At 40.6% G+C, this 72,089-nt stretch overlaps 2 protein-coding genes across 10 annotated transcripts; one reads left to right on the top strand and one right to left on the bottom strand.

Moving 5' to 3' along the window:
* The first annotated feature begins 21,153 nt into the window (after nucleotides 1-21,153).
* Nucleotides 21,154-49,234, top strand: LOC104607455 (cleavage and polyadenylation specificity factor subunit 3-II-like). Of its 9 annotated transcripts, XM_088904544.1 has the most exons (7): nucleotides 21,166-21,553; nucleotides 21,648-21,825; nucleotides 21,945-22,017; nucleotides 38,828-38,945; nucleotides 47,449-48,280; nucleotides 48,413-48,814; nucleotides 48,906-49,234. In XM_088904544.1, the coding sequence occupies exons 1-5, from the start codon at nucleotides 21,529-21,531 to the stop codon at nucleotides 48,243-48,245; spliced, it is 1,191 nt and encodes a 396-aa protein (XP_088760670.1). In that variant the 5' UTR covers nucleotides 21,166-21,528; the 3' UTR covers nucleotides 48,246-48,280; nucleotides 48,413-48,814; nucleotides 48,906-49,234. The 9 variants fall into 9 exon arrangements, with proteins under 9 accessions (XP_088760667.1, XP_088760665.1, XP_088760666.1 ...); XM_088904541.1 differs by lacking the exons at nucleotides 47,449-48,280; nucleotides 48,413-48,814; nucleotides 48,906-49,234 and adding exons at nucleotides 28,126-38,674; nucleotides 47,418-47,440 and having other exon boundaries at nucleotides 21,154-21,553; nucleotides 21,625-21,825; XM_088904539.1 differs by lacking the exons at nucleotides 47,449-48,280; nucleotides 48,413-48,814; nucleotides 48,906-49,234 and adding exons at nucleotides 28,126-28,764; nucleotides 28,878-38,674; nucleotides 47,418-47,440 and having other exon boundaries at nucleotides 21,154-21,553; nucleotides 21,625-22,017.
* Nucleotides 49,235-65,548: 16,314 nt separating this feature from the next.
* On the bottom strand, nucleotides 65,549-66,490 carry LOC148792168 (uncharacterized). Its single transcript, XM_088903738.1, has one exon. It carries the CDS (start codon nucleotides 66,488-66,490, stop codon nucleotides 65,549-65,551), a length of 942 nt encoding a protein of 313 aa, XP_088759864.1.
* Between the last annotated feature and the right edge of the window lie 5,599 nt (nucleotides 66,491-72,089).

The following is a 72,089-nucleotide window of genomic DNA, read 5'->3' as shown; positions in this document are numbered from 1 at the left end:
TATTACTTGGCCAGAATCTTATGATCCATTTGCATGAATACAGAGGCAGAGGAGGAAGACGAGCGACAATGCCCTTTCTTAATATTTTTCCAAAAAAACTACCCTATTTTAATTATTATATAAAAATATTATTTTTTATTGATATTAAGGGCAAAAAGTTGCCCTTATCTACTAAAAACCCTAGAATCAATGATATCATCCCCACTCTAGTGCTAAAATGCATGGGCCCCATAGTGGGAGGTTGAGTGGTTTTGGGTCAATGTATGACCGGTGTGGAGCACTATTATTGGTTCAACAGCCTGCTCAAGAACTATTGCGTTCAGCTAATCGCATCTCTAATATGTTTAGTAGACCAGTAGTGTGGGTTGAATTGTGTCCAACATCATCCAACTACTCTGTCTTGTGTTGGGACTTGGGATGCCTCACTCTAGTGTAGTGTCCAAACAGTGAAGAACAAACGACAATAAATGGAAAAGAAAATTTTATTGGGTAAGACATAATAAGTTTGTAGAACTGCCCCTACTACTTAGTTAATTGACAAATTCTACCCTTACTATTTAACTATTGCCTTAAACCACCCCTATTATTTCTAACAATTGACTAGTTATACCCCTAATATTGTTTCACCAAAATTCACTCACAATATGTGTCGTATAATTTTTTAAACCCAATATTACCCTTTAGTCCTCTGCTATAAACCAGGTAAGAATCACTGCCCGTGAGCAGGATTGTGTCATCATTAGTTTGGTCAAGAGAACAGTTGTAGAAGCCACAACTCGTCGAAGTTGCAGGTCATTGACGATATGGGAGATTTTAGTCGTTGCAGATCGAGAAGTGCAAAATTCCAGCAAAATTCTACGTTAAGTTTCTGGCCAAACCTCAACAAGGAAGTTGATGGCGGAAACCGTAGATCCTGGGACTCAACAGGCCGTTTCGTTCCTGATTCTTTTGATCTGGGAACTCATGAGGCCCTTGTGCCTAAACCCATATAGCTTAAGAACCTGGTTATCTACAAAATTAAATGCTCTCTCCATGCTTTTCAGGCACCTCTCAATAGGATAATCCCCATAGCTCCCGCAAGGCTTGCAACACACAAAATGGGTAACAAATGGCCATATCTCATCCCCAATCTAGGATGGTACTTCTCTGTCATCCCCTCATATCGATCCAATAGTCCAACCCAGTATCCATATTGTTTCTGCATGCCTAAATGTGATGGAGTGATTTTCTTCTTTGTTTTCGAAGTTTTGGATGATGCATCAACTATTAGAGTCGAGACCGTGGGTGAGAGGTTTATCTACCTTCCGGTGGGTAATTGGTATTCTCCAGAGATTAATGCGGATTCTTGATCAAAAGAGACAATGGAGATTCAAGAATCTTGAAATCTTGACTGAAGAAAACAAATAAGGCACCCGAGGAATCATCTGAACAGAAATATTGGTGACACCCATTAACCAATGTTCCCAGAGAAGAACTATGGTGGCTTCAACTCGTCAGAAGGTAGCTACCCACGTCGAGGAGGACAAAGAGAAACAAAAAGAAAATACCGCTACGCGTGTTCACGGTACGAGGCGATCCGCGAGGTTGGCTGAAGAGAAGATTTCTGAATCGGTTCAGATGTTGTTGTAGAGAGCCATGCAAGAGAAAGAAAAGAACAGAGGAGTTTGTTGGTGCCGAGCAACAACAACTCCAAGAAACAAAATCAAATATCCTTGAACGCATCTATGACAATGGCGATGCCGGAAAACGATATAGCAGAAACTGAGGAGAGCTCTGATACCATATCAGAATTTGTAGAGAGATAATGCTCTTTATTCATTTGAAGAGTAATACAGAAGGGGTTTATATACAGCAAAAAGGAGGAAGAAAGGAAAAAGAAAATGCTAACAAACTCATAACTAATCTTGGTTAGGCATGCAGAAACATCTAGGCATGTGATCCTGTAAACTTCTAGGATGGTACTTCTCTGTCATCCCCTCATCCAGTATCCATACTGTTTCAAAACCCAGTATCCATATTGTTTCTGCATGCCAATCTTGATAGCGGTGCCACTGATCATATAACCAATAGTTTATCCAATTTTTCAACCTATGCATCTGTCACAAATACACATGTAGTTTTACCCAATAATCAAAAGGTTTTTGTTTCATACATAGGAACTGTTATATTCTCTTCCAATTTTGTACTTCATAATGTTCTTTATATACCTCATTTTTCTTTCAATCTTATATCTACTAGCAAACTTACTGATTCATATCCTTATTGTCTCATTTTTCAACACAATATTTGTATCCTCCAGGATCATCAACGCTGGAAGATGATCGGACTAACTAAAAAGGTTAATGGCCTCCACAGGTTTGCCCTACCTTCTGTTTCTTGTAATTCTTCCATTACTTGTAATTCTATTTCTATTCCCTTTTGTAATAAGCCTAATGCCATTGATATATGGCAATTTAGGATGGGGCATTTGTCCAATACTCGATTGAAACTTTTGAGAGAATTGGATCATTCTATATCACTACCATCTTCAGATTATTATTCTATATGTCACTATGCCAAACAAAGAAAGCTTTCATTCCCCATCAGTCAATCTACTTCTGCAAACTGTTTTGATTTGATTCACATTGATACATGGGGTCATTTTTCTGCTCCTTCATTTTATGGACATAAATATTTTTTGACAATAGTTGATGACAAGAGTAGATATACATGGATATACCTTATGAAAACTAAATCTGAAGCTAGACAACATATTCAAAACTTTTGTTTCTTGATTGAAACTCAGTTTTCTACAAAAATAAAGTGTATTAGATCTGATAATGCTTTAGAATTTAACATGCCTGATTTTTATGCTTCAAGAGGTATTGTTCATCAAACTACATGTGTATATACTCCTCAACAAAACTCTATTGTTGAGAGAAAACACCAGCATATTTTGAATGTTGCCAGTGCTCTCAGGTTTCAATCACAACTTCCCCTTTCCTTCTGGTCTGACTGTATTTCTCATGCAGTCTATCTAATAAATAGAACTCCTTCTCCAATCATTTCAAACAAAACTCCATTTCAATTTCTTTACCATACCGCTCCTTCATTTGATCATTTGAAAGTTTTTGGATGCCTTTGCTTTGCCTCTACGCTTGATACAAATAGAAGCAAGTTTGATACTAGAGCTGATCCTTGTGTATTTCTTGGCTATCCTTTTACAACTAAAGGTCTTCGTCTGCATAATTTTAGAACTAAGAAGGTCATTGTCTCAAGAGATGTTCATTTCCATGAATACTCTTTCCCTTTTTACTCTAATCCCCTTTTAACAGATAATTCAGACTTTGTTCTACCAATAGAATATGAAGTTCCTTTAGCAGAACCCTCTCCACCTTTCTTTACACCTTCACCTACTAATTTTCCTTTCCTTAATCTGTCACCACCTCTTACCACTTCAAATAATACCACCATTGATTCATCCCCTTCTACTAACATTTCGCCAGATGCCATACAAAGTACATATCCTGAAACTCAACCTAAAAGATCATCCAGACCTCATACACTTCCGTCATATCTTGACCAACATCACTGTCAAATACCAAATCTTAAAGCCAATTCTATTTTCAAAACCTCCAACCCTCACCCCATATCCTCTATCTATTCCACTCACAAATTATCTTATTCTCATAGGATCTTTGCTATTAAAATCTCCCAAACCAAAGATCCTAGAACTTACAATGAGGCTATAAAATCGCAATGCTGGAAGGATGCAATGGCACTTGAAATCAAAGCATTAGAACAAAATAATACTTGGGTTTTAATTGACTTATCTACAGGAAAATGTCCTATAGGCTGCAAATGGGTTTTCAAAACCAAGTATCACGCCGATGGCAGCATTGAAAGGTATAAGGCCAGATTAGTTGCCAAGGGCTATACTCAACAAAATGACATTGATTATCTTGATATTTTTTCTCCAGTTGCAAAAATAACAACTATTAGAACTTTACTTGTTGTTGCAGCTATTAAAAATTGGCATCTGCATCAACTGGATATTAGCATTGCCTTTTTACATGGTGACTTACATGAAGAAGTTTACATAACCCTTCCCCCAAGTTTTGAAACATCTGATCCTTCTAAAGTGTGCAGGTTAACCAAGTCCCTCTATGGTCTCAAGCAGGCATGTAGACAATGAAATAAAAAACTCACTAATGCCTTGTTGTCTCAAGGATTCACTCAGGCAGTTCCTGATACTTCTCTGTTCATAAAACAAAATGGTTCTCATTTTTTAGCTTTGTTAACTTATGTTGATGATATCATTTTAGCAAGTGATAACATTGATTTGATAAATAAAGTCAAAGAATTCTTACATTATACTTTTAAAATTAAAGACCTCGGCCAACTTAAATTCTTTCTTAGAAGTTGCCAGATCCACAACTGGCATCAGTCTCAGCCAAAGGAAGTATGTGATTGATCTCTTGGAGGAAATAGGTTTTATAAACAACAAGCCAGTATCTACTCCTATGATTACCTCTCAAAATCTTGATAAAGATACTGGTACCCCTTTACTAGATGTTACCTCTTACAGAAAATTAGTTGGAAAATTAATTTATTTATGCAATACAAGGCTAGACATTTATTTTGTTGTCCAACATCTTTCTCAATTTCTGGACTGCCCTACAGATCTTCATATGCAAGCTGCACATAGAATTCTTCGATACTTAAAAGCTAGTTCTGGCCAAGGAGTGTTCTTCTCTGCTTCATCATCTCTACAGTTGAAAGCCTTCTCAGATTCAGATTGGGCTTCATGCCCTAATACCAGGAGATCTATACCAGCCACTGTGTTTTTTTGGGAGATAGTCTAATATCTTGGAAATCAAAGAAGCAACAAACTGTTTCCAAATCTTCCTCTGAAGCCGAGTATCATGCACTTGCTACTGTTACATGTGAAGTTCAATGGCTTACTTATTTATTGAAAGACTTGCAGATTCCTCAAGTTGCCCCTGCTCTTGTGTTCTGTGACAAAAGATCAGCTCTTCACATTGCTCGTAATCCAGTTTTTCATGAGCGCACAAAACATATTGACATAGATTGCCACATTGTACGGGAAAAGTTGCAAGTTGTTCTGATTCACCTAATGCCAATAGCTTCTGAAGACCAATTAGCTGACTGTTTCGCTAAGCCCTTGCCACCTCACTCATTTAATAGTTCAATCTGCAAGCTGGGCATTCAAAATTTGTATGCTCCAGCTTGAGGGGGGCTATTAGAGACTAAACCAGCACCTCACAAAGTTAGTCATGATTAGCCAAGATTGGCTAACCAAGATTAGTTGGCCAACTAAGATTAGTTATGAGTTTGTTAGCATTTTCTTTTTCCTTTCTTCCTCCCTTTTGTTGTATATAAACCCCTTCTGTATTACTCTTCAAATGAATAAAGAGCATTATCTCTCTACAAATTCTGATATCAACCGAATCCAAAACTCCATATCTCAATAAATGCATCTTGTTTGTGTTGTGGATAACAAGCCTATGATGTGCGGAGGATGCTAAAAGATCCGCTCCCATTTCAACCTCCAATCCAATCTACCAAGAAAATGAGATTCCAAATGAGCAGTTCCGATTGAGACAATTTCTTACCACCACTGTTACTGTTGTTGTTGCCACCACTATTGTCAGAGTTGCTACCTCCGTTTATCGGCGGTCGTTTCATTAGGACAAGGAGCAAGCAGTTGTTGGCTTTAAACTTATGCAGACTTGTTGAAATTGAGCCATTCAACTAATTGAATAAAACATTCAATTAACCACTTCTCAATCTCTCATATCCTCAGTTCGTCGTCAACGTCGTTGTGTTCTCTGATAAATTTCATGTCATCGGCTCTGATGATGCATGATTTGGCAGTTTCCTACAGGCTGATGATTTAGAAATTGAGTTGGAGAATTCTTTATTGGAAGGTGACTCAGATGCCGATTTGAGTAAGGCCAAGCTAGAAGATAGTTCGGATGTCAAGTTATATAATGGAGAGTTGTGTAATTTTCTAGGAGACCTATAATGAAACAATATTAGAGTGCCTAAGTTTCTTTACCCGGGGTGGGCATTCCGATGCTCAAGTCAGCGAATTACAGATTTTTAAGAGAGTTAGAGAACTGCAAGAACTAAATTATGCATACCTTCTCTTAGGAAAATGGTGCCTTTATATAGGTGGGAGGGAATAGAGACCTCCTATAACGGGTCCTAGATTCCAGAATAGCCGTTTCCACTAAGTTGGGAGAGAATGTCTCCGTCGGTTACGTAATCTATGAAGAAATCTAAGGTTCGTCCAATCGACTCTGATGCGAATAATGCGGGTAGGTTGATCTAACAGTCGATGAACACGCCTTGTAGGTCATCACTATACCCTACCTAGCTCGGTCGATCTTCAAAGGAGGTTGCTCCTTAAGCAGAGGTCCATTAGGTCAGCTAGGCCGAGGTACTTTAGGTTGGCCATAGGTCAGGTGCTACTAGCCGACCTGCTGGGGGCATCTTCTTACACAATGCCGAAGTGTCACTTGGATGCCATATGTCATACTTCTATTCGGAGGTAGGTCGTTAGGTCTCCAATAGGTCTCTAGAGGTAGGTCACCATAGGTCAGGTGCTAATAGCCGACCTGCTGAGGGGATTTGCTTACACAATGCCGAGGTGTCACTTGGATGCCACATGTCATACTTCTATTCGGAGGTAGGTTGCTAGGTCTCCAATAGGTCTCTAGAGGTAGGTCGCCAGGTCTCTAGTAGGTCTCCGGAGGTAGGTTGTTAGGCCACCCCTTTGGCCACAAGTACATTGCCTAAGAGGGCTCTTGGGGGGTAGAGCCCTCTCCTAGAAGGTTTTGTGACAAGGGTACCTGACCAGTCTGTAGCAACATGCCAACATTCTACACCAACCAATGGCCAACCTGAAATACCTGACCAGTCTGTAGCCATTCACACAATGAGGGATCGACATTAGGCCCCTTCCCATCAGCAACAGGACAAACGAAATTCTTAGTGGTAGCAGTCAAATACTTCACGAAATGGGAGTTGTTAGCACCTGATTTTTGCACGGTCCCTTCTTTGACCCATCTCCTTCATTCTGGATGCCCGATCAGACCACGCCAGTCACTTTAAAACAAGCCAAAACCCTAAGAAACCAAAATTTAGCCCAAATGTCCATAAATCCACCATTAAATCTACATAATTTCCTTTCGATGGTCTTGATTATGCTACATCACCATACTTGATCCCCGGTCAAGCTTCATCACGTGTAACAAAATCCTTAAACAACCAATCACACAAAATTTCAACCCTAAATTCCTGGATTTAGCCAATCATCCATCAGAGATTCTATTTTGATGCGTATGACACTATGACACTTATTGAATCTAAAAACCCATGATCTGCACATAACTAACACGATCAAACCCTCCAACAACCTCATAAGCCCAACCCGTACCTACTCACCAAATTTACCCCAAAATTCCCTTATTTGACCCAACATCAAGCATTGATTCTGTTTTGACGAATCTTATTAATCAAAAGATCATCTATCACGAATCTCCATCATCCAAGCCTTATTTGACCAATCAAACATCACCACCATGTCTATAAACCCAAAAAACCCAGCATATCAAATGTCACGACCAAACACCTCTATTTGACCATTGAAAAACTAGGATTCCATTTCGGACCCTCTTTTTGATTGGAAAACCATAAGCTAAGACCATGATCTGAACTAAATCAGTCAATTTATACCTCTGATCAGAGATCCATCACTTCCATCTGATTTAGGATGATCAAAAATGCCAATCCACCAAATTTCATTCCAAAATTCTCCAATTTGACCCTTCATCAAACAAATTTTATTGATCTCAACTTGTCAGCCATAGGTCTTAATCATATCAACCCTATTTGTCCGATCAGACCTTACCACTATGTTCAAAGACCCAAAAAACTCCATCACGCCACATTTCATTACCAAATTCATCAGTTTGACCGTTAAACTAGAAAGATACCATTTTGACACACCAGATTGAATCGCCACATTAGTTGTCTCATCCTAGGATTTCAAGAGGGTGGGGACTGATGTCAGATCATTACTTGACCCCATTAAAACACCTAGACCAATGAATTTGAGCCTAATAGTCTTAAAAAGCTCAAAATACCAAACAAACCCCCACTTGAAACTAATAAAAGATAAAACCCCATTTAAAAGTTCATTAAATTTATGTGTTTTGCCACTACCAGCCCCAAATATGGGGCTGCAACATCTAGCATTCCCCAATCCCTCATTGGATGCATGAAATCCATAAGAAGCATTCCAAACTCGAGAAAATTTGTTGCACAAAGAAGGAAGGGCCAACTACAGGATCTTCTCTCTCAAAATCTTTGCCTATTTCAGTGAAAGAGCTCTATTGAATCATAGACATTATAGTTTGACAAATTTCAGACCCATCTCCCTCCCTTTTCTTTTATAAATAGAAGCCTAACTCGAGAGAGAGAAGAGGAGCAGTTTCCCAACTTTTGTAATACACCCATTTTACTTGAAATCCCAAAGTTCCTAAAGCCAAGCTTACGCCTTATCCTTTGTTTTTCAAACCTAACAGCAGAAACGCTCAACCCAGCTTCATTCCTTGCTGAAGATTTTCTTGAAGTCCTTTTAGTTGCAGGAAGGGTTTGATTATGGATTTGGGGTGAATTGGAGGTTCAAGCGGCAGACCGAGCAAATATCGGGTGCTAACCGTTATGTAGTAACCCTGAAGGCGAAAGGCAAGATTGTCATTGACATCGACCTGGAGTTGCCTCCTGAGAACATAAACGAGTGAGCTCAGTCCAATGAAGATATTGTCCTAGCGCCGGTCTCAAAGACCGAGCTAGAGAAGATGGTATAGATAGGGGCTCGCCTAACTAAATCAGTGCGGTCCAACTTGGTAAGCTTTCTACTTAATAACTTTGATGTTTTTGCTTGGTTGGTAGCAGAAATGCCCAACATAGACCCTAAAATAATAACTCAAATTAAATGTTGACTCCATAGTCAGACTAATCCAGCAGAGGAAAAGGAACCTGGCCTCGGAAAGATGGAAAGTAGTAGACGAAGAAGTAGGGAAGCTGCTCACAGTGGACTTCGTGAGAGAAGTCTAGTACTCGAGCTAGATTGCAAATTCAGTACTATCAAAGAAGGCCAACGACAAGTGGCATATGTGCATCGATTATACTGACCTGAACTGAGCTTGCCCGAAAAACAACTTCCCTTTTCCCAAATTGACCACCTGGTAGATGCGACCTTAGGGTTCGAGCTGTTAAGTTTCATGGATGCATATTCCAACTGTAAATAGATCTCTATGGACCCAGTTGATGAAGAGAAGACTGTCTTTGTAATCGAGATGGGCTTGTACTGTTATAAAGTCATGCCCTTTGGACTAAAAACGTCTTTACAATTGATGTAGCACGATTTGTTAGCTTTCATATGTTAGGTGACTCAAACACTGATTCGGATGATTACCTTGTCAGGGCCGAGCTGTGCTAGGTCGAGATGTAGATGGCCGAGCTGTTTTGTTCTACAATAAAGAGAGAATTAAAGTGCTCGGGTTGTCTTTACCCAAGGTGGCAGGTGGGCACTCCGATGCTTAAGTCAGAGAATTGTTTCTAAAAGTTCTTTAGGAGATAAGAATGCTTGAGAGCTTAATCATGCATACCTTCACTGATAAAAATGAGGACTTTATATAGGTGAGTGACCTGAGCCTTCTCACAATGGGTCTCATGTTGCCACGAAGCTGTTTCCACTTAGTCGGGTGAGTTATTACGTTGGTTACGTAATCTGCACGGGGGTTACGGTCCGTCCAATTAGCTCTAATGCGTACAATGCGGTAGGTCGGTCTAATGATCGATGCATTAATGCTTCAGAGATCTTTAGTTGGTAGCGTATCTTTGAGACATGTCAATAGACTCGCCCTACAGGTCGCCATAGATTCTTACAACTCGGTCGGTCTTTGAGGTAACTAGCTTTAAGTTGGGAAATTTGTCAGCTCAGCCCGGCCGAGGTAGTAGAGGTCGGCCTAGGCGAGGTGCTTTAGGCTGACTTGCCAAGCTAGTTTGCTTACTCCGCTTCGAGGTGTCTCTTGAAGGCCACATGTCGTGATGTAATTCGAAAGACCAAATTACCCCTCATCAATTGCCCCCACTCCTGAGCCCACGCCAACTCAGCGAAGGGAGTAACTCTCAGTAAGGTAATTGGCCCGACTGGTTCGTAGGTTGCCCATCTCGCTCTCCTAATCCATTATGAAACTGGGCAGGACCGCGGCATATTTCAAATTTCAAATTTGAAAGAAGAGCGTGCATAGTGGGCGTGCAAAATTTTGAATTCAAAATCACCTGCACGCGGCGATTTCGTCTCGACCATCGATCTGTTGTCAACGCATCTCAACCATTCGCCCTTCTGCTCAACATATTATAAGTATGGGGTTCCCACTATGGCCCAACTTGCACTATTTTTGGATTTTTCTTTGAGGAGGAGGTGTCCGATCTGAGCAGGTTTCAGTCGAAGTGTTGTCATCGGTTCATCTATTGAGATTTTGTTCGTCGTTGGTGCCAGTTTTCCCTATCTTTCTTTCTGGTGAGTAGTTTCCTTTAACAATGTTTTTTTATCCCTCGGGGAGTGGGTCACCCAACCATAGGTGGGCTAGAGAGGTGGGTTCTTCGGGAGAGGATTCTCAAGGGGAGTCTTCTAGTTCTCGGCTAGGGATGGGAGTAAAGGTCCAATTAGCGGAGTCCATTTTAGGTCTAACCAAGCTCTCTAGAGAGCGTATTGTAGAATTGTATAGTTTTTACCAAATTCCTGTCGAGTTTGATTGTATACAGCCCGGCCTTGACGAGTGCCCCTAGAGTCATGGCCGAGATGCTATTTGTGTCTTCATGGAGGCGTTGATCTCCGGCCTCCAATTTCCCCTACACCCTTTTATTTCTTTGGTTTTGTCTTACTATGGTGTCTCCCTAGGTCAGCTTCACCCCAATGCAGTTCGGACTCCAGAAGGGCTGATCTCCTTGTGCCACCACCGTGGCTTCCCTTTAGATTTAGATATTTTCTCCAGTCTGTGTACTATGAAGAAAGTTCCCAGTGTTCCTTACTGTTTCTACCTTCCCTTTTGTGGTGGCTATAAGGTGTTAGTCGACTTTCCCTCTAAGGTTAAAGATTGGAAGAGCATCTACTTCTTCCTTTCTTGCAGTAGTGGTTGGAATATGGATACTGTTTGGCGAAGGGGTTGTTGGGATTACAATGTAGAGTTCGATGGAGAGTTGCGAGTTGTGGTTTAGGATTTTTTCCACCAGAAGGTTCTAGTAAAAAACCTTTTGGCCAAGCTTATGCCTATATAGGTCGGCTTGGGTTGCGTAGGTAGGTCGACCTTCAAATCCTTTGCATCTACTTTTGGTATTAATAATTTTTTAACTCGGCTAACCCATCTTTCCCTTTTTTAGATATGACGAGTATGGAGTCATTGTTGGCAGCATCTAAGAAGAAAGCATCAAGGAAGAAGTGAAGGGCCGAGCGTTGCTCATCAATGGAGGGTACCTTGGCCAGTGCCGAGGTGAGGTTGCCGTCATTTGCCCCTCCTGTTGTCGATCTTGAGGAAGGTGGCAACTCAATAAATACTAACCGGAACTCCATGGGTCTAGCTGCCTTTCAACCTCAGGTCGGCTAGGAGGAATGTGTTGCGGCCTCCAGTCCTTTCCTTTATTAATTTGTGAAGTACTAGGTCATGATGATATCCTTACTTTATGCTGGCTCTGGGGAAATTGGTAGAGGATACACATTTAAATTGTCAAAACTACCCCAGTTTAGGATATTTGGGTGTTCCCGAAAAAGGACTGGGATTTATGCTCAAGGCTATTTGAAATGTTCAATGAGGTGGGTAAGGGTGGGCATCAATGTTTTTATTCAATGGACTATCCCCTTTCTCGAGTGTTTTCAAATGCGAGTCAATGATTATCAACAAGCATTTTATGAAGACTTGACTTTGAGTTTCATTGCAAATCCTCGATTTTTTATGCTTCAACTATGTAACTTTCTTAGGAGGGGGAATATTCATCTTTTCCTAAGGGTAACGAAACTCAATGGGATTTATTGTTCCATCATGAATGAGTGATTTAGGGAAAACCAAATGATAGACAATGATTGGGGAAACTGGTAATTTATTGAATGAAGAGGTCGGACCTGTAAGATGGGTTGCTCTACGTACCCCTATGAGAGGGATCAGGCCGAACATAGTTCAATGTGTGTTGAATGACACAGGAAAAGAAAGGGATAGGGACTATGTATAATGATGCAAAGATGCTCTCGATGAATGTAGAAGTAGGGTAGAGAGCATTGTCTCCCTACTTCGGAAGTTACATCTAAACTGACAAAGGTGCTCCCGTATCAGAGGTGCCATTTGAAATAGTCAAGAAAACAGACAAATTATTCACAGCTCTTGGCGAAGCATCTGAATCTATAACAGAGTTGTCTTCCTTAGGTGGGCTCTTGATAGAACATTCTACAGTTCGTGCAAAGGTCAGGTCTTCAATTACCGATGATGGCTCAAAATTGGAATTGGTGACTTTGCTCACTTAATGCTGCAACAACATCAAATTTTTCTCCTTATAGTGACAACCTTCTCTAAGAGTTGGTGGAGAATTAATAGCATGCTTTGGTTGAGGTTGAGAAGTCCAACTAACTAATGACTTGACTCTAAAGGAATGGGCTATTGGTGGAGTTTCAACAAGAGTAATGAAAATGTTAGGATCAAATGCCTTTCCTTCACCTAAGAAATTGATGGAAGTGTTAAATTTTTGCCCTAAATCGAGTAGTAGGTTCTGGGGGACTTCTGTAAAATGTTGCATTTGCACAAGGTTCTGGTCAGTGAGAATGTTACCATCAATCAAATCTTGAATTGCAAACTTCAATTGTCAGCAGTGGTCAGTGGTGTGATCGGGTCCTTGATGATAATCACAATGAGCATTCTCATCATAATTTCTAGGTTTGGGCTCTCGTGGAGGCCTCCATGTAAGCAGCCGCAAAAATCCACCTTGAACTGAAGCAGGGGGAGTAGTTGAGAATGAGCACATGGCAAAAGGGAAAGTTTTCTTCTTTCTTTTTGAGGAGATTGATGAGTGACTGGGGTTATTAGAGGCAGATGATATGTTTGTGCTTGTGCGGGTAGGGATAATATGTCTGCTCGGAGGCAATCCAACTGGTCTGAGAAGATCTTAGATAAGCTACCGCTTTGAAACTTTTTGAATAATGGGCTTAATATACCTAAGAGTTAAAAGAAAATATAGCTTGCACTTCATTCCCTTCATTATTCTTTGGAGAGGACTTGGTGAATTTCTGGGGATCATCACCGGGTTGATTCGACCTTGCCTAAGAGCCTCTTTAATTCTAACAGGTCCTTTCACGACATCACTAAAATCCTTCAAAGGTTGTGCAATCAACAAGGTATGATATGGATCCTTCAACGTCTTAATAAACAACATCACCATCTCTTCTTTTGGCATGAGATGTCATAACCTAGCTACCACTTCACGCCACCAATATGCATAATCTAAGAAACTTTCTATTGACTTTTGAGTCATAAACTTGAGATCTGCTCGATCAGGTGCTATCTCCATGTTGTAAGAAAATTGATCCAAGAATGCTTTTGAAACACCTTTCCAAGTCCTCTTCTTTACATCTGCAAATTTGCAAACCAAGTTTTAGAACTCCTTGTAAGGCTCTTCTAAAACATCTGAATGAGTAATTTCTCGTTTGAGCCGTATTGAAACATGCCACCACAAAAGATCTTCAGATGTATTTGTGGGCATCCCTTTCCGTCATATTTTTCAAGGTTTGGCATTTTGAACTTAACAGGTAACTCCGCATCAAGGTATAAGCACAATTCTCTAAAATTTGTAATCCCAAATTCTGAACTTTTTTAACTTCTTCAAATCATCTTGAATCTACTCTATTTCAATCTTGAGGGGATCTTGGAGCGAAGATTGGATGACAGTCATTTTCAAATTCTTTCCTCCCAAGAACGCAACATTGGGTTAAGGCATTGTTGAATTCTTACAGTTAGGAGTGGGAAATGTCCTTAACTGAAGAGCCTGCTTGGTTCAGGCAGTAAAAACAAATGGAGATAACCAATATGTTGTTTTTGAGATGGGATCGGAGTTCTGGGATGAAGAGGATGCAAAGGCATTGGATGTATGAGGGAAAGATGATTAGGTTCCCATTATGGAAGCAAATTGAGCAGTTTGGGATTTCTCGGCTTCCAATTTGGCCAACTTGATAGGCATCTCATTCAATGTCTCTTGAAGATGGAGGTAATCACTATAAGGGATATGAATCGGCATTGTTGTCCTTGTGTTTGGTGGGACCGCCACTTGAAAGATACAATCAGTCTTAGGAGAGACTTCTGACATGATAAAGGCATCAATTAAATCATTGTGCAAAATTATCTCATATTTTGCTTATTCTTCTATGTCTTATCTTGAGCATCTTCCATTAATTTAATTTTTTCCTTCTTTTTTTGCATTTTGGTTTTTCCTTTTCTTTTGGATTTTGGATTCTCTTCTCTTTTGCATTTTCTTTGGATTTTCTCCTTTTTTGTATTTTGTGTTTGTTGAATTTTCAGAAAATATTTACTCATGGTTCTTATTCCGACATTATCATTATTATTTTATTTATTATTATTATTATTATTTTTCATTTACTTATTATTGTTACCTATTAGAGAAATTCCTCTACTTTCCCACACCTATTTTTTCTCTTCTTAATTCTTTTTTTTTTTTTATCATTTGATTCACCCTCTCCTTTTCTTTTTTCTTTTTTGCATTTTTCTTCATTTTTATTTTTATTTTTACTTTTTTGTTTTTTTCTTCTCTTTTATATTAATCTTCTTGGCTGACCTTAGACATCCTGAAACAAGCCGATCAATCAATGTCCTCAATGATTCCTATCGGTTTCTTCCGCCACATATCAAAACTCGCACTCTGAAATGATATTTACTTCGCCTACAACAACCATCCTCTTCTTTACTTCCTCTGAGTCTCAAGCAAAAACTTTACTAGGAAAGTCGTGGTTCCTTGAGTAGATACAACTTTAATGGTTGCGGTAGTAGTTACACCGGCAAAAGCAACTTCAGCATCGCCCAAGCCGAAACTGGTAAGGTAGAAACAGCTGCTGCAAGAGGGCTGATCCGAATTGGATTCGTGGTTATTGCTACAACTAATGATCCAGAAGACACCAAAGGGGGAATTAATAGCAGCAACGACAGGGGTCAATGATACTGGGTTTGATGTCAATTACTGGGTGTAAGAGCCAATGGGTAGAGAAAAATCATGGTTTAACTGAAGAGACCGTGACAAATATCGATCAAAGTCTGAGGGACTACGGTAGTCTCAGGCTGAATACTTTACCAGCTACTTGTTCTGCCCGTTTGCATGCCAACTTCAGTTATTCATGCATCGCCATTTGGGTAGATTGGTAGCTTCTTAGTAACACCCCCCTCCTTTCAAGAATTGAAAATCCCTTCAAACAGTAGACGCATCTGCCATCTCAATGGGGATCATTAATTTTATTGGCTTCTCCCAACATATTAAGTATGCTCCCATGGCCACCAGTCCAGCGACTATGTATGCTAGGTTGAACAGCTGTTGTCGGAAGATTAGCAGTTGTAACTGAAGATTGCTAAACAGTTTGCTGCATAGGAGTTGCAAGAAGTGCTTTGGCTTCCAGGTGGAATCCACGGTAATCCTGCAGCTGATACAATGGGTGCATTTAAGGGAATAGCGGTCATGGGTTGATCAATTGATTTGGTACTTTTATCCTGGCCAAGTACAGTTTTCTAGAGTTCTTTGGAACTGTACAAATGTCAACCGCGCTAACCCAGTTATTAATTCATCAACAACAAGCCCTTTTCCTGGTTCCTTGTATGCACAATAGAATGAAACAGGAACTGACTAAAAGGGATTGAATGTAGAAACAACACCAACATTTGAGATTACAGCCTCCTCCACCTCACTAATCCCGTTACCAATCTTATCTTGGCCCTCCAAAGCCATTGGCTTGGTCGGCTGCATCACCACTCACCAGAGGCATTTCAGCATTCCTGTTACACAATTCAGCGGATCCCATTAGCACTTCGGAAAGTGGCGTTTCCACTACAATTTGACCAGCTGAGCACGAAGATTCAATCAACTAAAGGCCTGCTGTTACAGTTTCAGCAGATTACAGAAGCTCTTCAATATCACATTTTACAATATTTATTCTGCCGTTCTTTGTCAGTAGAGAATTACCAGAATCGTTTGGCTCCAAATCTTTCTCCATCATCACACTAAAAGCACCCGCTTTCCTTGCACCATTGCTTCAGGGACAGCACTAGACAATTTGAGATGTGGAAGTTATTTGGTAAGTTATTAACTGTCATATCACCCAACAATGCATAAGCATCTTTATGCTTTGATTCAAGAGTCACTACAAGGACATTGGTTTTGTCTTGTACAATTTCTACAGCATTTATTTCTTCAGCAGATGAGTTTTCAAGAAAATTTTAGTTTCTGAGGAGCAAAGTCCAACCTCCCTTACCCAAGTAGATGCTATGGAAAGGACCAAAACGCTGCCTCATCAGACAAGACAAACCTTTGCTTCATTGATTTATCCATTACAACTGGCTGCTTCCCATTAGATCCATCCTGATCTACTATGAAACACTTCCGCATACATCCTCAAACCTCAACATCAATCAGATCAAAAATAAAAATCAACTTGGAGTGCAAAATCAAATAGCAATGCAAATAAGACAGAAGTTGTTTTTCCACAATCTACTGACACTTCATCTTCAAACTCCCGAGATTTTAATAATGAAGGTACTTAAGAAGCGAATCCAATGTATTGTTTCCTTCTGCTAATCCATGACCATCGACAGACAATCTCCACTTAGAGGTATATGGCATCTTTGTGGGAATTCCTTCTAGACCAACATCCTTAAAGTTTCCAACCTCTTGTTTGATTTCAGCAAGGAAAAGTGCAACATTAGGTCATCTTTGTACGCTATGTCCAACATAGAACAATCCGAAACTTGTAAAACTCTTCTTTTTTTTCTTTTTCTTTTCTTTATTTTTCAATTTTTATTCCTTTTTCTTCTTTTTTTTTGTATTTCTATTTTTGCTGATTTTTTTTGAATTTCTTATTTGATTTTTTATTTTCCATATATTTCTAATTTCTTTTATTTACTATTGTTATTTTATAATATTTTTTATTTTATTTTATTTTATTTTTGACACTTTACTTTTGGATTTTTCAGAAATTTATTGTTTTTTATTTTTTGTTTTCTTTACATTTTTTTATATAATTATTCTTTTTTTCTTTTTCCTATTTAAAAAAACTCCCCCTTTAATTTTCTATTTATTTTTTTGGATTTATTATTATATTTCACTCTATATGTGATTTTGATTTTTCTTCTTTTTTAATGGGAATTTTGATTTTTGATTTTTTTAATTTTTTCTATTTTTTGTTATTCTTTCTTTTTTCACCCTTTTTTTTCCTTTTTTATATTTCACTTTTTTGGATTTTAATTTTTTTTTGTTTTTTTTAATTTTCTTTTATGTATATTTGTGCTTAACTAAACCTTACTACAACCTTTTTTTATTTTTTTTTGTTTTTACCTTTTTTCTTTTTATTAGTATATGTATTTTTTATTTTTTTTATTTCTTTAATCTTTGGTTTTTTACCTTTTTTATTTTTTGGACTCTTGATTTTTTTTATTTATTTTTTAGTTATCTTTTTTATATATTTTTTATTTTATGTTGTCATTTGATGTGGACCCCACAAGGGGCATGCAAGCAAACAAAGCAGTTGTGGCTGACACCCTAATTGACTAGGCTGACAGGTTGATAGTGATGCATGAGGGGAGACTTTGACACCTAGACTCAAGGCTCCAACAAGGTTGCCAACGTTCAAACCTCCACCCGTTGGACAAACGGGCTTCTTTGGTTAGTGGCTAGTTTGGGGGCTTTGGGTGCAACCGTGGGGAGAAAATTCCATCGTGTCTTAACCACTTACTAACTCCTCTCCTAGTAGGAAATGGGATGCTAGAACTAAAGCAAATGGTGTGTGTAGTGAGTGAGCAGATGAGGAATAAAAGAAATAAAGCAATAAAAACTATCTAATAATCAACAAGGAATAAGTTGTTATTATTCTAATAAAAGAAAAACATAGAAGCATGCATTTATACAAGAAAAGGCTATTAAGCTAAACGGGCCCCATGTAGCCCCACCTATGGTCCAAGAACTCCCAAGTGGAGTCGCCAATCTGTGAGTGTCGAAAAACGGGCTCACTTGTCACTTGGGCTAGAAATGAAGTCGCCACCCATCATTTATGAAATTGGAGATGATGGGACCTCCGAAAGTGATTTTTAAAATGCTTTATTTTAATAGTAACTCCAAAATCCAAGGCACCGGTCTATCAGTTCGAATAAGACTCGGATGAGAGAGGGAAGGGATTGGTTACCCCTCTCCCGGGAGCAATAGGTGGGGCCTATTTGGGAACTCAAGCAAGCGTAAACACAAAATACAAATAATAAAGCAACAAGAAATTACAAGAACAAACTAAGAAAAAACCATCCTATTTTTATTCATATTCTAATGAAAGGATTAGTTTTAGTAATTAGGACTATACTACATCTCATCACCCAAGTAGGAACAAGCTTACATTCAGCTTTCACATTACCATAAGCCAGATTTTAATTAAGGCAAACAAGACAAACTAGTTAGTGAAAAATGAAGGAAAACAAATTGGTCTACCGGGATTTCCAATATTTAACATCTTATTGAAGTGAAATGTAACTTTATCAATAATAAAAGAAACTGAACATAACGGCTAATTAACATTGGAAAACTAAGGAATTCGGATGATTAACATCACGAATATTGGTTGAAGTGATACAGGAAGAAAGAAAAAGAAAATAAAGAAAGAAAAAGAAATCGGTAAAACCATAGATAAACTTCTAAATCCTTAAGAAAAATGAGAGTAGAACTGGGTTGGTACAAAGAGTTACAAGAGCACATTGATGAGCCCGGTCTCTCTCTTCCCATCTGTAGATTCCACAAAAGAAAAAACAAGAAAAAGAAATAAAGAACTAAACACAGAGAAAGCAGCAATTGACCTTATTGATTGGAATATGGCCTGAGATTGAGATCGAATATTACAAGTGGAAGATCCAACTGAATTTGGTTGCCTCCTTTCTTGATCGACGATGGCGACTAGTGAATGCAACTGATGGTGTCTAATGCTGAAGTTAATCGACTGAACAAGGAGGAAGGGAATCGGGGTGTTTGTTGTTCACATCTTCGAGCTTCTGTAACAAGGACGCATGAAACTTGCAATCGGGAGATCGACAAGTCACCCCAAGTTATGGCTGTTGCAACAGATTCCATGCTAAGGGTGGTGAATACAGAAAAACGACAGAGGGAAGGAGAAGGTGAACGGGAGAAAGGAAGAGAGAGAAAACAATGAGAGAAAGAGGGGGAAAGAGGTTAGATTGGGCCTGCATAGAGCGAATTTGGAATTCAGTCAATCTGAAACCTTGAAATGGAATCTTGGTGCAATTGAAGGGTAAACGAAGGTATTTTGGGTTGAGATTTCATAGGTAGGTATTTGGGATCCGATGTTGAGGTCTAATCTGTCTTTGGAGGGTCAAGGTTGTACGAATTTGTGTTAATGAGATGTTTCAAAATGGAATCTTGGTTTGATGGAAGGACAAATGGGGGAATCTAGGGTTAAAACTTTATGGACAGGTATTTTGATATATACAGAGTTTAATGGGGTGGCTTGATCGGTTTAGATGTGTCAAGATCAAGGGAATCTAGGTTTCGAGTGTTTAGGCCAACGAGAAAGGTTGAATGGATTCTTTTTTTGATGAGTGGGTAAACAGGGGAATCTAAGGCTAAAATTTCATGAGTAGGTATTTTGGGAGGTTCTATGTCTGGTGGTTGTTTATTCTAATGGTTGAGGTGTGAGTGGGGGACAATCGGGGCCATCGGATTGGTATTAGACGGGTTTAATGGTGGATTTGGGGGTTCTGGGGTTGAAAGTTGGGTTTTCTAGGTTTTTGGATGTTTCGAAGAGGTCGGAAGGGTCTGATCGAGAGTTTGGGGTGAATTGGAGGTTCAGCCAATGAACCGAGCAAAAATCAGGTGCTACAAATGGCTTTTTGCCGATAGCCAGTAAAGTTTCTAGCAGTAGTTTTGGGTAGGGGTGCTCACGATTCGGTTAACCAAACCGTGGGGTAATTTTCTAGACCAAACTGATAGGTTCGGTTTTTACATTTAACCAAACCAAAACCGAACCGATACAACCGGTTAAGCAGTTGACCGATTAACCATGTTTTAGTTTTTCGGTTTTTTTATGCCCTTAAAATTAAAAAAAAAAAGAAAAACACAGTAATTGGGATCGCCAATGTTGTAGAGATGCACTAGCCTCTAACTCACAGCTGAGCCTCCAATGTCGCGGATCGCTAGTGTCGGAGGCCGTTGGTGAATTAGTCGAAGGGTGGAGCGCCAAAGGCCAGAACCCAAAGAGAGAGTTCGAGAGGCGAGAGAGAGAGAGAGAGAGAGAGAGAGAGAGAGAGAAAGATAGCTCAAAGAGAGACTGAGAGGCGAGAAAGACAGAGAGCTCAGAGAGACTGAGAGGTGAGAAAGAGACTGATAGGCGAGAGAGAGAGTTCAGAGAGAAGAGAGAGAGAGGGAAAGAAAGGCTTGTGTAGCGGGTGTCAGAACTCAGACGACTCAAGCTATCAAACAAGTTGTTCGCCAATCTGGATGCTAGTCTGCCAGACTAGCAAACCTGAAAGTCTCAGCTCTTAGTTCGGCAGTCTAAACACTCTCAAACTATCGTGAACGTTTTTATTAGATTTAAAAAATAAAATAAAACATTAATATATATATATAATATTATATAAAATATATATCTATCGGTTCGGTTAATTGTCGATTTTTTTTAAATGGTTAACCGAAACCAAACCAAAACTTTCGATTTTTTGAAAACATCGAACCAGAACCGATTTGGTTAATCAATTTTTCGATTCGATTTCGGTCGGTTTTTTTCGGTCGATTCAGTTTTTTGGGTTTTTTTTGTTCACCCCTAGCTTTGGGGAATGTCAATTTTTTTTTTCTTTACCGGCAGTCGAGGAAACTGCCGCTAGACAACTCGGTTCACACTTCACAGACGGTCACTGGCAACATCGCCACAGTCTTTCTAAAATCAAATAAAGCGCGCGAAGAAATCTGACTAGGGTTTGGCGCTTGACTGATGCAAGGAGAGAAAGAACAACTCCGGTTATCGGTTAAACAGTAAGGACGCTTTGATGCCATTCCATCATTGCTCGGTGGTGCCAACTGTCAACTCTCTGTGCAGGAACGGGCAAGGGTATTTATTATACCTCCACGCCCTCAAGTGATAGCATAGCACATACTATCTGCGTTTTTTCGGTTGCAGCAGGTCCCCGTCGATTTATCAGTTGCAGAGAAGCCATGGTTATTGAATGCCTTGTTCTGGGTTAGTTCTTCTATCCAATCTCTCTTCCCAATGGATTCTTATTCTTTGATATCTATTTCTATTGATTGAAGAAGTTGAAATTCCCCACTTTAAGGGGCCGGGCAGGAAGTTGGGAAGAGCTGTGTCGTGGTCTCAATTGGCGGGAAGAGTATCATGTGTGATTGTGGGATGCACATAGGATATCTCGATGAACGACGATACCCAGATTTCTCTCTTATCTCTGAATCCGGGGATTTCGATAATGCTCTTACCTGCATCATAATCACTCATTTGTATGAAACCTCTCTCTATCTCATACAAACAAACAAACAGACCAACACCTGCACCCAGACAAGCACAGTCTTTAACTCTATATCTACCCTATTCAATCTATTTAACTCAACCTTTTCAGTCATCTGGATCATGTGGGAGACCTCCCTTACTTCACTGAGGTCTGTGGATATCGGGGCCCGGTTTACATGATTGTGAGTTCTTTTTATACGTTTTTTTTTGTTATTGATATTTATGTTTCCACTCGTCTAATGTAGCTGTAATCTGATGGCGCTAATCATGTATCGATGGTATTTAACGGGAAACTGTAGTTTTGCATAATGTTAATCATGTTAAATAGGAACAATGGTCATCTTTCTCTGTTTAAAAATCTTCGAATACTACGATGATAAAAAAGAAACCTTAGAGATATAGTTTCTGAAAAATATATGTATTTTTTTTTGATAGAGATAACTCGAAGACAAGCACATTTATATGAGAAAAGAAGAGAAATGGAGATGAAGTGAACTCATTTTAAGGTGAAAGGACAAAGATTAAGGAAGAAGATTAAATGATTCAGCAATTCAACCAGATGGGTTATCAGGCCATTGGCTGAGTCAACAGTTTTTTCGTAGGTGAACAGTTTGGGGGTGAAATGGGCCCGAAATCATAGCCAGATGATGGGTAGCCTGGTCCAACCAGCCAATTCAACCCCATGTTGAAAACACTTGTAATTATTATATGAATTCCAATAACTTTTATCTTTGTATTTGTTTTCAATTTTTATGCCTTTTTTTTCTTAAGGTAGTTTTCTTTTTTTTTGTTTTTTTGAGTTAATCCAAGTTTTTTATGATCTTTGTGTTTACAACAAATAGACATTTCCTTAAATCTATAAAAAGAGATAGTTATATGACCAGACATGTTTTATGGGGCAGAATGTTGGGAATCAATAAGTACACATTTGTTGATGAGCAGCTCGTATTAGGATTTTAATTGCTCTGATGGATTGGTTGTATGACTAGAAAGGGTAGTATTTTAAATGAATGCATTACTGGGAACTTAAGGATAGCCCTAATAAGTGGCATGTTGAATTTGTCAGTTGGGGAATTGCCTCTAAAGGATCTTTTTTGTTCATCTTTCTCTCTTTCTTCTTCTAAGGGTAAGCCCATTGCTGATTTTATTGTGATTCCAAATTCTTCTCAAGGGTTTGATTGGAATCAGGGTTTTAGGAGAAACCGTAGAGATTCTGAAATTTTACTGCTCTCCAATTTGTTGGGTATTTTGGATGGATTTACCTTTAGCCTGGAAAAGAAGATGGCTGTATTTGGACTCCTCATGCTTCTGGTTTCTTCTCGTGTGCCTCTTTCTTCAAAACCTTAGTTCCCTCTTCCTAGGATCTGTAATCCTTTCCAGTTAGAGAGGTTTGGTGTAATCCTATACCTCCTAAAATTGGGGTTCTCTGTGGGAGGTTTTTCATGAATGTATCAACACTAGTGATTTATTGCAAGCAAGGAGGCCTAATTGGTATATGTCTCTGTATTGGTGATTGGTCTGTACTATGTAAGTCTTATGGTGAGTCTTGTTTACACTTACTAATCTCTTGCCCATTTGCTCTTAGTATTTGGTAAAAGTTCTTTTCTATTTTCAAGTGCAGGTGAAATACTCCTACTTGTGTGGCTAACTTGTTATCACTAACAACCTTTAGATGGCCAAAAAGAAGGGGATGAATTATGTGGATATGCAGAAGGGCAACAATGGTGTGGACTTAATGGGAGAAAAGGAATGATAGAATATTTGATGACAATGAAAGAAGTAAAGAGGAAAACTTTGAATGTGTCACTTATAGGGCAACTTAATGGCTAAAAACTCTGGAGCTGTTTTTACCATTCTACATGGATGAAAAAAGGGCAGCCCAGTGCATGAGGCTCCCACCAATGCGGGGTCTAGGGAGGGACAGATGTACACAGCCTTACCCCTGGACATACAGAGAGGCTGTTTCCAAGATTTGAACCCTGGTCACCCAGGTCGCAATGGAGCAACCCAACTGTTGCACCAAGGCCCACCCTCATTCTCGATGGATGAAATTTTGAGTTGCTGTAATGGGGTCACTTCAAAAAAGAGGAGGCAGGTGTGTGCATGGATGAGACTGAGCAGGGGCTTCTTAAAATTGAACTTTGATGGCTGCAATGATGGAAATCCGGGGCCTCCTGCAATAGGGATGCTTTCAGAAATGAGGAGGAAAATGTAGTTGCAATGTTTTCGGGTCCAATTGGTAATTGGGATTTGATAAGAGATAAAAATGTGGCAGCTATATTTGGAGTGCAGAAGGCTGTGGAAATGGATGTGTATAATCTAATCATAGAAGGTGATTCAAAAGTGGTAATAAGTTGGTCACTGAATGAGGAAAAAGCTATTTGTGTATACTGCAATCTGATGAAGAAGCTCAAATGGTTGACTAGGAATCTACATATTAAGGTTCAATGGGTTAATAGGATGGTAAACGGAATGGCTGATATGCTAGTTAAGCAAGCGGTTAATAGAAATCAAGTTTTTTGCTTGGGATGAATTGTAAAATTTGTATTGGGGGAGATAGCTATTGCTATGCTCCACTTGGTTAGTTGTCTTTTCTTTGGGGATTCTTCAAAATTTTATATTTCTTGTAAATTTAATTGATGAAATGTTTCTGTTTCTTGTAAGTTTTTAGTCCTTTTCCTGAGGCCGCCTCCAAAAAGAGGCAGAATATGTTGGAGGTAGCAAGGGCAGCAGTGGTGGAAAAATGCAAGAGTGCAGGTGAAGTGGTGGAAAGCATAATGTTCAAGGTTGCCAACTAAGTGAAAACAATAGAAACTTTCAAGGAATTTAATGTCAATGAAATGGTGAGATCTTGGAGAAAGTGTCTACTTCTTCAAAGACAAAAGATAAATCTGTGATAGAATGTGAACCATTTATAAATCAGGGCCTAAAGCTAAATTTTGACGGAAGCTCACCAGGCAATCCAAGACCGGCAGGAATTGGAGGTGTATTTAGAGATGCAATAGGGGCTATCAAAGATCTGTATTCAGGTCCCATTGCAATAGGAGATTCTATTAAAGTGGAAAATTTGGCAGTAATTCACAGGCTGAGGATAGCCAAGAAGCTTAGAATCCCATTATTAGAGGTGGGGAAGGGATTCCAAGGTGGTCATTTCTTGAATAAGTAACAATTTTCCAAGAGCTTGGGAGTATAGACAGACAATCAGGGAAATTCAATCTTTAGCAGAGGAGGTGGGGGCAACCTTCGGTTGGATAAGGAGAACAACAAATGAAAGGCAGATCGCTTGGCCAAGCAAGGGACAAATAGGGAACAATTGTTTTGGGCTGAATTGTAATTTTGCTGGGTGGAATTCTATTGGGTGACTGGACTGTCTTCCAGCCTTTATATTCTTTGAGTTGGGACTTTGGGTTTTGTAGGGGTTTGAGGGATCATGAACTCTCCTGTGTCTCAGACCTTTTGTCACTACTTGAAAGTGTTTTTCTGGACCCTTCAAGTTCTGATGTGAGATTTTGGTTTCTAAACCCAAAAGGTTACTTCACATGTGCTTCCTTCTTTAAGTCCCTTTGCTCCCCCTCGGGACAAGTGGGTTTCCCAGCTAAGGAGATTTGGTCTAAACCTGTACCTCCTAAAATTATTATGTTCTATTGGGAGGTATTCCATAGGAAAATCAACACTTCAGACTTATTGCAGAAGAGAAGGCCTTCTATGTGTTTGTCTCCTAATTGGTGTGTACTTTGCTGGGCTAATGGTGAGGATTGCTCTCACTTTTAACCTGTTCTTTTTCTGTTGCTATTTGGGGTTGGATCTTTGCTTTGTTTGGTTGCAGATGGAATTTGACTACAGCCATAGATCAGATCTTTGATCCTTCATTCTTTGTGTGGCCCACAAAAATTGGTAAAACAATGTGGAGGAGCATTAGAGCTGCAGCTTTGTGGACAATTTGGGAAGAAAGAAATGCGAGGATATTCGAAGATGATAGAAATGTTTAGAATGTAAATGATTGCATTTTGACCAGGGCAATCCATTGGCTGAGATCATTAGATTCCTCTAAATTATATTCCTTTGATGACATGTGGAGGAACTGGATGGCTGTGGCTAGTATCAGTAACAGAAAACACAGGGTACCAGATGTGTGGTACCCCCTTCAGAAGACTGGACAAAGCTGACTTTTGATGGTAGCAGCCAAGGAAATCCGGGTCCATCAGGGATTGGTGGGGTGCTGAGAGATAAAGATAGTAATATATAAGCCTTATTCTCAGGCTCTGTGGGTATAGGAGACTCTATTAGAGCTGAGCTTCTAGCGGCAGTACAAGGCATTCAGATTGCGGATCGATTAGGAGTTCAAAATTTGATTATTGAAGGAGATTCCAAAGTTGTTGTGGGTTGGTTAACAAATCTAGATTTAGTGATTTGGTGCTACAGAGATATTATGAGGAAAGCTAAGTGGTTCTCAAGGAACATGAATGTTAATTATCAGTGGGTGGGTAGAACAGCCAACACCATAGCAGATGGGTTAGCTAAACAAGGGGTATCAAGGGAACGTTTATTCTGGACAGCTTTGTAAATTTTTATTACTAGTCTGAGGTAGTACGTTGTTGTTGTTGTGGAGAGGCACCAGCTCGTGCCTCTCCTTTGGGCAGGCTGTATTGTAATATCTTTTTGAACTTCTTGAATAAAATTTTAATCATTTATCAAAAAAAAAACTCTATGTTATTTATCAAAAAAAGTGTAGTAAAGATTTTAAAATAAAAGCAACTCGAAAGATTAGGAAAAAAAGAGATGACAAGTTGAATTGATTTAGATCACATGAATCATATTATTCATACGATATAAAAAATTGAATCATAAGATTCAAATCAGTAATCAAAAGTTTTTTTTTTAGAAAAGCATATTTAAATTGGAATATTTGAGATTTATGATTTGATTTGTGAGTTGTATACTAAATTGTAAGGTTTTGACAACTATGACCGCAGTCTTGTGCACAACACTGGCAAAAGAGGAACCAAAGAATCTTCAATGGAAGGGAAAGATAAAAGGAAGCATTATTAGAAATTATATTTTGACAACAATGACTGCACTCCTGTAGTCCTGTGGACAACATTGAAAAAGAGGAACCAAAGAATGTTAAATGGAAAGGAAAGATACAAAGAAGAATTAATAGAAACTAAGTTTTTGAGAGCGATCCATTGGATTGCAGCTTTGGACATTTTTTACTCCTTTCTAACAGATGACATGCTTAAAGGATGACAGATGGTTGCATCTTCTCCAACAGTCAACTCTAAAGCATTAATACTTTGGATTCCATGACTAACCAAATTCAGATAATCTTGATGGGTGTAGGATTGGAAACCCAAGACCCTCATGGATAGGATTAAGATTGGTGAGATCATTAAACTACAACAATTTGCAGGTATAAATGACTCAGGAGTGGTAGTGGACTGGTTAAAGAGCATGGGCAGGGACAATGGCAATATTGACACATTATGAACAAGGTTCAAAATATTGAAATGTATTGTATGATGCATATAGATCCAGTGTCATCAATGCTCATTTACTGAAGAGTTTGAACTTTTTAAAACATAACATCATTAATGGCTGTTGTGCCTTATATATTTATGAACTTACAAATAAAAAACTAAAAATACATAACAGTTTCAATAGTTCAAAAATCTTGATACATGACTTTCATATTAAGAGTATTGATACTTTGAACCTTGATCATGAGGGAGATTAGATGTTTGGCAAAGGAAGTTGGTACTACCTTCTCATCATTGTTGCATAGACTCTCCTAAATGGATGTTGTATTTATGTCAGACATGTATGGAGTTCAACACTGCACAGATTCTTAAGGACACTAATATGTAACATATCCTTTTATCTATTAGCTTATTTGATATAAATAGACAGCTATGGTTCAAGACAAACACAATTTTGTGTATCAAACATTACTTAGTAACAAAGGCAACATTTTTGCGGGTATATAATGTTAGAATTCAAAAAATATGAACTATTTTAATAATATATACTTTTCTGTAAACATTCCCATGAGTCCATGTCCATCCAAACTGCTTCTTATGGGTTCAAAGATCAGAAAATAGTTTAGTTGATGTACAAGCTGAACAAGGGGTGAATGGGGATCAATTCTTTTAAGGCCTCATGCATGTAGAAGGAATGTAAACATGTTAGTAATTCGGTATCGGGTTTAATGGCAGAGGTCTGGCCAAAATTCTTGGGATGGTTAGCATAGTTGTACATAATTGTTCTTTATCAAACTAACAAAGTTTTTATAGTTACTGATGAAGGAAGATTTGGCCCGACCTCGCCATCACTCAACACGTGGCAAAGGCAAACAGCTCGGAACAACAGCGCGCCCAAGGCACGAGCACCAAAGGGAGGAACCAGCAGTCCGAACTCCCTACCAGCAATCCGAACTCCCTACTAGCAGTTCGAACTCCCTACTAGGGGCCCAAGCTCCCTACTAGGGGCCCGAACTCTCCCTTGGGCCCCAAGCCTCACGAGGCAAATGACCCGAACTGGACCGCGTCATGGCAGTTCGGGACACTCCCCTATCCGAACTCAAGACTTCACCTCGCTCACAACTCCAGCACTTCGCCTCTAGGACGCTAGACTGAACAAACGTGCCATACCTGAAATCGAGGATGTCCGTACCCAAGGGCGACGCACCTGACTGACTTGGGATCTGACGCTTGACAGCCGCACTTCAACGGCCACCTACCGCCGCCACCTGCCACTGTCGTCACCAGCTGCAGAGACGGCTCCGACAAAGAGAGCAGTGACGGTTCTGCCTAGCCAGAGGGGATCACATCCGAACTGGCAGGAGTTCAGAAATAATCATGCCCGATCTGACAAAAGCTTAGAAGTGAGTGCGCGAGGTGGTTATAAAAGGCCCCCTATCCCCCAAGAACAAGGTATGTGAACTTTGCGCCATCTGGTTTTATCTTGCCTTTAAAGAATTCTGACTTGAGCTTCGGAGCATTCATACCGGGTTCCCCCCGGAGCTTCCCCATCTTCTCCGTTTCAGGTTCCCTGTAGTTCCGTTCAGAGGCAAGGTCGTTGACAGCTAGGACCAGCCGGATTGTGCACCATCAATTGGCGTCGTCTGTGGGAAGAAAACCCTCATAACCTCTTCTTCCAAAAATCCCAACACTCATGGCTTCTTCCAGCAATGCCGGACGTGGCACAGAGATGAATACCATCGGGGAGCAACTCCAAGCCCCCGTGGTGTGCATCGGACAATTCACCATACCCCTTCCGGTGGATGGGGTCCCCAGCTTGAATGCGCCTCAAACAGTGGCGCCCGTAAACCTTCCTGCCATAAACATCCCTCTTCCACTCCCTGTTGAAACAACTTTTGTCGAACCAACTGCTGCCCCCCTGGCAACTCGCCAGAGCTAGTTTGACGACCTGATGCAATACATGCGGGCAATGCAAGCCCAAATGCAACAATTCTAGCAGCATCAACTTCAACAGCACCAAGTACTACACCACCTCTCTCAACAGCACTACCAACAGCAGTTCCCCCAACTGCCCCTGAACCAATCACTGCTTCCACCTCGGCACCCTGCTCCGAAGCTGGTTAAGGCCTCCCCTCAGGGTGGACGCCCCCACCAGGGAGAAGCCTCCCGGCCCCAGAAACCCCCTAACAGCCAGGCCTCCTCCCCAGGCCGAAGGGAAAGAAAAATCACCCCTGCCTCACAACTCGCAAGCGGGTCAGGAACCTCGCCCGCAAGGTCAGCACCTCGACGCTCTAGGCCCGAGTTCCCGCTCAGAGAGAACCGATTCAGCGCCCTGGCAGCAGACTACCAACACTCTGGGCCCATCGAGCTCGGCAACACAGAGGCCAGCAGCGCCAGTACTAGGCCCACTCAACAACGAAGGCGCCGGCGAAGTCGCCGAACTGCCACCCGTGTCCTGCCCGAGCTCAGAGATAAGGAAGAGACGAGCTCGGACGAGGTAAAAGCTGCCCCGATTCTCTCAGTTCCTTCCCCCTCGCATCAGAACTTCTGGCACTTCCCATGCCCAGAGACTTCAAGCTTCCACCTTTGGACAAGTATGATGGGTCGTTTGACCCCAACGACCACGTCAATGCTTTCCAATCCCAAATGCACCTCGCTAGGGCCAGCGAATCATGCATGTGCGTGGCCTTCACCACCACCTTCAGGGGGGTGGCCCGCACCTGGTACAGGAACCTAGCCCCAGGGTCAATAAGAAGCTGGACCCAGTTCGTGCAGGTCTTCGCAGCACACTTCGTTACCAGCAAGCGATGCCCCAGAACTGAGGAAAGCATCTTCGGAGTAGTCCAGAGAGAAGGAGAATCCATCCGGGGCTACATCAAGCGGTTCAATGAAGCATGCTTGCAGATACCACGATTAGACCCTGCGGTACAACTCGCGGCGGCCAAGAGAGGAGTAACGCACAAGGAGTTTAAATGGCACATGGTAGCCAGCCAGCCCGCGACTGTGGCCGAATTCCTCAAACTCGCGGACAAGTTCATGAGAACAGAGGAAGAGATCAACCAAAGGACCGAAGGTGGGGTCGAGAAAAGGAAAAGAGAAGGCGAGCCCTCCAACCCAGGTGACAGAAGAAACTCGGCCCGGGAGGCGAAGCCGAGCCAGCCGTCCCGAGCTCCCTTAGCAGTTCGGACGGATTACACGCCGTTAAACACAAGGCGGACCGAGATCCTGATGACGATCAAAGACGCCCCATACGTGAAGTGGCTGCCTCGCCTGAAGGGGAATCCAAACGAGAGAAATAAAAATCTGTACTGTAGTTTTCATAGAGATCACGGTCATAGTACCGAACAGTGTAATAATCTCCGGGACGAGATAGAGGGACTCATCCGTTGCGGATACTTGAGAAATTTTGTACATCATAATAATAATAACAATAAAGCAGGTCGGCAAGGGGAGCACGAAAAGGATGCCCCCGAAACCAGCAGCAGACCAGCCAAAGCGTCGCAACGACAGCCTCCGGACGAGAGGCCAGTTCGGGGAACCATCCATGTAATAGTGGGAGGTTCGGTGATAGTAGGGTGTACTTCGGCAGCAGCCCGGACGTCAGTTCGCGAGGCAGCTCGAGAAGAACAGAACCCTCCAAAGAGGTCGAAGACAAAAGAACCAATCTTCTTCACACAGGACGATGCGCGAGGTATCCACTATCCCCACGATGACGCGCTCGTCATAAAACTGAGGATCAGCGACTTCGAAGTCAGGCGCGTACTTGTGGATTCAGGTAGTTTGGCAGACATTCTCTTCAAGTCAGCATTTGACCAACTACAGTTGCAGAGAAGCGAGCTGAAACCCTCCAACACTCCCCTGGTGGGCTTCAGCGGAGAGGAAGTCAGGCCCCTTGGAAAGATAACAGTACCTGTGGAAGTCGGCACATGGCCCTGTGCGGTCAGACTCAACCACGATTTCCTGGTGGTCGTGACCCCCTCCCCATATAATGCCATAATAGGACGGCCATTTACGCATATTCTACGGGCAGTGGTCTCTACCTACTATCTGGCAATGAAGTTCCCAACAGACTTCAGTGTGGGGGTAGCGCGGGGCGACCAGCTTGAGTCCTGCAAGTGTTATGTTGCCGCCCTGAAGGGAAAAACCAAGGCGGCCGACGACCTCGAGCTGGAGCGGCCTACGGAGCAGAGCAAGGAGCGAGCTTCGCCCACGGAGGAAACAGTCGCAATTCCGACTTCGGCCATGGAATCGGCTCAGACGATACAGATCGATGCTTCCGTCGAGGAGCCTCTACGAACCGAACTGGTGAGTTTCTTACTTAAAAATTTAGATATTTTTGCATGGTCCGCGGCCGATATGCCCAGTATTGACCCTGGCCTCGTAACTCACAAACTTAACACTGACCCTGTAGTCAGACCCATTAGACAGAAGAAACGCAACTTAGCCCCCGAGCGCTGGAGGGCGGTCGACGAGGTCGAAAAGCTCCTCGCAGCAGGCTTCATAAGGGAAGTTCATTACCTGAGCTGGGTGGCCAACCCGGTGCTGGTGAAAAAGGCAAACGGCAAGTGGCGCATGTGTGTCGACTACACCGATCTGAACCGAGCCTGCCCAAAAGACTGCTTCCCCCTTCCCAGAATTGACCGCCTAGTGGACGCGACCTCGGGATATGAGCTGCTAAGCTTCTTGGACACCTACTCAGGTTACAACCAAATCAGGATGGACCAGTCTGATGAAGAAAAAACCAGCTTCATAACCGAGTTCAGCCTGTACTGTTACAAGGTCATGCCCTTCGGACTGAAGAATGCTGGGGCGACCTTCCAAAGACTTGTAAATAAGCTATTTCGGCCCTTAATTGGCACGAAAGTAGAGTGTTATGTAGACGACATGGTCGTCAAGACGCAGTTCTCACAGGAGTTAATACAAGACTTAGATTCTGTTTTCCAAATTCTGCGTCGATTTAGCATGAAACTAAACCCCAACAAATGTGTTTTCGGTGTCACCTCGGGTAAGTTCCTAGGGTACATTGTCAACCGGCGCGGTATTGAGGCCAACCTGGACAAGATAAAGGCCATCCTAGATATGAGACTACCCCGGAAAGTGAAAGAAGTTCAAAGGCTAAACGGACGCATAGCCGCTTTGAGCCGCTTCATGTCCAAATCGGTAGACCGTTGTCTGCCTTTCTTTAAGGCAATCAAAGGCAAAGGGTTCGAATGGACCCGAGACTGCCAGCTCGCGTTCGACGAGCTAAAAAGCTACCTCGCTACCGTGCCAACCTTAGCCAGGCCCGAGGAAGGCGAGGTCTTAAAATTGTATCTCTTGGCAAGTGACGAGGTGGTCAGTTCGGTACTAATAAAAGAAGCAGATCGGGTCCAGCGGCCCGTCTACTATGTTAGTAAAATTCTGCAGGGAGCAGAGACGAGATACCCGCAGATAGAAAAGCTAGCGTATGCACTGGTAATTGCAACTCGGAAACTCCGCCCGTATTTTCAGGCTCACACTGTCGTGGTCTTAACCGACAAACCTCTGAGGCAAGTCTTACTTAAGCCTGAAGTTTCCGGTCGGCTAACAAAGTGGGACATTGAGTTTAGCGAGTACGACCTCCAGTATAAGCCACGAACTGCTATTAAGGCCCAAGCCTTAGCAGATTTTATCGCCGAGTGCACTTTCAGCCTCGAAACCCCTGGGCGGGTTGAGCCCGGGATCCCCAGTTCGGGCGAGCCTGGAGCTCCCAAGCCAATAGAGTCTGAACCCCGTGAAGTAACAGCTAGTGTGGCATCTCTCCTGGTTAGACCAAACGCGAACTGGGATGAGGAGCCCTGGATCCTTCATGTAGATGGCTCCTCGAATCAGCAGGGCAGCGGGGCTGGAATAGTCTTACGCGGCCCAAGTGGCACAAAGTTGGAATACGCACTACGCTTTGAGTTCACGGCATCCAACAACGAGGCGGAGTACGAGGCACTGATAGCCGGGTTGAACCTAGTGCAAAAGGTAAGAGCAAAGCACATAATTATCTGCAGTGATTCTTAGCTCGTGGTCAACCAGGTTACGGGCGAATACGAGGCACGCGAGCTCACTATGATCGCATACTTGGCCAAAGTAAAGGAGGCTCTGCTCAACTTCCAGTCACACTTCATCAGGCAAATCTCGAGGTCAGAGAACATTGAGGCCGACACCCTGTCTCGGCTAGCCAGCACAAGTCACAACACCATGAGAACTGTGTACAAAGAGGACTTACCTCGGCCCAGCATTCTCGATGGGGCAGAGGAGGCCGCTCCCGTCCTTGAAGCAGAGGTGAGCTGGATCGACCCACTCGCGAGCTTCTTGCTAGATGGATCCCTCCCTGCGGACCACAATGCAGCCAAGAGGGTGCAACGCCGGGCAGCCAAATACGTCATAATAGACGAACGGTTGTACCGACGGTCCTACACGCTCCCCTACCTATGTTGCTTGCGACCTGCCGAAGCTGAACTCGTACTACGCGATACCATGAAGGTCTGTGCGGCAGACACATGGGGGGCAGAGCCCTCGCCCAAAAGGCATTTCGACAAGGATACTACTGGCCAACGATGAAGGCAGAGGCGGTCGAGCTTGTCAGGAAATGCGACAGGTGTTAGAAGCACGCCAATATCCACCATCAGCTTGCTGCCGACCTCAAGTACCTCCCCAGTCCATGGCCCTTTACGCAATGGGGCATCGACCTCCTGGGGCCCTTTCCGCCAGCAACAGGTGGGAGAAAATTCCTAGTGGTGGCAGTAGATTACTTCACAAAGTGGATAGAAGCTGAACCTCTTGCAACAGTCACAGCCCGAAACATACAAAACTTCTTTTGGAGGAACATAGTATGTCGCTTCGGGCTACCTCGGGTACTGATCTCCGACAACGGCAAGCAGTTCGAGGATATCAAGTTCCAAGAATGGTGCCAAAATATGGGAATTCGTCAGAACTTCACATCGGTCGCACACCCGCAAGCAAACGGTCAGACAGAAGTAATGAACAGAGCCATCCTCCGCGGATTGAAAGCACGACTGGACCAAGCTAAAGGGTTGTGGGCGGACGAGCTACCAAGTGTTCTATGGGCTCACCGAACTACGGAAAAAACCGCCACGGGAGAGACCCCCTTTAACCTCACCTATGGCACCGAAGCGGTAATCCCGGCAGAAATCGAAATACCTACACTGCGACTAGAAGCATATGACGATCAGACAAACGGAGACGAGTTACGCACCAACCTCGACCTACTGGATGAGGTAGGAGACCTTGCGCACATCCGGACAGCAGCCTACCAGCAAAAAGTAGCTCGGTACTACAACGCCGGAGTAAAGAAGCGGAGCTTCCGCGTCGGCGACCTGGTTCTCCGTAAGATCATGGTACCCGAACCCAGCGTGGGCAAACTCGGACCAAATTGGGAAGGGCCCTACAGAGTAAAAAAAGCACTCGGGGGAGCCTACGAGCTCGAAACCTTAAATGGTAAGCAAGTACCCCGAGCATGGAACATCGTCAACCTAAGGCGATACTACCTATAGACTACCAAGCGAGGTGGATACCGAGCTAACGAAAGCCTCGACATAGGCAATCTAAGAAAAGTGAGCCAAAAGCAAAGCGGAGACAAGCTAATAGGGACATCGGCATCTCAGAGTATTAAACACCAAAACAGGCCGCGTGAATGCGGTAACTCGGGCAGGAAACAGACCGAACGCATGGTCAGCCCAGCAAATACGTTCAGTTCGGGAGAAAGAACAACCAACACTTAAAAGAAAAAGCCATTCCATTTCAAATAAGGGAGTACATTTCAAAAAAAAAAAAAAACTTTTATAGACCCGAAGCTACTTCTTCATTATCGGAAGGCACTTCAATGATACCCGAAAGCCCTGCCTCGCCCTCGGAATCTGGCTCACCATCAGTGGCATTGGCCATCTCCTGAGTTATGCGCGAAGTGGATATAGCACTGATGTTGAGCTCGGGGTACGTATTCCGGATCATCCACCGGCTTAGTTTAAAACCCCTTCTGTACGAATCCACCATCAGATCGTCAAAGTGCGGCGAAGCGATGTACTCATCGACGGCCTTCTTCTTGGCATCTTCGATACCTTGAGAAAAGATCTGTGTGCTCTCCCTAATGTCCTCCTGAAGATACTCAACCTGATGCTGCAGATCCAGTCTGAAGTCCGCCATGTGCTTCACCACTACCCCCATGGCCTCGGCGTCTCTCTGAGACCTCGTCTGCTTGATCTGAGCAACGCGAGCAGCCTCCTTAGCAGCACGAGCAGCCGCTTTAGCAGCTCGCGAAGTCGTCTTGGCAGCACGAAGAGCCTCTTCGGCAGCTCGCGCCTGCTTCGAGCTCCTTTCCACCTGGGCCGCCAGGGCATGGATAGAAGAGTTCACCTACCAAAAAGAACCAGGTGATCAAAAGAACCAACAAAATAAAAACAAAAGAACCAACCAAGGGGAGATCACTTACCACCATGGCATGAGTAACAGCACGACAGGCCACCTGGTGCAGAGGGAGATCAGTCCACGTCGCGACCTCCTTGGGGAAAATGGCCTCCTTACTCTTCTGAAGAGCGTGGGTTGGCGACAACACACTCCTGAAATCCCCTGGGGCCCCCGAGCCTGAGGGCCCAACTCGCGTGTGAGCAGACCCAGGGTAAGCAGGAGCACCAGAGTAGGTAGGAGCCCCCATGTAAGTTGTCTCAGCATAAGGGCCCCCTGCCGCTTCTTGCATTGGAGGAGCCACCTCGGGCTCCCTGGGCAAATCCTCTGACGGGTAGTTCGGCACCTCGGGCTCCGCATCCCGGGGCAGCTCGGCGCGAGTTCGCTTGGCAACTCGCTTCCTTCTCTTCATGCCTTGGAACAAGTGCCCACCACGAGTCCTTCTTGAGTCCATCACACCTGCAAAAAGAGTTCGGCATCAGTAAAAGGCAAGAAAGACAGCAAAACAGAACCTCCAAGTGAGGAACCTACTCGAACTCAGGCTGGCCGCAATGAGCTTGGCCTCCGTCAGATACTGTTGACACTTTAGCCCAAGCCACGCCCATTGCCGAAAGCCCTTCACCGTCTCTTTGTCAAGCGTAACATCGGAGTCAGGAGCGGCCATCCCCCACCCGGTCTGAAACGGCCACCCCAGCACACTTCGCACCCCGAAATAGTCCTGCTTCCACGTCGGGACCTTGTTAGGAAGTTCGTATAAAGCTTAAAACCCGGGCGAGGAGACAGGTAATACGCCCGCCTACGCCCGGGAAGGGGACCCGCTTGCTTCTTAAGCATTAGGATGGAAGAGAAAATCTCCAAATCTAAAAGAAAGCTCTCTTCGCAAAATAAGGAGATTGTCCCCACCAAATTTCGAATGGAGTTCGGGTGAAGTTGGTCGACCGTCACGCCGAAGTGATTCAAGACTTCGACAAGGAGGGGGTGGAAAGGCAGTCGCAGCCCCGCGGCCAGCTGCTCCCGGAATATCACGATCTCATCAGGACCGTGTTCCCAAGGAAAGCTACCCGAAGGTATGAAATAAGCGTACTCCCCAGGTAAGTTATAGTAGGTAATAAGGGATTGGAGCCCCTCAGGCGTCATGGTCGAAGGGCCAAACTTGTCTAACATCCGACCCCGACGAGAGGTGGACGCCAAACTATCCGAGGCGCCTCGGCCTACGAGTTCGAACTCTTCCTCGAGCTCTACCTCCGGCTTGCTAGAACTATCAGGAGATGCAACTCGGTTCGTGGAACCTGCATCGGACCCACTTGAAGGACTGTTTGAGCTATCCGAGCTAGACATCAAGGAGTAAGGTGGATTCCAGGAAGGTACTCACCCGGAAAAAGGTTGAAGCAGACTACGAGCGAAAACCTTGAACGCGAACTGAAAGCCTGGACGCGAGCTCGAGAGAAGCACAGAAGTGACAGCGACTGGGGTCCCCCCACTATTTATACCCACAGTGACCAAGAAGCAACGGCTCAGATCAAAACCAATCCGACGGCCCGCAGTCACACATCCGCAAAAACCAAGATGTGATTGACGCACGTCTTTCCGAAACTGACGAAACGCCGGCGCACGTCTTTTTGAAACTGACAGAATCAATGCACGTCCCCTCGCATTAAAAGCGGCAGCGGCGCGTTTTTTCAAAATTTGAAAAACCCGCTGCCACGTCTCCCAGCAGCGCGCTTTTTTCTTGAAATTTGAGATAGGCGCGCGCCGCCACGTCTGTCAGCGTTTTTTAGATAGGTTGGCACGTTGTTTGCCTCTTTGGCTCTCGAAGAAACCCAAGGAACCCTGACAACGCACCTCGCGCTATCAGTCAACCAAGATTCGAAGTACGGGACAAATCCACCTACCACCTTGCGAACTCCCCGCGCCAGGGCAGGACCCTTAGCACGAGGAGTGGGGGGCAATTGATGAAGGAAGATTTGGCCCGACCTCGTCATCACTCAACACGTGGCAAAGGCAAACATCTCGGAACAACAGCACCCAAGGCGAGCACCAAAGGGAGGAACCAGCAGTCCGAACTCCCTACCAGCAGTCCGAACTCCCTACCAGCAGTCTGAACTCCCTACCAGCAGTCCGAACTCCCTACTAGGAGCCCAAGCTCCCTACTAGGGGCCCGAACTCTCCCTTGGGCCCCAAGCCTCACGAGGCAAATGACCCGAACTGGACGCTAGACTGAAGAAACGTGCCATACCTGAAATCGAGGATGTCCGTACCCAAGGGCGACGCACCTGACTGACTTGGGATCTGACGCTTGACAGCCGCACTTCAACGGCCACCTACCGCCGCCACCTGCCACTGTCGTCACCAGCTGCAGAGACGGCTCCGACAAAGAGAGCAGTGACGGTTCTGCCTAGCCAGAGGGGATCACATCCGAACTGGCAGGAGTTCAGAAATAATCATGCCCGATCTGACAAAAGCTTAGAAGTGAGTGCGCGAGGTGGTTATAAAAGGCCCCCTATCCCCCAAGAACAAGGTATGTGAACTTTGCGCCATCTGGTTTTATCTTGCCTTTAAAGAATTCTGACTTGAGCTTCGGAGCATTCATACCGGGTTCCCCCCGGAGCTTCCCCATCTTCTCCGTTTCAGGTTCCCTGTAGTTCCGTTCAGAGGCAAGGTCGTTGACAGCTAGGACCAGCCGGATTGCGCACCATCAGTTACCAACCAAAAAAAAAAGATTTTGACAACTATGGTGCAGTTGCAAGTTGAAGGTTCTAAAAGGATGGTGGAAGGCTAGAAAGGATATGAGGAGGATTGATGAAAATAGATATTCATCAAGAAAAAAAAAGGATTGATGACAATAGACTTGAAGGCCCATGATTTGACAGAAGAATGTTCGCAAGATAGCATGCAGTAGCAGAGTATATTCATGTACCGAGCAGGGATCAGTGTTAGTTGAGATGAACTTAATTGATAACCAATCTTTATAATATTATTGTTTTGAGATTATGGCCCTATACTCTTATGGAACTTACATAACTTCCTTTTCTTCATTTGAAAATTCAGAATTCTTGATTGGTGACACCTCATTTTTCCAATGCAGTATCCTACAAAGGCTTTGGATCCATTGATGTTGGAGGATTATAGGAAAGTGATGGTTGATCGAAGGGGAGAACAAGAACAGTTCACTTATGATCATATAATGGAATGTATGAGGAAAGGTATTTGCCTTTTGTTTTTGAGTTTTTTTTATTGGAAGTAGTAATTTTCAATTAATAAAAATAGATATTACAACAGCTGAACCACCCAAGACGAGAGTGCTGAAATCAATTACGAAGCAGCCCAAAAGAGTTTCCCTCTATTTGCCCCTTGTTTGACTAAACTATCGGCCATCCCATTGGCTGATCTTCTACTCCACTTGAAGCTAACACCAATTTCCCTTGATAAATGAAATATCTCCCTCATGACCTGCCTGTTGGGCCAAGGGCCACACCCCTAAACTTATTGTTTACATCCACCCTATCAAGCTTAGAGTCACTTTTCACTTCTATAAGCTGAAACCCCAACCATTTGGCCAATTTCATCCCTTGGAGAAGTGCCATAGTTTTTTTCTCTCAATGAGTCTCCCACACCTATTAGACCAGAAAAGAGAGCCAATACCCTTCCTTCCCCATGCTAGATGGTCCTGGATTGCCAAAAGAACTCCCATCAAAGTTAAGCTTAATTCTTTGTCTTACTGACAAGAACCAACTCTCTTGAACCACAGCCTTGATGGAAGATGAATTAGCTACTGCATTCCACCCCCTGATTATATCTTGCATTGAAAACTCCTTGAACAATTCAATTGTTTTTACCCAGTGTGCTACTTTGAAAGTGATGTTTTCTATTAGTTCCTCTTTGGACTTTGTTGAACTTGAAATATACGAGTGTTCCTTTCCTCCCAAACCACCCACAAGACTGTTGCTCTAGTGGCTCTCCGCATACACCTTCCTCTCTTCTTCGGTTGTTTTAAGAAACTAGCATCAAACAAAGTTGCCATTAGAAAGGGGAGGTGATCACCTACAGCCAAAGAGAGAGGAAAACCAATTCCAAATGGGCAGGAGATTAATAAGTGTGTTGTCGTCTCACCACAATTATTGCAAAGAATACAAACATGATGAGAAAGGCACCAATTTGGCCTTATTTTCTGAAACACATCACCAATGTTAACCTTGTGAAGAGCTACTTACCTAGCAAAAAGCCCTGATCTTTGGAGGCACTATATTAAACCACAAGTCTTTAGCTGGAAATGAGAAAGCCTGATTAGGGAAGCTAAGGAGGGCAGTAAAAAAAGAAGCACAATATAAAGATCAAGAAGGAGAGGCTGTGTAGATCCTGTCATCTGGACAAGATTGGTCCAAGAAAACATTAGTCAAAAGAGAGAATTTCATCAACCTCCATTTCAACTTCCCTAAGCCCTCTCCTCAGACCCAAATCCCATAAATCTCTGTCACCACGAGTGGAAGAAATGTGTTTTAACTTATGAAAAGATAAAAGGCCACATTTGTTTTTTGGTAAATGGAGGGAGGAGTTGGTCAATCAGAAAGTGGTTCCTGTTGACCAACAATCCTGTGCTCGCTTTTCAATGAACTATGGGTTCCATGGTTAATTGCTTTCCCTTGGGTATCACTTACCTAATTTTTCCCACTTGGGGGGTGATGGAAATCCTGGGGAAAGGTGGAGGTATCGGCAAGGGATTTTTTCTTCTGGGTGTGGATTTGGTAGGAAAGAAGGCCACAGGTTTGCCAGAGGGAGAAGAGGGGATCAGGATTTGGGGAGGGAGTCAGAGAGGGAGGATTCTGTGTTGAGTACGACAGTAGTATTGGTTGATGGAGAGGAGAGCTTCGGGGAGGGAGCCTCGACGGAGAAGGGGGAGACAATGGGGAGGAATGAGTAGAAGTCCAACCCGTGCTAAGTACGTCTACCATTCACCTGAACCAAAACCTGTGGAGGGACACGTGCTCCATTGAATCACCTGGGAAACGTCTGATTAAGGATAGGGCGATGGTTAAAAAAGGTAAAGAAATTCAAAATTTAAATGATTGGTAGAATTGGTTGGGGCTTCCTTAATTGTGGCTTAAGGAAATTGTCTTGGAGTACCTACAAAAACTGGATTTGCTGCCAGCTAGCTTGTCTTGTAAAGCAAAGAGTCAAAGGGCTTCGATTTTGGTGGAGAATAAAGAGAAAGAGGGAGGGGCTTTGTTGGAAAGGGATGAGCCGTAGAAGATTCATGGGTTGGGTTCAACCAAGAGGGATCAGGATGTTGAGAACCAGTCACCCCCAAATCCAAACCCAGTTCAAAGAAATAGGGTTGATGGGCATCTCCTGGCTTTAGAGGGTCCGAATTGGCTGTTGTCTTCCTCCTAGTACTTTGTAGAGGCAGAGAGAGTTACAGCTCAAGACCAGGAGGGGAAGAACAACGGGAGACAGGGCACACTAGAAGACCTCTTGCAGTAACAGCAAGGTACTCAATCGAGGGAGGTTCCTACTTTGTTACAAAACCCAGAAGGAAGTCTGTTGAAGAGAGCTGCTTCAACTTCTTAGGACATGGGAAGAAATGGGGAGTGGGCGATTGCTGCTGCTTCGTTTTCTGATAAGGATGTAGAGGAGGTAATCCCTTTGGCAGTGATTAAAGATCCAAACGCTCTTGGTGCAGATGAAACCCAGTTAGCAGTTGTCGTTGAAAATCAGGTACGTATGGACTGGGGGGGAGGGAAGAGGGAGGGGGTTTGAGGCTGGTACCTACGGAGTATGCAGGGGAAGGGAGGAATGAAGATGGTTTAGAGGGTGCCAAGGGGAAGGGGATGGAAAAAGCGTCAGCATGGGTGAATTTGAAGCTATTAGGATTAGGAAAATTCTTGGGGGTCTCAATTGTAGGTTTGGAAGAAGAAACAATAAAACATTGCTGCTTCATCATCCATGAGACGACAGGTTTGTGAGACCTGGTCCCCTCCAACAGATGGTTGGAAGAAGTTGAACTTTCATGGGAGCTGTGTGGGTATCCCAGGCCCTTCAGGTATTGGGGGGGCCATTAGAGATGAAAATGGTTCCATTATTGCTCTGTTCTCTGGTCCTGTGGAGGAGGGTGATGTGGCTAGGGAGTTGGGGATTAATAGACTGATCATCGAGGGAGACTCAAAAACTGTGATAAAATGGTTGCAGAAAGGGGAAGGAGTGACATGGCAGCTGAAGAATGATTTCAGAAGATTCAAATGGATGTCAAGAAATATGTCAATTCAGGTGGGTTGGGTTAGGAGATTGGCCAACAGTTTGGCTGATAGCTTAGCAAAGCAAGGGGTTCAAAGAACATATATGTTTTGGGCACATTTGTAATTCTGTCCTGGATCAGCTTCTATGCTGATTTCATTTGCAGCTTCTTGTTGTATCCTAAAGCATCTTAATTAATGAAATTTTTTCAGAGTTATTGATCAATAAAAAACGAAGAAACAATAAAATATTTGTGAAGTTTTGAGAAAAGATTGTTAGAAGAGAAAGAAAAAACAAAAGGAAAAAAAGGAGTTTGGGAGGGAAGAAAAACAGGGAAATGTTGCAGCTATCCTGGGGTTTAAATGAAAAGGATGGGAAGGGGAAGGGATCGTCTAGGGGAGGAAGGGGGAAGAAGATGTAAGTTCAGGAGTTGGGGCATTTCTGTTTGTTTGCTGATGGAATTAAAAGTGCTCTCGTGGAATGTTAGGGGTCTGGGGTCAGGTAGGAGAAGGATGGTGATTTGCAATTTTTTAAGCAGGTCGGAATTGGATGTGGTATTCTTTCAGGAAACAAAACTGGAGGTAGTAGATGTAAGTTTAATTAGAAGTGTTTGGGGTCAAGGCCAAGTGAGGTGGATGAACAAGTCAGCTAAAGGTACAACAGGAGGTCTCTTAATTCTTTGGAACAATTTAAAATGTAAATTGGTTTCTTCTTATGTTGGGGAGTTTTCAGTTTCGGTGATTCTGGAGTTTGAGGGTGGTTTCCAAGGGTAGTTCACAAATGTTTATGGGCCAACTCTAAATTCAGAGAGAGAGAGAGAGAGAGACTTTGGGAGGATCTTGCTGAAGCTAGAGGTGGGAATTCCTTACCTTGGGTGATTGAAGGTGATTTCAACATAGTGAGATTTTTGGAGGATAAGAGGGGTGGGACTCGAAGAACTAGGGAAATGAGAAGCTTTGTGGAGTTTGTGAATTATTTTGAACTACTTGGTCTCCAACTATTAGGGGCCCAATTTACTTGAACAAGCAATCAGGAGAACCTAGTTCTGGTAAAACTGGATAGATTCTTGGTCTCTCTTGGGTGGGAGGAAAAGCCTAAAACAGGTTGCTCTCCCAAGGCCGGTCTCTGATCACACTCCTATATAGCTAGTCTGTGGAAATCAGAGGACTAGGAAAGTTCCCTTTAAACTAGAAAGTGCTTGGTTTGAAGAAGAGGAGTTGGTCCCTTTTCTTTCTTCCAAGTGGACAGAATCAAAACTTGAAGGTACAAGCTCTTTCATTTTTGCAAAATAACTCAGTCTTATTAAAGAATCTCTGGAATCCTGGAATCAGGAAACCAATGGTGGCTCAGAGCAAGAAAAGAGGTTATGTCTAGAAGTTATCAAGGAAGTGGATTTGGCAGAAGAGGTTGGTCTTTTGTTAGAAGAGGAAAGGAGAAAAAGGGAAGAAGCTAAGCTGAATCTAGACAAACTAGCTTATAAGGATGAACTGAAATGGAAGAGCTAAGGTTAAATGGCTTAGAGCCGGGGACAAAAATTCCAGCTTTTTCCACAAGATGGAAAATGCAAGGCAAATGTTTAATCAGTTGTAGAGGTTGGAATTGAATGAAGAGGTGGGAGAAACATGGACAGAAATGAAAAGCATTGCCACAAGGCATTTTTCAGATTTGTTTAAAGAAAATTGGACTAGAAGACCCCTCCATGTAGATCTGATCTTCAAAAGGCTTTCAAAGGGACAACAGAGGGAACTAGAAGCTCCTTTCTCAGAGGAGGAAGTTTGGCAAGTGATTAAAAAATTGGAAGTAGACAAGTATTGAGGGCCGGATGGTATGACCAGCTTGTTCTATAAGAAATGTTGGGAGGTGGTGAAGGAAGATTTGCTGAAGGTATTTCAGGATTTTCATCACAATGCTGCCCTGGAGAGAAGTCTGAATTCAACTTTCATCTCTCTAATTCCTAAGGTGTAGGGTGCAACAAATATCAAGGACTTTTGGCCAATCAGTTTGCTGAACAGCTTCTATAAGATTTTGGCTAAGGTTCTAGCAGAAAGATTAAAGAAGGTCTTAGATTTAGTGACAGCAAAAAATCGGTTTGCTTTTGTGTCAGGCAGGCAAGTGCTAGACAGTGTGCTGGTAGCTAATGAATTGATAGATTCAAGGAAGAGGGAGGGCAGCCCTGGTTTGTTGTGTAAACTATACTTGAAAAAAGCCTATGATCATCTGAATTGGAAGTGCTTGGACTTTGTCCTTGAGAGCATGAATTTTGGTCAGAAATGGAGAAACTAGGTGAAGATCTGCATTACTTCTCCAAAATTCTCAATCTTAGTGAATGGTCAATCGGCAGGGTTTTTTAAAGGCCTACGACAAGGGGATCCCCTTCCCCTCTTCTGTTTATTTGTGTGGTGAAGATCTTAACTGCTTTTGTGAACAAAGTTGGGGAAGTTGGGCTTTGGAGAGCTTTTGAATTAAGGCGGGGGGGGTAGAAAGTCCAACTGCTCCAATTTGCTGATGATACTCTTTGTTTCATTGATGCAGAAGCAGATCAATTGAGAATTCTGCTAGAGGTGCTGGGTTGGTTTGAAGTAGTTACAGGTCTGAAAGTGAACTGGTCAAAGAGCAAATTGATTCCAATGTTGGTAGGATTGAGAACCTTGAAGCACTTGCAGAGGTTCTAGCCTGTCAGGTTGGATTTTTGCCCACCATTTACCTTGGTCTGCCTCCAGGAGCTAAGTGCACTTCCTCATTTATTTGGGACCCTGTGGTGGAAAGGCTGGAAAGACAATTAGCCTCTCGGAAGGCCAAATATTTATCTTTGGGAGGTAGGATCACTCTCCTCAAAAGGTCCTTTTCAAATCTGCCCTCATATTTTTTCGCTCTTTTTCCTATCCTAGCAAAAGTGGCTCAAAGGGTGGAAAAACTTCAGAGACATTTTTTGTGGAAAGGATGGGATTTAGAAAAAAGAATTCACTTGGTCAGTTGGGACCAAATATGTTCCACAAATGGAAAAGGAGGATTAGGGATCAAAAAACTGAAATTATTTAATAAAGCCCTTCTAGGTAAATGGAACTGGAGATTTGGAAACAAGAAGGAAAGTTGGTGGAGAAAACTGGTAGCAACTAAATTGACACTGATAGAGGTGACTGGGTAACCAGCTCTTGTGTTAATTCTTTAGGGTGCTCTCTTTGGAAGATCATGGACATGTATCCATTGCTGAGTAGAGGTCTGGTTCTGAAGGTGGGAAATGGACATTTCTTAAGATTTTGGAAGGACAAGTGGTGTAGAAAAAGGCCATTGGCGTAGATGTTCCCCCAGTTGTTTCTTTTGGCAGACAATCAGGAAACATCGGTGGAAGAGTGGTATGAAGTCTCAAATAATAACATCATTTGGAGCCCCTCATTCAAAAGAAACTTCTAGGATTGAGAAATTAATTGAGAGAGGTATTTGAGCTGATATCCAATCAGGCCATGAACTTGTTGGAAGAAGACAGCTAGTGCTGGATCTGGAGTACAAATGGATCATTTTCATTGAGGTCCTTTGCCAAAAACTTGTTAGAAGGAGATAGTCCTGAACTTCCTGCAGCTATTTATCTGGAATTTGACAGCCCCCACCTAGGGGTGTCAATGGTATTTGAAAATCCGATTTCGAATTTGAGATTTGACATGAACCGAATTTGGATTATTCGAATATCTAATCGGTTGAATTCGGATATCCTATTCATATTGAATAGTTAATCGGATTCAAATTCGGATATGACCTGATTTGATTCGATAAATATCCAAGTCCGACTGATTATTTAATTCTTATATATAATATATAAAATATTTAAATGTTTTATACAATTTATATATATAATAATTAAATTATATAAATAATTTATATATTTTTATGCCTTATAGAAATAAAATATTTATTTTATATATTTATTAATTACCTAAAATAATTAGTTGGTCGAATTTGAATTGAATCAAAAATTTGAATATTTAATCGGATTCGATTCGTTTACACCCCTACCCCCACCAAATTAAATGCTTTAGTCTGGGTGGCTGTCTTGGATAGATGCCTAACCAAGAAGAACCTGGTGAGGAGAGGAATGCACTTTCATAAGGTAGGCTATGTTCTCAACTTAAGTTTTGGTTACTTTTGGATCGAGCTTCATGACAATGTGCTTCGGAGGGCTCCGTTTCCTCTGGGTGATACAAGGATTGAAGAGTGGAAAGAGACTATGGAGGATGAGATGGAATGAAAAGGGGAAGATGGCACAAGGGAAGGGAGTGCACTAAAACAAGTAGGAGCAAAGGGGGTTGCCAAAAGGTTTGAAGAAGGATCTTTGTGAATGGCAAAAATAGGAAGGATCTTTGTGAATCACTTTAAGTCAATCTTCTCAGAATCAGTGAGGAATATTCTGGGCCTACTAGAGTTGGAATGGAGAAGATTATCTGAGGAGCAAGCACGTGATTTGGAAAGAAGGTTCTCTCTAGAAAATGTTAAGGACACAATCTTTGCAATGGATAGGCTCAAAGCCCCTGGCCCTGATGATTTCTCAATGGGTTTCTATCAAGAGTGTTGGGATTTCATCAAATTGGAGTTGTTGGAAGTGTTTCATGAATTCTATCTTAAAGGGAAGATCCGCTATGGAGCAACTGCCACCTTTATCTCCTTAAATCCCCAAAAGAAAGAGGCTTTATCTCCAAAGGACTTTAGGCCAATAAGTTTGATGGGGTGTCTTTACAAGATCATCTTAAAGGTTTTGGCTAAAAGGATCAAAAAGGCCTTGCCTTCACTAATTTCACCATTCCAAGGGGCTTTTGTTGAAGGAAGATGATTGTAGAGAAAAGAAAGAGTATATCAAAGGGGCTGATTAGCAAATTGGATCTAGAAAAAGCTTATGATTTAGTTGATTGGAATTTTTTGCTAGCAGTTTTAGAGAAGGTGGGTTTTGGTGTTAGATAGAGGTCTTGGATGAAAGGTTGTGTTAGCTTTGCCCATTACTTAATCCTTGTAAATGAGGTAGCTAAAGATTTCTTTTTGGATAAGAGAGGTATCGGACAAGGAGACCCTTTATCCTCTTTCCTTTTCACCTTAGTGGCAGAAGTGTTGAGTGGTATGATTGTGACTGCAGACACACAAGGTCTGATTAGAGGGTGGAGAATTGGTAGGGATCAATCAGTAGTTTCCCATCTCCAATTTGCCGATGACACTATCATGTTTTGTGAGGATATTAATCTAGAGATGGTGAGAAATGTGAAACGGATGCAACTTTGGACATACAACTTCAGGAATGCCATAAAATTCAACATTTTTATCTTACATATCTTAAAAGAAACTGCAATTAAATTAATGACTTGAATAAGCTGAAGCTGATACTTCTTCCACTGACCAAATCATCTTAATCATTGTTGAGCAATTTTGATAATTATTTACAGTTCTGAGCAATTTTTATGTAATACCAGATTCATCAGCTCTCTTTTAGTCCTCACACAGATGCCATAGGGATTATGAATCTTGTCAAATTTCTCTCCCCAAAGCATGTGATTCTTGTACATGGTGAGAAGCCTAAGATGGCCTCATTGAAAGGGAGAATTCAGGCTGAATTAGGAATTGAGTGTTTCTATCCTGCAAATAATGATACAGTGCAAATTCCATCAACTCAGTATGTGAAAGTGGATGCCACATGCAAATTTTTCCAGAATTGCTTGATTCCAAATCTCAAGTCTATAAAGAACTGTGCAGAAGGTAAAGTAGATGTCAGTTCATCAAATACCGAGTCCTTTCCAACGGTGCAGACAGGACACAACAAGGTATCTGAAGGAATCCTGGTTATGGAGAAAATGAAAAAAGCACAGATTGTACACCGATCTGAATTGTTGCCAATGTTGGGAGTGGAAGAACACCAAGTTCAGTTTGCTTACTGCTGTCCTGTACATGTAAGAAATGTGGATAACTCCAAATCACATGAACATGGGAGTGAATCATCAGAGCCTGTTGGGTTTTCCACTTCTCTACAGCCATGTGCCATGTCAAGTTCATTGATAAAAATTGCAGATCCTTCTTTGGAGAACATGTTGCTTTCTTCTGAAGAATTTTTGTGGCTGCACCTATTATTTGTAGAACTCTCCAACAAACTTCCAGGAGAAAAAATCCTAGAATTTCCTGACAATCTACAGCCGAAGTCATTCCATGTCCATGTTTGCCCAGATGCCAACTGCCCATACAAAGTCAAGGAGGTTATTGAAGATAAACATGCAGTACATTTTTGCTGCAGGTGGTCTACTCGATGAGAACCTGGGATGGAGAATCATTTCTGTCATGCAAGGTTTGGATTTAACATATTCAAGACCTCATGCTCCATGTTCTAAAAAAAGAAAATCAGAGACAAGCTCTTTTTAGTCCTATTTGAACTATTTACCTGAAGTTCCAATCTAGTAACTTTCATAACCTTTTCCAGTTGAGGATCCTTCCAGATCATCCTTGTGGTAATGATGACATAATTACTGAGCTGTTGAGTGGCTGATCATTCGTTTGACAAGGAGAAAGTAGTGCATCGTATCCTTTATTTTTGAGTTCTGGCAATCGGAATGAGTTTAGACAGAAGTGGGTTCCCCATAATACTTCAGTCAATCATGTTAATACGTTTGGTCTGATGCATCATTTTAGTAGGCACTCTAGTTTCCTTGGTGAAGTAAAGATGGATACTGAATTAGGACACCATGGGAAATTCTAGATCAAACATGGTGGAATTCTAATCCTATCTATGGCAGACTTTCTATATTTTGGGTGGTGTGGGTTAATACTTTTCAATGTTTTCCAAGTGTCTCCCAATATTTCACACTCCAGATAAATTATTAAGGTATGTGTTTTTTTTTCTTTGTATATACCTTAATTATATTCATCCAAGAGACCAAGACTTGTATTCAGTGTTTTTTATATATATTTTCCAGGATATCAGTGTATGTGTATCTTAATGCACATCCCAATGTTTTCATGAAGAGATCTTGCACTGTAGCTCGTTGATGGAATTATGGAAACTCAAAAGCAAAGCACTGTTGTATCGCAATGTTCAAAGTATCGAGGGCATATCGGTCAGTATCGGCCCTTTGCTTTTTCTTTCACTTATTTTTTTTTTTAGATTTTGGTTCAGAGGGGTCGGTTTAAGTTCCAACTACCCTCTGAACCAGGCCCTGACCTGATACAACCTCTGTAGGAGTATCAGGAAAGGCTCGATATGATACGTATTGGCTGATAAGTAACGACTTTTTTAACCTTGTCCTATCATATGATAAGTAACGATTTTTTTCGATTTTGGTTCAGAGGGGTCGGTTTAAGTTCCAACTACCCTCTGAACCAGGCCCTGACCTGATACAACCTCTGTAGGAGTATCAGGAAAGGCTCGATATGATACGTATTGGCTGATAAGTAACGATTTTTTTAACCTTGTCCTATCATATGATAAGTAACGATTTTTTTCGATTTTGGTTCAAAGGGGTCGGTTTAAGTTCCAACTACCCTCTGAACCAGGCCCTGACCTGATACAACCTCTGTAGGAGTATCAGGAAAGGCTCGATATGATACGTATTGGCTGATAAGTAACGATTTTTTTAACCTTGTCGTATCATATGATACGTATCAGATTTTAGAGTCACTGATACTTTTATGTTATTGTTTCAATATTATTACTATATGATATAACAAATCCATTGACAAATTGTCGTACCAAAAAGATATAAAAAACAGTAAGAGTTGAATTTTAGAACAAAAGCAACTGTGTGCCTGCGTGTATTATTGACAGTCCTTTGTTAGTGCCTGTTTGGGAGGGGTTTCACGCAGCGGCTTCTGACATTACAAAAGCATGAGCTGAGCAACCTAGAACGTCATAAAGTCATGTCTGGTAAAAACCCGGAAAGTGAAAATAGGTTTACAGAAGCTGCAAAATCGAATTTATAGATAGCTTCTGCAAAATGGCTCAGCCCTCCCAAATAGTCTCTTAATCTGTAAACGGAAGTCTCAAGTCTCAACTAATCTATGCCTGTATTTGGATTGTAGTATCTCGAATTGCTGCGTGTACCAACATAGACCACAGAGAGATGGTGAGTCTCATAGCGTGATTCTTTATAACACTGACCCGTCAAAGGAACAAACTTTCAATTAATATCACGAAGACATACATGTTGTGTTAAGAGTTGTTATTGCTCACAAACTCCATGAGAAATTCTTGAAGAGATCATGCTCTGTTGCTCCTTGCTCGTTGGCGGAAACTCAAAAGCATTTCTCAATTCTCACCATGAGTTAGATGGTTCAATAGTTAGAGAGGTCTTACAAATGGCGTGGAGGTTGATGAAAATGTATTCAGGACTCAATAGAGTCCGGATCTCCTGTTCACACAAGTTCTGCCCACGTTTACTCATATAACATTGCAGTCACATGAAGAACATCTAATCTTCCTACATAATATTATGCAGGAGGAGATGTTTTCAATTTAGGTAGTAGTGTGTTGTGGGTAGACGTGGGCAGACATCTAGTGGACAGGTGATTGGAGTTGATTCAACGCATTTATTGGCCCTCAAGAAATAGACGATTTCAAAATCAAAACCGAACTGTCCATTTCAGTCATCAGAACCCAATTTTTGGGCTAATTCTTTGAATTGATTTCTCCTTCATTGAAGGAGCGTAGTGGGATGAGCGGTTGAAAACATGGCCACGCAACCCATGTTTAATCCTCAAGAAGACCGTTTAGGCTCTACAACCAGGAGAGTAGCTCCCATAAGGCCATAACCATGATACAAGATTGTAATGGAATAAATTTACACTGGTTGAAATACAAGCTAAGTAGGGTTAAGGCTACAATCAATGTGGGGTGAAACCAGGCAACTGGATGTCTGGATCCAAGAGATTACTCGTCAATGGGCTACAATCAACTGGATGTCTATTGGAATCATTCTTTAGGGTGCTGATTTGGATTTTGGATTCATTCATTTATGGGGCACATACCCTTTGATTCCAATAGATGCCCTAATCAATATTTATATACTACTAATAAAGAGTGGAAGTAGCTTCCCAAGGCTTGTGGATTTTTTCTTAACTAGAATACCCCTCTACATCATTAAATTTCAGTAATTAAATACATGAACAATAGTTATAATAGTATAAAAAGCTATATTTTTTAGCTGTCCTTATAATGAAATTGAGCTTTTTTAGTGGAGGGTTAGCAGTTAAACCATTTGGCTCAAACAAGTTAATCCACGATGCTATAGTAAAATACCAAAAATTTAAAAATAGATGAAAAAAATACAAAAAGTAAAGAAAATCTATAAAAAATTTTAGGCACATCTCTAATATTATATATACATCCTATTAAACAAAAATAAGTATGATAGATAAAAAGTATTTTCATCAATGACGATAGAAATAAAATTGTGTTTGTATTTTGGTATTAGTGGGTCCTGTGGAAAAGAATGATTCTCTAAATGGCTTAATTACCTAGGCAAGTAATACCTTCCTAAGACTTGAGTAAATTATTTATCCATCCACACCGAAAACTGTTAATATGTGATGCGGCAATAAATAGATACTGTATAACTTTACCATGTGAATAAAGGAAGACTATTAAGTGCACTTATCTATTTATCTATCTATCTATTATGTATGTTTTTTAATAAATTTAAAAAACCAATAAACTGAACTTGTTAATCGGTTAACCAGTTGACTTGGTTCAGTTTTGGTTCACAAATATTAAAACACCAGAAGATTTAACTGAACTGTGAGCCAATATTTTAAAAACTGACCTGGAACCTCTTTGGCCACCGGTTTCCAAGTCAGCGGTTCAATAGTCCGATCCAAATGGATGGTTCGTTGTAATTTAAAAAAAATAAAAAAAAAACAGCCAAAACCATTATTCAGGTCAAACAGTTAGATGATTTGACCATTTGGGCCAATAGATCATTGACCAAATCAGCAGTTTTTGGCAAAGGAATGGTTCAGGGATGAAACAGAGCCGGTTACTTGGATGATTTGCAGGTTAAACGGTCCAACCATACAGGTCAACAATAATTCCAAGACCATGCCTTGAACACCCCTACTGGATGACAATGCCAGGCATCTTGTTTTGTTGGAAATTTTAAAATGTCAAAAAAAAAAAAAGCATTCCGACACTATCAACATGATCGGACACCACCCATCTCATATTTGTCACTGGGACTAATTGGAATCTGCTCACACCACATCTTATCCTGTACTGAGAATATCTTCCCATAAATAATAAATATACGGGAGAATGACCAATCAGCCCATATCAGAATTTTATAGTCCCAAAGTACAGGGAGAATGCATCCTGACCGTGAATTGATACCAATTTCACGGACAGGATGTGGTTTATAAGGGGGAAGATGGCTAATAATAGGGGGCCTGGAATTCAGAATTCTGCATCGTGTGTATCTATATTTGTCGATAAATATAAATACAGAAGATATTCCCAACATACAGCTAGGGCATACTGTGAATTCAATGTGAGGCGCAGTATACGAGTAACAGTCCGGACTCCGTATTAGAAATAGGAGTCAATGGATGACGAGTTTGGATTTGCTGCAGAAGAAGAGACGTCAAAAGGATCCAAATTATTAGGTGTGTGTTAACATCACAAATAAGTATGTCTAAAGCATAACCAATAACCTTTTTAATGTTTTCAGATACATGGGTCCCACAAGTACTCGACACCGTTGGAGTCACCCTCACCTCTCAAATGATATGTGTCCAAGATAGAGCTTCAATGCTACTGTCACGAGAGTGAGTGCCAAGTAAGGAGGCCTTTAATTTTAAGGCTTAAACGTCGAACCACTGGGCTAGCTTCACCAGAGTGTAGGGACCAGTTTTGCCATTGTAAGAGAGCTTGAAAAATCTCTCTCTCTCTCTCTCTGACAATGAAGGGTCTTTTAGTAATTTCAGCAGGGTTGTAAGCCTGTAAACCTTAACTGATTTTCTGAATTCCAATTTGAATTCGAATTCCATCCTATTGAAGTTGATCCGATCGAATTCACTCCTTTTATCTGATCTCATACAATCCATTCTGATTCAATTTAAATGTTTAAAAAAAAAAAACTATGCTGTTGAAAAGACATGATACGACAAGGGCTTTTATCAATTAATCTCCTGAATTTTAATAAATACCACATAGATTGGTTATCACTCGGTTCATTAGTTATAAAGTTTTTTTAATATCATAGTTGAACCCCATTCTTAGGGGTCTTCGCCAACATCATGGTTCAACGAGTATCGATACTAAAAACTATGCGTGTTTAGTTGTTTTTTTTTTTTTTTTTTTTTGTTCAAAACTTTGTTTTTGGGGATGCTTTTAAGTGTATTTTTTATTAAGAAAAAGGGGTTTTCAAGACACTTGTAAATAGGTGTTTCTGGACTCTAAAACACAATACGAAATGTCTAATATGAAGCATATTGTATCAAAATTTTGATCCTTAGTCAACACGATTTTGTTTTTTAAAATAAAAACAATGCCCACATCAGCAAAATTATATTATCAAACACTCCCTTAATTGGTTTGTGTGTGTTTTTATTAAATTTTCATAGATTGAAATTACATACAAATAATTTTTAATTCATTTTGTTTATGAATATAATATTCAAGTCATTTTTACTTCATTTTATTGATAATAAATAATATTTTTTATGTATTATTCTAATATATTTATACCTATGGAATATTTCATTGCAATCCTAATTGTATTCAATTCTAATATCAATATTTTGACCTTAAAATTTACTATATATCCAATCGATAAAACCAAATTTGAATTTAATATAAATGAAACAAATTTGGATCTATACCCATATCGGATTGGATTTGATCCATTTGCAGCCTCAAATTTCAAGACATATCTGTGATAATGTTTCCCAATTCCTACATTGTGATTTGTTGTATGGCCAGCTGGATCCAACATCCTCCTATCTAGATCACACGATAGATTAGGTGGCATCTACCAAATCATCCATAGGGTATATAACAGATGGTACATATTTGTCTATACAATATTACCTTTTTAAAAAAAAGTAAAACTTACCCTCAAAACTATAAATGGAACAAAACTTCACACAAATATAAAATAAAAATTCAGGAAAAATAACAAGGCCATAACTTTTGTTCATGATGATCTTCAAGTTTGAAAGTCTCCTACTTTAGACCAAATTTGGGAATGCTCAAAAAATAAGTGTTTACTCAAATAATCACTTATTTTGGGCCGGGACCACACTAAATTTAGCCGTCTCCCGTGGGTCTAACAGATCGTGTCCCCAGTGCCCAGAAGAAACAAAACAAAGGTTACAATCCCATCATCCCATGTGAAACTCCATGACTGATAACCAACCAGAAGATGAGAAGAAGACTACTGTACATTTCTCATGCAAATATTCGTGTCTTTGGATCCTTTTCTCGCAACCGTTGGATCAATACAACACCTAAAGGTGGACCCATCAAGGAGGCGTTTGGATATAAATATTTTAGATCTAGAAGATATCTACTCCATGCGTCGGCCGGTGCAACACTATGAAAAATTAGAGAAAGGCGCACAAAAGACAATTCATTACATTATTGCTACATTTTACAAACCAAAAATCTGTTACAGAAGCACGTTTTACTTAGCAAGGCTAGTTGCTCTTGGACGGCAATTAGGGAAGCTCACGACTGAGACATGCTTTAGCGGGCGGCGCTGCCCACCCAAGACGCCGGCTTCCACCACGTCACCGCTTGACCCACAGACGACCGCCGCGTGCCTTAGCCAGAAACCGTTCAGTTTCTTGCTCATCTTCTTCACGCTTGCGTAAGTTTCCAGAGGTGTCATGGTTTTCCGGCGACCTTGTTCCCTGACGCTAGACTCGCGAAAGAACTTAACACTGCTGGTTTCTATGAAATAGTCGAGTTGTTGGGAGATTCTCTGGATTTCGTAGGGATCGAGTAGGGAATTGGAGTCTGTGTAAGATGGGCTTACAGTTGGAGCCGGCGAGGTCGATCCCTCCGTGCTGTAATCAGCCATCCTCAGCGCCTCTAGCTTGTACCGAGATGGTATCGCCGGGCGACGTATCCTTGCGAGGTCGAATTCGGGCATCGGCTTCCCCTCGGACCCTGATCCATGTTGGTACCACGCCCATGCTGCTGCCTTTACTACGGCCAGCTCATCTGTGCTTCCTCTGGGCTTTCTTCTCTCCATGGATGGCTCTATCAATGATGGGGGACGAGAAGTAGGGGAGATTATTGAATATGAGAATTGAAGAGATGGGGATGTAGAAACTTCAAATTTTAAGGCTGCTCGGAGATGGGAAGCTGATATTCTTTTACCATTTGGATAGTGTAGCTTTTCCAAAGGAAGGTATTTCGTGGAGTTTGCTTGTCTTCAATTTTAGGCATCGTTGTATTGTCAGAAGATGGAATGGAAGCATTTATTGGGCAGCCCCAGTAAATCGGCTCTATTTAACCAACCGTGTTAACTCTTCACACGGGTTATCTACTTACGTTGATCTTGGATACTCTCTTTTTTTTCTTGCCACGTGGCGTAGGTCGTATGACCAGGCTAAGTAACGGAGGATGAAATGATGGTTAGAGACTTAGAGCTGTGACGCATATGGAGTAGGATGATTTTGTCAGGTCAGCAGCCACGTAGGCAATGGATCGAACAGTGTCCAGGTGGTGGTTTTAGGTTTTAGGTTTTAGGTTTTAGCATTGCATTTACTGCGGGACAAGAGCAGCTGCCTGATACCTCCGCGGCTCCGCCCATACACATAGACTGATGATGATACAAGGACATGTACTGGCGTTCTCTAAATGCAAGGCAGCTCAGCTTATCAGTTTGTCCGGCTCCAGCCGAAAGAAGGATGTTGCAATATGAACCAAACCTCACCTAACATGCCGAGATGTTTTAATGCCAAACTCGGAATTACGTTCTTAACCAAACCAAACCTTCTGCTTTTGCCTTGTCTGGAAGGCTGAAACCAAACCTCACCTAACATGGATCAAGTCCATGTTATTGATAGGGCAGTAAACGGATGGCATTCAACAAATTCTTAATTCGATCCTATTATTGAAAATTTGCATTCAAATTGGATAAAAATATTCAATCGAATTTGAAGATTTTGGATTCGGATCGATTTAATTCGATTTTGCTTTAAATTTTTAAAATAAAAAATTAATTATTTTCAATTTTTATATATAATAAATTAATATAAATATAACATATTCAATTTATTATATATATATAATATAAATATATTTTTTATAATTTTAAGTATAATTATATGAATTTATGTATTAAAATTAATAAATATTATAATATAATTGGATTTGGATTTTAATCGAATCAGATAGAGTAAAATCTGAATCTAATCTAATTTTTAATGGGATGTAGATTTAAAATCTGAATCTGATCCGATTACATAAATACATCATCTGAATTCGAGATACTTGGATTGAATATCCGATCAAACTTTAAATTTCGAGATATCATTGACAGGCCTAATTACATAAGGTAAACTTTTTGTCTGCATAGATGCAGGGAAATTCAATCTTTCTTTTCTTGTTTTCTTTTTTCTCTTTTGATCTGCTTCTCTTTCTTTGAATCTTACGAGTTCCCCCTTTTTTCTGTGTTTTTCTTTCTTAATTTGCTTTGACCCCTGGGGCTCTTTGATTGAGCTAATGGCTTATTTGGTCCATGACAAATGATGTATCCATATCACTGAATAGTTGAATGAAGGAAAACTTTGTATCTTCAATTTTCAAGAGCTACCAGTTTTTTTTATTGAAAGAAGGGAACAAAGGAAGGAAAAGAATATAGACTACTTGAGAAAGACTTCCTTTTGAGTAGTCTCAGTCCAACAGAGAAAATGTTGGATTTAGCCCAGTAGACAAACAATTGGTAGGACCACGCTAATTGAGGAGAATGAATGATGAACCGTTTCAATCGTGGGGTCAGACCGGAAAAACTTGTAACCAGTCAGGCTTTCGGGTCCGGATATATTATAAATCGGCAATTCTTTAAAAACCGTTGAAAAAGTCAGAAAATCGCTGGCCCGAGCGATCAAACCGCTAAACCATTTGACCCGAGCCGGATTATATTTTATATTTTCGTTGATTTAAATAAAATAAAAAAAACAAAAAAATAAAATGACTCCTATATCCCTGACCCCAAATATTACGAATGCTTAGGGTTAGAACGACCCCCATTTTCGTTCTAACCTTCCCTCCTCTCAGCCCTCACACCCAACCGACTACGACCTACGGCAGTCGACGGCGAAACACAGCGACGACAACCATTCACAGCCACCGGCGACGGCGGTCAGCTTCATCTATGGTAGCCAGCGTTGATTTTGCAGCAGGTCCAACCGTCCAGCAGTAACAGGTCCGGCGACTGATTTGCAGCGGCGGCCGGCGATTTTGCAGCGGTGGGCAGGGGGTTTTAGCGGCAATAACAGTTGCAGGCTTGCAGCAGCACTTGCAACGACAATCACCTGCGACCAAGCCCAAGCCCACCGTCACAGTCACACCACCATTATCGGCGGTGACCATCTTTGTTGCTGGTGCTATGGCGGGTGCAGTGATAGCCAAGCTTGAGCATGTCAAGGAATTCATAGCTCAAAAACGCAGAAAATTTGCATCCCCAATTAGCCCAGAAGCTGCCGCAGTGCGAACCATCAGAAACTTGCGTAGTTTCCAGTATATTATTTCACTTAGCCTGCCTCTCCCATAACTTTCCGGACCAACCAACCCGGATCTGCCCTCGCAAGTCTCTCTGCATTTTGGGAGCAGAGCATGCAAAATCGAGCAATGGATCTTAGAAGCTTTGAACGGCACGACTCTTTCTGCACTGGCATTTGAGTTGTCTCCCCTCCTCTTTCAATCGACATACTCGACGTAGATAGCTCCGGTGGCCCTAGCTTTGCCTCTATCAAGCGGCGACAGCCCCTACCCTCCCCTACCACACTTCCCCAAGAACCCATTTTTCTGGATTCGGTGGGGTTATCTTACGCTCTCACTGTCTGGGCAATGATCTTTCTAAGCCCCTTGCAAAGACCTTTGATGTTTGGGACCATATCGATAGTGGTGGCAATTTCAAAACTGGATATATTCTAGTTCTTCCGATGATACAAATTACAAGCTTGATTGATTTTCTGTTGCTTCCTGACTTCCTGTCACTGCCCCGTTGCCTGCCATTGCCGATTTAATTGAGCGCTTAGTTCTTAGCATTAGAATCTTGGTCATCGTGACCATTGTTGAGCTCATCCGCATACATGCTGTGATTACCTTCTTTTGTCACTTGGCATTGGATTACCTCTAGTTCTTTTTTCTTTGGAGTTAGAGATGATGATGAGGATTTCCAAGAGTAAAGCTAATTGAATTCAGTCTCAGATTCTCAATTTATGGATATAAGATGATCTAGCGTTCTACTAAGGCCCTCCAACAATGTCATAGTCATCTAATAATATGTTGGTTTTAAATTTTATTCATGTTGGTTTCCTTAATTGTTAATTGTTTAGATAGTTTTATTTTTCTATGTTTTTTGAATTTTTGTGTTTCTTCTGTATTCTTTAGAATTTTTCTGTATTTTATTTTTATATTTTTTATGTATTTTATACTGTATAACTTTTGTATTTAGATAGTTTTATTTTATGTATTTTTCTGTTTTTATTTAATTTTATGCTATTTTTTATTATTTATAAATATATTTTTATTTTTAATTTATTTATGATGTCACAGGTCGAACCATTCGACCCAAACGGTTGAACCGCTTAACCAGAAACCGGTGCTTTGACCGGTTGTTTCCAATTCGTTTTTAAAAACCTTGCTTGTACATACACATGCCATACATACATAAGTTATACACTTTAGACACATCATCATCATCAAAGCTTTGCCCCATCTACTTCAATCTTCTTTTGCCCTTTCATTCTATTTGGTGTCAAATCTATTGTTAAATTTAAGTGGTTAAATCATTTCTAATTACTTTCACCCAAGTAATGTTCAATTTGTTTCTAACCCCTACAACTACCAAATCACTTTTTTCCGGCTACTGATCCTATTAGACACATTGCACATTATATTTGTACGAGCTAGGATGGTCTTTGGTTGTCCATCATCATCATCATCCATTCATTATTTCAATTATATAGGGTTGGCTGCATGAATCCTGTTTTCCAAATATATTATGTTTAGAAGTCATATCCACTATTAAATTATTAGTACTAAAGGCTGCATTTGAAAACGATGCAAATAAGTGTGAATGTAAATATGTAGAGTGTAAAATGGTTCATATAAATTGTAAAATTGGGTTAGTTTTGCACTAACAAATTTATATTCTTACCAAGCAGATTTTTTAGTTGTAATGGATGCAAACATGAATTCCAATAAAGCATATGCTTTTTTTTTATCAAAAGCCCACTTAAATACAAATTTACTTCTTTTTCATTGATGTACTTTTACATCTTATTATCAATGCAAATATGCATTGGTCTATCATTTGTCAATGCATAAATGTAATGTTGCCAAACACAGGCAAAAGTGAACCAGAGTGCAAATTTACCCTGAACCGAGATTTACACTTCATTTGCATCAATTTCAAACACAGCCTAAATAATTTCTTAATACTTCTATCCATGTCCTTCTTGGTCTACCCTTGACCCTTCTAGTTCCTTCAATTTGTAACAAATCATTTCTCTTATTAGTTCTACTAATGGTTTTCTATGCATCGTCACCAAACCTAATTTCTCTTATTTTATCATCTATTGGAGTTATTCCTAGGTTCCTACAGATGATTTCATTCCTGATCCTATCATTTCTAGCCTTTCCATTCAACATTGGTTGTCCATCTTTTTCTGAAATTTGGACCTTAGCTAGGTTGCGTTTGGTTGCAGTGCAATTTTATTTGCACTAGTACAAAGGCATGGGAGTGCAAATGAAAAGAATGCAAATTTTGGTTTTTTTTTGGGGGGGGTTTTACTTTATTCTGCCTCAAGTCTTATTTTACTTCAATTGAATTGCAATCAAACAAAATAAGGTAAAACTTATCAAAACAAAATTAGATTATCAGAATTTGCACCCAAATCATGAATTTACACTACCATTTGTTTTGTGTTAGTTCAAATAGTTTACACTGCAACCAAATACAGCCTTAGGCTCAATTTGGGAAGAATACAAATACAAATATGTACGGTGCAAATTCAAGGTTTATAATTCAATATACAAAGCTTTGTATTTTACATATTTGCATGGTTTTTAAAAACGAATTAGTGACCGAACTGGTCAGGGGTCCGGTTACTGGTTCAAACGGTTCGACCATTCAACCCGAACAGCTGGCCCGTTTTGACAAAAAAAATTAAAAAATTGGAAAACGTTCAAAACTATTTGAACGGTTAACTGGCCGGTTCAGTGGTTTGCTAACCAAAATCAACGGTTTTAGAAGACAACGAAACCAGTCAAGTAATCGGTTCCTAGTTTTTCAGTCTGATCGCCCGGTCCGGTCAAATTTTGAAAACAGTGCATATTTGTATTTACACTCTTTCCAAATTGAGATTAAGATTACTAGCCAATTCACCATGCATGCATGAGAACTGGGATTTTCATCACATTAAATGGACCTGATAAAGCTATGTTTGATTTGTCAAAAAGTAGGATGGAAACTGAAAGTTGAGGGAAGGAATTTTTTAAAGTTTCTTAAAAAACTCACTCAACTTTGTGTTTTTCTCTTATTTTCTGTCAAACGAAATAAAGTTAAGGGAAGGAACCATGCTAAGCTTCAATCAGTTTTGAGATTATCTGAGTGCTGGATTGTAAAGTAATTGAGATACCTTTAAAAGTTAACCCTGGTCGAATATAAATTTTTCGAGATTCAAACAATATTTTCATTCCCTTGAAGATCAACTGGATCACCATCTAGGTGGTAAGAAAAATTTGTTTGTATTGTGAAAGAAATTTGAAAATTTTCAAACAAATCAACATTTCAAAAGAATCAAGAATTTCATTTAGGTGGAAATCTACAATACAGAAACATGTTTTGGGTAGCTCAAGAGCACTGTAGGCTTGTAAATCTTGCACAGTTGGGACTGTAAATGTTGCATATATACATGGGGTACAATATGTACAAACTTGATATGTGACATTTACAACCTGAAGTGCTTTCATGGTACTTGTAGCAAGGAACATGATTTTATACCACAAATTTGTAAGTGCTTTTAGGACATCCATAATGTCAACCCAGACCCCGTATAATAGGATTAGTTCAGTTTAAGTCTAATCAAGGTTTTGAAAACCAATCCAGAAATGGAACTGTTTTGGCCATTAGTTTTTGGGTCAGCAGTTCGATTGTTTGGTTCGAACGGTTTAGTCAGTTTAGTCTTTTATTAGGAGAAGGAAATCTAGCGGTTGGCATTCGGTTGAGAAAGAAAGAAAGCAAGAAAGAAAGAAAAGAAGGAAAGTATAAGAAAGAGAGAAATAAGGGAGAGAAAGAAAGGAAAGAGAGAAAGGAGGGAGAAGGGAGGAGGATCACCCAATGTCACCAACGACGGCAGCGGCAACAGCAATGCAGCATCCGGGGCTCCAAGCGTCAAACCTCTCTTAGATCTATGAGATCTCATATCTCTCTCTCTCTCTCTCTCTCTCTCTCTAGGATGATCTCAGATCTGAGCTTCAATCTCCTCTGCCTCCTTTTTAAACCACAAACCGCTGTCTGAGTCAAACGAGTCAATGGTTTGATCGTCAAATCAGCGGTTTTTTTATCAAATCAATGGTTTCTAACCTAGGAACAGATTAAGGGTGAAACGGAACTAGTTGTCTGAATGGTTTTCAGGAACGATTCGAAAACACTGAGTCTAATTGGGTTTGCATGACCCACTGACTGTTCCATTCCCGATGGGTCCTATAATCTTAATTTCTCCTCTCCATCTCTACCCCTTGTAGCTTTGCTATACTTCAAAGCCATCTAAGAAGTTTTGGGTTGATGCTTTATTTTAATTTTCTAAATGACCCATATAAAAATTAATGCCCAAGGTTGGATGGCATTTTAGAATGTAGTCTGACAAAGATACCGCATTACATATTGTTGGTATTGAATAGAAATTCAAGCTAAAAATTAGTTGTATTAATAAAAGACAGAATTACAGCTTAAATAGAGATATTCTAAACAGTACAATGTTTACTAACATGTGCAGATTTTTAGGAACAGAATCAAAACAAAGTGGTGAACATCCTCAACCACAACTCCTACAAACTAGGACACTTGGTCTTTGATTTACCATGCCAATAAAACTTAACTACATCCTCAACCACAACTCCTACAAACTAGAACACTTGACTTGGTCTTTGATTTACCATGTCAATAAAACTTAACTCTTAACATTCTCCCTTAAATTGATTTCTGCTGGAAAACAGTTTAGGATTCTATTGCCACATGGTCTTTTCTTTTTCTTGATTAATGCTTCGAACAGAACAAACTCCAAGCATGTTCCTCAATTTTTCAAACGCTGGTTGCTTCAATGGCTTAGTCAAAATATCTGCAACTTGTTCTCCACTCTTACAATATTGCAGCTCAATCTTTTCATCTTTGCAAAGATCTCTTAGAAAATGAAAACGAACATCAATATGTTTACTTCTCCCGTGCATGACTGGATTTCTTGACAGCTTGATAGTTGACATGTTATCACAATAAATGATTGTTGGACCCTTTTTCTCATCACCAAGTACTTCAAACATTTTTCTAAGCCACAAAGCTTGACATGAGCTTGAGGCTGCTGCTACAAACACGGCTTCAGTTGTGGAAAGTGTCACTATATCTTGCTTTTTTGAGGACCATGATATCGCACCAGAATTAAGCATGAATACGTGATCAGAAGTGCTCTTGCGATCATCTACATCACCTACATAATCACTATCTGTATAGCCAACAAGATCAGTACCATTTTTCCTTTTGTAAAACACACCATAATCAATTGTACCTATCACATATCTAAGGATTCTTCTAGCTGCATTTAGATGCATCTCAGATGGCTTCTCCATGTATCTACTAATCAAACTTATTGCATACATGATGTCAGGTCTCGTGGAGGTTAAGTACATGAGACTACCAACAATTTGCTTGAAATAAGTGTTGTCAACCTCCTTGTCACCATTATCTTTGCGCAACATTAAACCAGGTTCAGTTGGTGTTCCAACTGGCTTGCAATCGGCCATTTTAAATTTTGCAAGAAGTTCTTGAACATACTTCTTCTGGTAAATGAAATTACCAGCAGTAGTTTGAATGACTTCCAATCCCAAAAAATAACGCATTAATCCCAAATCAGTAATTTCAAACTCCTTCATCATAGATACTTTAAACATATCAAACATCTTGATATTATTACCAGTAAATATCAAGTCATCAACATATAAACACACAATGAGTATATTACCTCCTTCTTCAGTCTTGACATAAAAAGTGTGCTCAAAAGGACATTTCTGAAATCCCAACTTGATAAAATGAACATCTATGCAACTGTACCAAGCTCGCGGTGCTTGCTTCAGTCCATAGAGTGCTTTCTTTAATCTATAAACCTTCTCTTCCTTTCCTTTCTTCTCATAACCAGGTGGTTGGTCAATGAACACCGCTTCTTGCAAATTGCCATGCAAGAAAGCTGACTTTACATCTAATTGAAAAATAGGCCAAGAGTTTTGAGCTGCTAGTGAAATCACCAACCTGATTGTATCTTCTCTAGCAACTAGAGCAAACACTTCCTTGTAATCAATTCCATGCTTATGCTTGTAACCTTTTGCTACTAGTCAGGCTTTATGCTTGTCGATTTCACCTTTTTCATTCAATTTTGTCTTATAAACCCATTTGACACCAATGGTATTTTGTCCTTTAGGCAGATCAATCAGCTCCCAAGTGTGATTTTTCTCAATGGACTTGATTTCTTTGTCCATTGCTTCCCTCCATTTCTTGTCTTTTATAGCCTCGTCATATGTGATTGGATCACTGTCTACAGACAATGCAAAATGAGCATTATCATCATCAGAACTTGAATAACTTACATCGTAATCCATCATCCATGCTGGCCTCCTTCTTGTGTTTTCATCCCTCAAGTTATAACCCCTTTCTTCTTCCAATTGTTGATGAGTTTGAGCCACAGGTTGAAACGATTGCTGCTCATGGATTTCAGACTGAGATGATGATTGCTCTTGGATTTCAGGTTGAGGCTGCACTTGGATTTCAAGAACTTCTATCTCATCATCTAAGACAACATCATCAAGTATTGGATTTGAAACTAAATTGTCAGTCCAATTCCATTTAGAATCTTCATTAAAAATTACATATCTGCTTATTACCACCTTCATTGTCATGGGATTAAATAATTTGTAAGCTTTTGAAGATTCACTTACCCCAAGAAACACACATTTTTCACTCTTGTCATCAAGTTTTTTCCTTCTTTCATCAGGTATATGTGCATATGCAATGCATCCAAATACTTTGAAGTGCTCAACTGAAGGCTTCTTTCTACACCACGCCTCTTGAGGTGTCATGTTCTTCACTGCAAAGGTCGGACTTCTGTTTAGAACATGAATTGACAATAACACTACTTTAGGCCAGAACTGCTTTGGAACTCCTTCGGTAGCTAGCAAGCTTCGAACCATGTTGAGAATGATTCTATTCTTTCTTTCACACACACCGTTTTATTGCGGTGTGTATGAAGTAGTTAGCTGCCTCCTTATGCCATTTGCTTCACAATATGCATCAAATTCACTTGAACAAAATTCTCCTCCTCGATCTATTCTGAGTGTTTTAATCTTCTTATCGGCCTCATTTTCAACTAAAGCCTTAAAACTTTTAAATACTTGGAAAGCATCTGATTTTTCCTGCAAAAAATACACCCAGGTCTTTCTGCTGAAATCATCTATAAAAGATATAAAATACCTTTTATTATCATTTGAAGTTGGATTGATTGGTCCACATAGGTCTAAATGAACCAATTCAAGTACAGCTCGAGCTCTTTCTGCTTTTCCACTAGAAAATGTATCCCTTTAATGTTTGCCAATAACACATTCTTCACAAGTTTTTGATGGAGGAGTGATTGGTGGAAGGCCAGTAACCATCTGCTTTTGATGTAGTGTCTTCAGCCCATTAAAGTTCAAATGCCTGTATCTATGATGCCACCTCCATGATAAGCCATCTTCTTTAACAAACAAGCAAGTTGGCACTGTTTTGATCTTCAAAGGAAACAACCTGTTTGAAGTCATTTTTATTACAGCAATGGAGCCTCTTTTTGGATCATACACCTCACATTCTCCTTTAAAGATGGTGATTTTATAACCTTTGTCTTGCAACTGACCAGCACTCAAAAGATCTATTTTTAAATCAGGAATATAAAAAACATTTGAAATGATTTCAATAGAACCATTCCTAGTCCTGATTTGAATATCCCCTTTTCCCATGACATTCACAATTGATTTATCCCCAAAACTTACAACTGAACGAAAATCTTCATTAAAGTTTAGAAAAGAAGACTTACACCCACTCATGTGATTGCTGCAACCGGTATCCATATACCATGTCTCTTGATCAGGCTCTTGCTATGCATGAAAGGCCATCAAGAGTGTTTCTTCCTCATTCTTCTTCTCAGCAAAATTGGATTTTTCTCCCTTCTCTTTGGATAAGTTTGTATAACATTCATTCTTGTAGTGACCAAAATATCCACATCTGTAACATTTGATCTTGGACTTGTCATACTGCCATTTTTCTTTTTCTTGAGAGTTGTCATCTCTCTTGGAAACGAGAGTGCTGTCCCTATTTCCACGACCACCTCTTCCACATCCTCTTCCACTTCTTCCTCGACCTCTTCCTCTCATGCCTGAGAATTCAGTAGAGGCTTTGAGAGTTGTTTGCTCCTCATTATTTTCATGATTGAATTTTTGCTCATGAACAAGTAGGGAACTTTGAAGCTCATCAATGGACATATGCTCAACATCTTTGGATTCTTCAATGGAGCAAACAACATAGTTCCACTTTGAAGTCATTGATCTCAAAATTTTCTCAACAATTTTAACGTCTTCCATGACTGCACCATGAAAGCGCATCTTGTTTGCAATCCCCATTGTTCTCCCAAAGAATTCGGTAATAGACTCTCCTGATTTCATTTGAAGAGTCTCAAAATCTCTTGTGAGGGCTTGAAGTTGTGCTTGCTTCACCCTGGTTGTGCCTGAATATTTCTTCTTCATCGAATCCCAGATATGCTTTGAAGTGTCTTTTTGGAGAATGGTCTCCAAAATCGAGCAATCAATTGCTTGAAACAAATAGTTCTTTGCTTTCAAATCCTTGAGCTTTCGATCTGCCAAAGCCTTGCTTTGTGCTTCAGTGAGTGTTTCTTCTGCAACTGGTTCAGTCACCTCATTCTCTAAAATGTCCCAATACTCTTTGGACCTTAAAAAATTTTCCATCAACATGCTCCAATGATCATAATGACCATCAAAATGGGGAATAGCTGGTTGCACAAAACTATTGCTGTCGGACGCCATATCACCTTGCTGCTGCAAGAAAAGTGCTATTTTTTTTTTAATGCAATGGCTCTGATACCAGATGTTGGTATTAAATAGAAGATTCAAGCTGAAAATTACTTGTATTAATAAAAGACAGACTTACAACTTAAATAGAGATATTCTAAACAGCACAATGTTTACTAACAACATGTGCAGCTTTTTAGGAACAGAATCAAAGCAAAGTGGTGAACATCCTCAACCACAACTCCTACAAACTAGGACACGACTTGGTCTTTTTTTATTTACCATGCCAATAAAACTTAACTCTTAACACATATTGGAATTTTAACAATTCCACCAAATACACCATCAATAATCCTACAATTAAGTAATAAATTAATGAACCATAGAATCAACTTACTTCACAACATTGATTATAGTGTACATGTAAAATTCAAAACAAACAGTTCATGGAACTAAACATTCCACATAGAACTATGGTTGGGAAGCCAAAATTACCATGTGTTTCCCTCGTTACACATCAATGGGAAAATTGAAAAAGAAATCTGTAATCAACCAAGGGGTATAGATCAATGTGGATTGTGGGATGAATATATGACCAATCCAAAAAGTCCCAGGCCTAATGGATGGTATGGTTAGGTGCATTATCCCTGCATATGATAGAAATTAATAATTCAAGTCATCAAGACCTCATTTGCATTTCGGTAAGTTACTTATCCGGGTAAATGTACTTACCCAGCATAAAAATCCATTATTACAAGGGAAATTTTTGTCTCTTTCAAGTGTTGGCAACTTTCCCCCAAGGTGGGAAAGTTATTTACCCACCTAAGAGATGGGTATACCTAGGAAAATAAACTTTCTCTGGTCCCCACATAAATCTGAAAAAAGAACATAGGATTTTTGGTCGATAGGAATCAAAATCCCATTGACCAACTTTCCCCCCTCTCAAACTCCAAAAAAAGAACACCCCCCAAGAGAAAAGCTTAATAATAAGGAAAGTTTCCTTTATCAATGCAAGTGAAGAGTTTAATTGATATAATGGTAAAATCTTGGGCTGGTAATTAGGAGAATGTGGGTTTGATTATCAGGGTGGTAACTTTGTGTGAAAAAAATGCGAAAGGTAATCTGTAAATATTCTACATTTCATAAATAAAAGTGTTGAACAGACTTAGAGGCCAGTTTTCTTCTCATATATCTCTTCTTATGAAAAGAATTCTATAAATGGCAACCTTAAGGCTGTGTTTGGTTTGAAGGAAAAATGGCAACCTTAAGGCCATTTTTCTTCTCATATTTCCCTACCTTTTCCTTCAAGCCAGACACAACCTAAAGGTTAATTATCCCTCTTATTTCCATGTGGGTAGATTTAGTTTTGTCTCCTTCCATTCTTCCTCTTTCTATATTTATAGCACAAAGGAATACCTTTTAGGGGTTTTTATAGTTCAGTCCACCCCTAAGATTTCTAGGGGTGGACTAAGTCCTACCCATGGATTGATGCCAAATTTACATGCATGATGCGGTTTATGGGGGAGGGGGAGGGGGGGGGGGGCGGGGGGGGGGGGGGGGGGGGGGGGGAGGGGCTACTAGTAGACTAGGAGGGGGCTGAAATTTCATATTTCTGAGGTGGATTGCAATCCACTTATCCCTACTTTTAGAAAACATAATAATTTAAATAATTGATGAGATTGATATTTCCTACTTTTTTTATTCTTTTTGGCAGGGGTGCTCACAATTCTATAAACTAAACCATGGGTCTATTTTCTAAACTAAATTGATACCATCCATTTTTTCCGTAGGGATGGATTCAAATTGAGTTGAGCTGAATATCTGGCTATTTGAGCTAAGCTCGCTCATAAACTATTAGGCTCAAGCTCAAGCTTGAGCTCAATTCGAATTAGAGACTTGAGTTCAAGCTCGATTCAAGTCAAAAGCTCAAAAGTTTGAGCTCGGCTACCTTTGATTGCAAGTGTCTCTGAGGTACTAAAGTGCTGAGTTGAGGTCTCCCTTAATGGCCAAGGTGCCAAGCTGATGTCTCCCTCAGTTGCTGAAGTGCCAAGCTAAGGTTTCCCTAGCAACCGAGGTGTCAAGCTGAGGCCTCCCTTAGTTGTTTGAGGTGACGAGTTGAGGTCTCCCTCATTTGTTGAGGTGCCGAGCTGAGGTCTCCCTCAGTTATTGAGGTGCTGAGCCGAGGTCCCCTCAATAGCCGAGGTGGCACCCAATATACATATGTACTCGATTAGGCTCACGAGATTCACTACGAGCCGAGCTTTATTAAGCTCGAGCTCGACTCGATTAGCAAACGGGCCTATATATTAGGCTCAAGTTCGAATCAAAGCTCGGTTTAAACCGAGCCAAGCCGAAATTGAACAGCTCGTGACTTGTGAGCAGCTCAGCTTGTGGCCACCCCTAGTTTTTGGAAAATTGTGAATCAAAACCAATTGGTTAATTAGTTTATCAGTTTGGTTCTTTGGCTTTTTAGTTATTTTATATGTATAATATATATTGTAAATAAATATATAAATATATAATATAAATACTAGGAATAAAAATAACAAATAATATATAATATACATAAATAAATATATATACCAATTGCTTTGGTTAACTGCTAGTTTTTCATATTGGTTAACTGAAATCGAAATGACCAGTTTAATTAACCAGAATTTTCAGTTCAGTTTTATTGGTTCAGTTTTTTTTTTCAGTTTCAGTTGTTGATGAGCACCCCTATCTTTCGGTGTGGGTGGGTAGCTTGTAAGAATAATTTGGATGATTGGATCTATAGACAAGGGTTGAGTATTCTTATTGATTTCATTTGGGGGAGTTCAGATCACCTGTCTGTACAAATAATGGTTTCCATCGTAGTTCCACGAAATGGCAATGTGCTGGTTCAGAAAGGGTTTTGTTATAGACCTTCCCTGCCTCCCCAAATCTCCGAATCCGTACCTTTTCCAAAATCCATAGCAGGTTGGATTTTTAAAATCCAAGTCCTCCCAAACAAAAATGCAAAACCCTCCCCCACATTTGAGGGTGGGGTGGGTCAAGTTGGCAGGTTGGATCTAGCTAAATCTAAAACCCACTTTTAATTTCATATATTATAAATGGATGGATATCGGTTTTCTGTGAATCATACAGAAAAAAAAAAAAAAAAAAAAAAAACAAAATTTTCAATTATTTGATTAAAACATATACATAACATATAACCTATTAATTATCCTTTACATAATATTTAAAACATTATTAAATTCAACACATAGTACATAAGTTTATATTGCCTTGCAACAATAATTTAATTGCAAGCACTATGGGGATTTTAGTTGATTCAACATGCGGATCAAGTTTAACATAATATTATATCTGCATGTATGGGTTGTAAAATTCCATAACCTGTCTCCACCCCAAAATCCATTCTAAAAAAAAAAAAAGAAAATAAAAAGGCCCATCAGAAAGGGAAAGGGCAGGCACCCACCAGGTAGACACCATAGCCCTAAACTTATGGGATTTGTGTCTCCGAAATGTAGAGCAGTTTGGTTGATCAAAATAAGAGTTTATGATGGTTTTCATCATTGAAAAGAGTTTATAAGTCTTAGGTTAAGGCCACTTGGCTAAATGTATGGCCCTGTAAGAGTATAAGTTTTAAGGACACTATAAAGCAATGTGATCTCTTGAAAGTAAAAACCTTGCAAATACTTTGCAAGCATGGGCATCCAACGACACACAAGAGACATTCCCAATGTACGGCCAAAGTCTGTGTTCTCACAAGTTTTGCTTTGAGGAGATTCGGACTCCACTATAAGACCTACAGTAGCATGGGTAGAGCAGAGCGTGCAATTTAGGTGTAACAATGTAGCATTTGGCTACAAGTAGTTGGGATGCTCATGGTTCGGTCGATCGAATTGTGGGCCTGTTTTCTAAACTGAAATGGTACCATCAGTTTTTGAAAAACTGTCAACTGAAATTGAACTAAAATCAATCAATTAATCAATTGATTGGTTTGGTTTCTGATCAACTCAGTTCTTCAATATTTTGATATATATATATATATATATGATATAACCATTGGTTTTTTATATTGGTCAACTGAAACCGAATTATAACTTTCGGTTTTTTTAAAATATCACACTAGCCAGTTCAATTAACCAGAATTTTTTATTCAGTTTTATCGATTTAGTTCAGTTTTTCGGTTTTTAATTAACATCCCAAACAAGTGGAAGTAGTATCACCAATAATTTAGTAAAAAACCTGACAGTTAACTGAACCAATCGATATTATTTATAGTATATATTATAAATATAAAAAATGAACAATTTAATTGCTCAACCAGATCAGTGATATCGGTTCGGAGATTACAAAACTGATAGGACCAGTTCGTTTTTAAAAAATCCCTGATGATTTGGTTAATCAAACCGTAAACACGCTACTGGTCATAAGTGATAAACAATTCTCAATATTGTCGCAGGCTCGGAGCCCAACCCGAGGGTAGAGACTGCCCAGGTCTATCGTTTTCATATCGGTGGTCATGGATATACACCCATACACAGGGTTGGTGGATTTTCAAAGTTTGGGATGGCAGAAGGCATCTCTCACATGTTAATAAAATAAAAAAATAAAAAAATAAAAAAATAAAATAAAACAAGAGTATCTATCTTATCTTTTTTTTTTCCTTTTTGGCTGGAGAAAAAAAAAATTAAGAGAAAAAAAAAAACATACAAGACACAGGACAAAATCTTTAGCCTACATCTAACCAAACAGCACTTCTATCATATTTGGACTAAGGTTCATTATATCATTATATATCGGCTTGTATCGGTCAATACGCATTTTATCGGGGCCTTCCCGATATGCTCCTACAGGGAATGTATTAGGTCAAGCCATGGTTCAAAGAGTAGCCAGGACTTAAACCGACCCTTCTGAACCAATTTTGAAAAAAAAAAAATAAAACATAAAAAAAGCACCTTGATTTGGACGAGCACTCTCTAAAACACAAAAGTCATCAAAACCCTTACAAAGGAATTCAAATCTGCTCCTCACGGTGTGTGCCTCACGCCGATCTCGCAGCACATTTATCCATGCATCTGGAACATTTCCGTACTTGAAAATATTTATTCATGGGATTTACTGATTATTGGTATTGGGCATATTGATATTTTTATCTTGTTGCATTGTGTAAGTTAAATGGCTGACATTGGCTATTTGATTAAGTTGAAGATGAAGATGCAGAACTGAAAAGCTTATTATTTTGCCTTTTAATGGAAATAAGTTTTTTTTTTTTTTTTCTGGGCTTCTTGAGACTACACAACAAGGGTAGCCCACTTATTTGGTCCAAAGTCTCTGCTACAATACCAACTGGGCCAACATCAATTGGTTGTGGACTTTTTACTGATTGAAAGATAGTTGGGGAGATTACAATACTCTTGAAAATTTTATTATTTAATTATTTTATAACTAAAATACAAAGTAACAAGTCTTTTTTCAGTTTGGCAGCTTCAAGTTGTTATCAAACGGCTCCAATTATTATCTTTAAACCAATAAATAGTTTAGTTCAGAAATAAGCCTGAACAAGAGTTTGGATTTCCTACTAACTTTAATCTACTCTCCTCTCTACTAATCCAATTAAAATACA

This window comes from Nelumbo nucifera, chromosome 4, assembly GCF_055504915.1.
Source record: "Nelumbo nucifera cultivar China Antique chromosome 4, China Antique-T2T, whole genome shotgun sequence".
In the NCBI taxonomy this organism is placed as follows: Eukaryota; Viridiplantae; Streptophyta; class Magnoliopsida; order Proteales; family Nelumbonaceae; genus Nelumbo; species Nelumbo nucifera.
This window is presented reverse-complemented; position numbering and strand designations above follow the sequence as displayed.

What these genes read in the sequence shown, in the direction of transcription:
- LOC104607455 (XM_088904538.1), top strand. Translation starts at nt 29,872, where the DNA reads ATGCCCAGAGACTTCAAGCTTCCACCTTTGGACAAGTATGATGGGTCG.
- LOC148792168 (XM_088903738.1), bottom strand. Translation starts at nt 66,490, where the DNA reads ATGGCGTCCGACAGCAATAGTTTTGTGCAACCAGCTATTCCCCATTTT.